The sequence below is a fragment of the Cryptomeria japonica genome, chromosome 10, assembly GCF_030272615.1.
Source record: "Cryptomeria japonica chromosome 10, Sugi_1.0, whole genome shotgun sequence".
NCBI classification, from domain to species: domain Eukaryota; kingdom Viridiplantae; phylum Streptophyta; class Pinopsida; order Cupressales; family Cupressaceae; genus Cryptomeria; species Cryptomeria japonica.
Genome location: NC_081414.1, coordinates 624,531,359 through 624,603,447, shown reverse-complemented (window position 1 = coordinate 624,603,447; position 72,089 = coordinate 624,531,359). Strand labels below are relative to the sequence as shown.

Here is a 72,089-nt window from a genome sequence, read left to right as displayed (position 1 = left end):
GTGATATTTGATTGCAATGTGTTTTGTTCTAGAATGCATGACCGGATTCTTTGCTATGTTGATTGCACTCGAATTGTCACACCGGAAGAGAATAGGATCAGTGATGTCCACTTGTATATCTTTGAGAGTCTGCTTCATCCAAAGCACATGAGAGAAACATGTAGTAGCAGCAATGTACTAAGCTTCAGCAATAGAGAGGGAGACTGAGTCCTGCTTCTTGCTATGCCAGGAGACCAACCGGTCACCCAGAAAGAGTGCACCACCACTTGTGCTCTTTCTATCATCAATGTATCCTTCCCAATCACCATAAGTGTATGCTTCCAAGATAAAATCTTCCTGTTTAGGATACCACAAACCATAGCTGAGTGTTCCCTGTAGGTACCTAAAAATTTTGCTAACAGCATTCATGTGTGACTACTTTGGTGTAGTTTGAAATCAGGCCACCATGCATATTGCCTGAACTATATCTGGTCTTAAAGCAGTTAGATACAATAGACTGCCTATCATGGATCTGTACAGAGTCTGATCCACCACCAGTGATTCATCATTCTTATTCAATTTGTTGTCGGTCACCATGGGAGTACTTACCAGTTTGCAATCTTCTAGTTGGAATTTCTTCAACATCTCCTTTACATACTTGACCTGTGAGATAAAGATTCCTTTATCTTTCTGTAATATCTACAAGCCAAGGAAGTAAGTCAATTCACTAAGCATTGACATCTCAAATTCTGACTACATCTGATCAGCAAACTCTTTGCAAAGAGTATCCTTTTTTCCTCCAAAGATGATGTCATCTACATACACAACCACAATAATCATGTCATTCCCATCTCTCCTTATGTACAAATTGTTGTCTGCACTTCCCTTTTTGAATCCTTTCTCCTTCAGATACTGATATAATCTTGAGTACCATGCTCTAGGAGCTTGCTTCAAACCATACAGAGTCTTCTTTAACCAACACACAAATGTCTCATCATCATGCAGCATAAATCCTTCTGGTTGCTCCATGTATACTTCTTCTTCCAAATTTCCATTTAGAAAAGCAGCTTTTACATCCATTAGGTATACTTTATAGCCCTTGTAGGAAGAGTAAGCAAGAAACATCCTAATTGCTTCTGATCTAGCCACCGATGCAAATGTTTCTTCAAAGTCAATTCGCTCTAGTTGAGAGTATCCTTTGGACACTAGTCTAGCTTTATGCCTTATAATCTTACCTTCTTCATTCATTTTGTTCTGGTAGACCCACTTTGTGCCAATGATGTTCTTGTCTTCCGATCTAGGGACTAATTCCAAAGTCTTGTTCTTCTCAATTTGGTGCAGTTCTTCTTCCATGGCATCCACCCATTCTTGTCTCATGCTAGCCTAATTGAAAGTTTTGGGTTCAACTTCATTCATGAGTCATAGTTTGACTTGTTCATCATTCCGGGCAAGTCTTCTTCTAGTCTACACACCATCACTCTTATTTCCCAAATTTTGTTCTTCTCGGTGATTCAGTTGTACATACCGGTTGGGAAGCTTCTAGGATGCTACCTCTGGTTTAGTTTCTGTCTGAGCTACATAATATTCATCAATGGAGTCATCATACCGGTTAAACTATGGTTGAAATCCTCTGTGCATATCTTCATCAACTCTTACATGCACACTATCAACAACTCTTCTTAGTCTTTTATTGTAGCATTTGTAGGCTTTGCTATTAGATGAGTAACCAAGGAAGATCCCTTCATCACTCCTAGAGTCAAAACTTCCCAAACCATCCATATCTTTCTTAATGAAGCACTTGCTTCCAAATACATTGAAATATTTGACTGATGGCTTTCGGTCATACCATAACTCATAAGGTGTCATCTTGATGTTTGTTCTTAATTAAACCCGGTTCAAAGTGTATGCAGCAGTATGCACATCTTCTTTCCAATAAGTATCTGGTAGACTGGCCTCATTCAACATGGTTTTGGCCATCTCCTTGACTGTCATGTTCTTCCTTTCTACCACACCATTTTGTTGTGGTGTTCTAGGAGCAAAGTATTGCCTTCTAATTCCATGTTTTTCACAATAATCTTCAAATTCATTTGATGTGAACTCTCCACCCCTGTCTGATCTTAGGCATTTTAATTTGTACCCACTTTCCTTTTCCACCATCTTCCAAAAGATATTGAATCTTTCAAATGCTTTTGATTTATCTTGCAGAAAGGTGACCCATGTCATCCTTGAGTAGTCATGAATGAAGAGCATAAAGTATCTTTCACTGGCAAGTGCTCTTGTTCTAGTTGGACCACACATATCTGTATGCACAATTTCAAGTGGCTTTGAGGTGTTGTGCTCCTTTGTCCTAAAACTCACTTTTGTTTGCTTACCTTTTACACATTCATCACAAAATGTGTTTACCAGTTTGATAATGAGTGGAATATTCCTCACACACCCCTTTTTTCTTACTGCAACTAAGTTATCAAAATTTATGTGGCCTAATCTTCTATACCACAACCAACTTTCATCTACTTTTCCTAACATACATTGGGACTCATAGTATTCTTTCAGATTATAAATATTTCCATCAGTTCTCTTTCCTTCTGGCACAACTTTATCGGTATTGTCTTTCTTTATCTGGCAACCGATTGAGTCAAAGGTAAATTTGTAACCTTTGTCACACATCTGACTCACGCTCAGCAAATTATGTTTGAGGCCTTCCACATAATATACATCATGTGCCTTCAGTTTTCCATCAATGCTTAGTGTTCCTTTTCCCTTTATTTTGATGAAGGAATTGTCTCCAAACTACCGATCCACCATTCCAATCTTCAAGTTTAATGAATTGTCTTTTGTCACCAGTCATATGGTTTGAGCAACCACTATCTATCACCCATAGATTCTTCTTTTCAACATGTAAGGCAGTCTATACTATGAGACTTGATTTTGCCTTTTCATTTTCTTTCTCAACCCAAACTGGTTTGATTTCCTTCTTCTTGTCAGCTACTATATTCAGCTCGGGTTCATTTACCGGTTCTTCATTTGCTTGATCTTTTTGTTTTTGCATAACTTTTCTATGTGTCCAAATTCTTGCTAGTTATAGCATTTTATATTTTAATTAAAGGGAATATCCCTAAAATTATTGTAGGATATCGGTTTGTTCTTCCTACAATCAAAACTCTTATGTCCATATCCATTGCACTTATAGCAGACAACATTCATATCCCAGAGTGCGTTAAATGAATTTCTACTTTCATAATTCATAGAAGGCTTATTGTTTAACATATAGTCGTCTATTTTGTGCCCAAATTTATTACACCGGTAACAATAACCATGAAAGTCTGATACATACCGGTTTGCCTGTCTTGGTCCTTAATGGAACTACCTCATTGGAGGTCTTCCCTTCATGTTGTTGAATCTGGTGAATCCTTCTTGGTCAATTCTGGCATTCCTCCTTGGGTCTGCATATTTATGCATGAAATGTGGCCTCTGGTTCATTTCTGCATACCAGTTTGGATATCGATTTCGAACAACATCTACATATGTCATTTTGTTGGTATCCTTGCCTACAGTGAATGTCTTCTTTCCTTCACCGTCAGTTGAAGAAGTGAACATTATCTCTTTGTCGGATTTACCTTTGTGGGTTGAACCTTTACCAACTTTAAAGCCTAAGCCATCGGTGTCTTTGGATTGCTTTTGTTTTCTCAACATCTTATCCAAAGCCTCAGTGCTACCTTCATACTTCTTATTTTTATTTATTCCTTGCTTTCTTCAAGCTCCTTTCTGAGCTTTATTATTTCTACTTCTAGCTCTTGATGCTCATTTTCTTTCTTTGTCAAATCAAGGGTTGTAGCTTCACCGATCCTCTTAGATTCTTCCAGTTGTAGCTTCAAGTTAGATATGATTTGACCGGACTCTTCTAAAGACTGCTTCAAGAGATCTTGTTCATCTACTACAACAAGCTTAACCCTCTTGAGTTCTCTTCTTGTTTTACTCAATTCTTCAAGTGCACTAATAAGTTCACTCTCCAAATGAACTTCAGCCTAAATATCCTCTTCTTCCTCATCTTCATCAGTAGGTTTGTCAAGTGCCATGAAAAGATTTACTTTTCTGTTGTTCTCATGGTCATCATCTTCTGATGGATCTTCATCATCTGTTGTGGCATCCTCAATGGTATATAGGCTATTTTGGTTTTGGTAGCCTCTTCTTCCCTACTGGTAGTCATTCCTTTCTCTGTCTTTGTCGATAGATCTTCTGAACTCTCTTGACTCATCTCCACCGGCTTCTTTGGGAGGACAATTTTCAGCAAAGTGTCCTACCTTCCCACAGTTGAAGCGTTTAAGTGGTAGCTTTCCTTTGTATCGGCTGGATCCTCTTTTGAGCTTCTTGAAAAAGTTTGCTACCTCAGCATCAGAGTCTTCACTGGATTCTTTATGAGTAACAACTTCTTTTCCCTTTTTGGTGATGTTGAATGTTGCTTCTTTCCTTGAGGAAGTCTCATTGGTTGTTATCTCATAGGTTGTCAAGGAGCCAAATAGTTCATCCATTGTAAGGCTTCAGATCCTTGGCTTCTTCTATGGCTGACACCTTAGTATCATATTTGGGAGTGAAAGATCTAAGTATCTTTTTGATAAGAATCTCATATGTGATGTCTTCTCCAAGTCCTCTAATAGTATTCATAGTTTCATCAAATCTATGAAGATAGTCTACAATCTTTTCATCATCTTTCATTATGATGCTTTCAAGTTGGCTCCTTAGTGTTTGCAGTTTGGCTTCCTTGACCTTGCATCTCCCTCAAACAACCTCTGCAATTTGTCCCATGTCTCCATTGCTGAAACACAGTGCATGACTTTGACAAATTCATTATCGGATTGTCCACTCAAGATGGCATGTTTTGCCTTTGCGTTATTCTCATACTCCCTTTTTGCATCCGGATCAATGGGAGGAGTATTAGGAATGGCATACCCATTCTTGACCGACATCCACACATCGAAACCAAGAGATGAAATATAGGTCTCCATTCTTCTGCTCCAAAAGGCATAGTTGGATCCATCAAACATGGGGGATTTTGAGGAAGCAAACTCACTTCTTGCCATTGTGCTCAAAGTCCAGAATCTACCCAAGGTTTAAAGATAACTGGGAACTTGGCTCTGATACCAATTGTTGAACACAGAATACCACTGAGAGGGGGGTGAATCAATGGTTCCTAAATCTTTCCTCTTACCGATCTAACTTCAGATAATCAACTATTTACTTAACCACTAAACAGTCATACTGGTAATGCAAGAGAGAAAACCAAAGTGATCATTCACACACAAGAAATTCACAACACCAGATTTACAAGGAAAATCCAATATGGGAAAAACCTCGGTGAGAAGAGTTGTTGGAGACTACTGCACCTATCCATCCTCACTTGTAAAACATAGACTTACAAAGATTTGGGCACCAACCCAAGGAGCACCAAGCTTCAACTTGGCGATGTATATTGATATACTATTTGAATACAATTAAGGCTTTTTGTTGCAAATCAATTCTGCAACTCTTGAATCAAATAACTCTCTGTTATCTTTCTCTCCCTTTCACACTCACCCTCTCAACACACTGTATCACACTAGGATGTTGTCTTCTCTGCCACACCTTACCAATTAGGTTCAACTGCCTGACTATGATACTGTCGGTAGAATCCTCTCACTGGTTTTCTCGCTCACTCACACTGTGACTTGCTCATAACACCTTCTCAAGTTTTCTCCTTGCTCTCTCTCCCTTCTCTTCTCTGCTCAGTCTACATAGCATCAACAACCTATTTTGTTCAGAGCTCTCATTACTTATACCTATTTTCCCGCCAGAATGCAATTCAAAAACCTGAGCAGTTAGGGTTTTCTCTTTTCAACACAATCTTCATGAGATCTAATCCCACCTCTCTTGGATCAATCACTTGTCCTTGAAGACTACACCTACACACGATTTTCATTATCCAATGCATGTTTTTTCTCGGAGTCGCAATCACGTATCAGATCTTCTATCATGAAGTCAGACGACACATAAAGTGTTCCAGAAGTTTCCTCTATGAGAACGTCCTAAATCAGATTTCCTTTGCCTTGATTCAGGCGCCAACTGCTCCCTAATCTTCCTCTATTATTTCTTCTTCCTTGAGCCGCAATCAGACAGATGCAATCCATTGATTTGTGGTTCCTTCATTAATGGTGATTATTTGTTTGATCAACCATATCTATGAAGCTTCACCATCCACAACACACCTGCCACTTCAACTCCACATGGCATCACACCGATCAAGACATGGCCTACCAACATGCAGTCGGTCTGGAAAACACATATCGATAAAACCCTTTGCTATTAGAGCGTTCTTCTTATGTTAACCGGTAGAGCATCAGGTACCGGTTGCACATCTTCACCTCCGATGGTGTGAGACAACTTTTAACATTCTGCCTCTTCATCATAAACAAGCAACCATCCTTCAGATCGGTTTGTACTTTTATCCTTTATGCTCAATCTTTGTCATGTCGGTTGACATCAATGACAACTTAGTGCCAAAATGCCAACAAAGTTAGAGGTCAGGAAATTGCATGCACAAACTTTGGACTGACAAATAAAGGAAACCAAATTGGTTAATCTTTGTCCTTCAATATCTCCACCGGAGATTGTAGATTTAATCAATAAGACAGGTTCAACAGAATTCAATCTTAAACATTGGATTAATAACTTAATGTTAAAAAAATTTGAAGAGATCTAGAAGGAGACTATAGATATATGGGTCATAATTCTTTTGAGTCTTGGTTATGAGTTGAATCCCAATTTTGTACAGTCACAAAATATTCAATTACCAAGGGAAAAGGAACCGGTAAAATCTGATGAGCAGAATGTAAATATTGATCCACCGGTTAGCACTCCACCAATTACTACTCAACTAGCTATTGAATCCAATTTTCAAACTGAGGATACTAAGAATCCTCCGGCAGAAAATGTACAGGATATAGAGGCAGATATTGTAAAGGATATAGGTATAGAGGATAAGATCTTAGATGATGCACCAAAAGTGAGTTAGGCACTAAGTGGCAAAGCCACCGGTGTACAGGAGGTAAAGGATACAGAGGGTAAGTCACCATCTGACACAGGCAAACAAACAATAACAAACTTTCCTTCTAGTTTGGCAATTGACACATCATCCTTAGCAAAAGGGAAAATGCCACAATTTTTTATCATTTTTGACAAGCCTTATCATAAGATGTCACGGGCAGAGAAAATTTTGGCCATTGCAACACTCCAGGTACAGGCAACATAGGAATTGGCTTAGGAGGAGTCTAAAGATAGAGAATTGATTCATAACACTTTTGAAGTTTTGAACTGGCTTGTACCGAAATTCCAAGCAAAAGAGAGTGCAAGCTCATCCGGTAAATTGCAAGAGATTATTAATTTTATTCCTGAGCATTATGATTCTTTAGTTAAGATTTCAATAACTAAGGCTAAGAATAAATTTGTTGAGGCCCAAAAATAGACATTTTTGTAGATGATTGCATCTTAGAAGGCTAAGCTTCAAACTTGTTTACAATCTATTGATGCAGCATTAGCATAAGGTGGAAAGGTTTATAAGACCTGTCTAGATTTTTCAAAGCTAACAGCTCCTATAGACAAGCAAATTTTGGATTGTAAAGATAACTTGATTCAGATTTCTAATTCTTATAATCCGGCAGCTAATTTGACAAGTTCTTTTGATGGTCCAATTTTGGCAGTTATGAATCAAATTTTGAGATTAGAGAAGGAAAGGGATAGCATAATAAAGAGATATACAGAGCTTTGGAATTTTATTGATCCCCGACTTGATAACCCACTATTCCATAATACAGAGTGTATATATAACATGCAAAAGGAGGATCCCACAGAATCTGAGGCAATTGAATATTATGCTAGTCTCTTGAATGGATTCACCTTCATTCTTGATTCTCTCAAGCAGGGTTGGGACACATACTTCTCAATTTTGAAGACTTTGTATGCTGACATTTTAAAGTTTGTATAGGAACTGGTATGTATATATTTGTACAATATTTTTGGTGGACACCCGTTTTGTAATTGATGTCAAAGGGGGAGGAGTACAGTGAAAAATGGATGTATATCCCAGGGGGGGTACACTAGATGTATATAACTGCATGGATGTATAGGTAAGGGGAAGAAGATTCAAAGATGATATCATTTTTTAAATGAGTGTTGCCATCAATGCCAAAGGGGGAGATTGTCGGTAATTGACACTCTTCCGATAAGGTGAATTGCATTTTGGGTTGTTATTGATGGCAACTCATCTTCAAGTTTTGATATTTCTCATCTGGTTACATTGTCTTATCATTTTGCATAGATTAGGCCAACCGCTATACACACTTTGCTTTATTCTTGTTAACTGGTTAGTCTTGGTACCGGTAACATGTATTTGGGACCAAGTTAAGGTATTTTGGGACCCGAGTAAAATCACTTGTGAAATTTATGGTAGCATGTGAAGGCTAACATTATTTATGATCATTGGGATAATGCATATCATGCTTCTTGATCTGGCAGTCGACAGGTTTATTTTCTTCATTGAGGCCGACATGGTGAAAAGATAAAGGGTATTTAAGGGAGAACACTTAGAAATGGATTGGTTGTTAATGGTTATGTGATTTTGGATGTGAATCGGTCCGAGATTGATGGTATGCGATTTGGTCAGCAAGTGGAGGATTTTGTGTGCAATTTCACGTACGCAATCCTAACCGGTAGTGCAGAACAAGGTATCAATAAACCGGCTCAGAGGAGATTGACAGAGATTTAACCGAAACTTATCCAGCATGGTTAGATGCACTTTATAAGTTCATTTTTGTAAGAAATCATTATGTAATGTTGTGTAAGTTAGTGAGACTTCTGTTGAGAAGTGAGCTCTATGCGGTGAGCCTGATTGCATGTATAATCCCCTCTATGTAATATTTGTATACCTTGATCAAGTATATAGATATCGTGGGTATCAGCCCCACCGTGATTTTTCCTTTTACAGGGTTTTCCACTTATAAATATTGGTGTTATGGTGTAGCTGACTTATGTGTTATTTGGTTTATGCGTTTTAATTTTATTTTTTGTTAACCGGTTCATAAGCAATAAGTTTAGAAATTCATTTATCGGTAGAACACTGATTCACCCCCTTCCCCCCCCCCCCCTCCTAACTGGTAGTGCAGAACAAGGTATCAATAAACTGGCTCAGAGGAGATTGACAGAGATTTAACTGGAACTTATCTAGCATGGTTAGATGCACTTTATAAGTTCATTTCTGTAAGAAATCATTATGTAATGTTGTGTAAGTCAATGAGACTTCTGTTGAGAAGTGAGCTCTAGGCGGTGAGCCTGATTGCATGTACAATCCCCTCTATGTAATATTTGTATACCTTGATCAAGTATATAGATATCGTGGGTATCATCCCCACCGTGATTTTTCCCTTTACAAGGTTTTCCACTTATAAATATTGGTGTTATGGTGTAGCTGATTTATGTGTTATTTGGTTTATGCGTTTTAATTTTTTTTTTTGTTAACCAGTTCATAAGCAATAAGTTTAGAAATTCATTTACTGGTAGAACACTGATTCACCACCCCCCCTCCCCCAACCCCCCCCCCCCCCCCCCCCCTCAGTGTTCTTGGATAACAACAAATACAACTCTAAAGAAGAGGTAACCTTCAAAGAGAAAGAAATACTTGAATATATATTGCCCTTGCCCCCCAAGCGAGCAAACAAGAAATAAATATGTTGCTGCCCCAAGATGTTTGTTATTGAAAAAGTATCACCTCTCATGACAAAGAGCCCCCAATGAAGTTAACTACTAGTATCATAGGGTGAGGAGAAACATGGAGGGGTGAATGGAGTGATAAGGCACTACCTGTTCACCGAGAAAAAGTGCAAGATTGGTTGTAAGAGTTATGCGAGCTCTATCATATTGGTCTTGACCAAATTCTTTAAATGCTTTACAATTTACAAGAGAATGAGAGTAACTACATAAAAAAGACAATGTTCATTACCTTCCTTACGCTTATAATTGTAATTAAGTCTAATGAAAGGAAAAACGACATTCTTATCATACTTCAATCTCCAAAAGATCCTAATAGCTAATTTATCTTGGTCATCAATAGGAGTAGGTCTTGTCTCTTGAGATGTAGGACAAGGTGTGGTAATAGAAGGAGATGGATTGTTTTCTATTATTTTAACTATGCTATTATAAATGAGTCATTGCATTCCATTTTAAAAATCTAGAAAATCATTGGCATCATGGTCATTAGTTTGATGATGTGAGAAAAAAGGAGTTGTTGAAGAAGAAGAACCTTTAGATGGACGGTGGAGTTTATGTCTTCCAAATTACTCCTTAAGTTTCTGTACCCTAAGGAGATCATCTATAGGTGAATGATGAGGATGTCCTAGACCTTCGATATTAGCTTGTGTAGGAGACTTTATAGGGATCTTGATTCTTTGTTTAAATTTTCCAAGTCCTTGTCCTCTATAACCTTATTTGATATTAAGTTATAGCCACTCCTATAAGGACGTTTTAATTGAAAAGAAGAAGGAATATTATAATCAATTTATTTAAAATTTGTAGTGTAAGAACATCAAGAAGGAACAAAGGGAGAAGTAGATGAAGAAGGGATATCCTTTGTAGAGAGATTCTCATTTCCACCATCATTCATATCATCTTTGATAAGTTGGGATGGAAGATCCTTATCATCTAAGGCTCCATATTTACTTAATATTATTTGGGTAGATAGATCATGAATGAAATGCATAACATCATCTTCTCTACAATTTTTTTTATGGTTAAGATAAGATCTAGGAAAATAAGGGGGATCTAGAGAGATTGAAGGGTATGTGCGACAAGTTGTGGTACCAAAAGGGGGTCTTAAGATGCCACTTTTTTTTTCTGAAATCAACAAAGTCTGAACTTCAATGACAAATTGAAGATAGTTACACTCCAAATTTGAAGATGCAAAAAGAACAAGAGTCGGAGTGCTTTGAGTCTACTTTCTAAACTACTAATTTATTTTGAAAATGGTAAAGAATAAGGGCTTCAAAAAGGGGGGCCACAAAAAGTGGTTCTGTTTTTATGCAAAAAACATAACATAGCATCTGTTGTGGCCCCCCTAAAATGTTAACCTTTTTTTTGAATTTTTAAAGTCACTTCAGTAAGAAATTAGCTAACACCTTATAGTTTATGCTAGATTTTTCAGCTAATTTTTTAATGAGTAAATGATTTTTTACTAATTTTTGAAGTGGACACATCCTGAAAAACAGAAATTTGAGCGTGCTCCCCCCTAAAATAATTGATAACTAATCAAAAATCAAAACTTTTTTTTTTAAATTGTGTATAATGGAGTCTAGTTTCTAAAAATATAAGTTTCTTCAAAATCCGATGAACGTGTAAAAAACTATACCCAAAATAATGCATGTTGGTTTTCGACCAAAAATGGACACACTAACAAAAGAAATTATAGATGAAAGCCTTAATGAAATCAAAATGCGAAAAAAATTACATGCTTGGATAGCTAAGAGAGAGATTGAGATTTCTATGGTGTTTTTTTTTTAGTTTCATTGAAATACGTGCAAACCTGATCGAAAGCACAGCCAAAAATATGTCAAATTTTTTAATCTTCTGATAAAAACACGTCTCAGGCCTGAAATGGTCGTCCAACCCTCTGGGTTGGATGCCCAAGTACAATCCAACCCAAAGGGTTGGTGGTTTCCAATCCAAACCATTTGGCGAGCATCAAATATGGCTCTCGCCAAATGCAAAATTTTGAATTTTCACATTTGGCGCGCGCCAAATTTAACGCTCGCCAAATGTGAAAAATTAATTTTTTGCATTTGGTGAGCACCAAATGTTCTACATTGTCCAATGTGAAGGTTTTATGAGTGTGTATATTTTCCAATATGGGCACAAGTTATATCCACCCTCAAAGGAGAATATATACATGAAATATAACATTTAAGTATAAGACATTTCAATACGTCTTTTTTCTTTCTTACACTTTAAGTTATATTTCATGTATATATTGGTAGGATGTTTGAGAGTGGTTTGAACTCTATAGGACTTATAATGTAGATTCTATTTTTAAGAGGATCATATAAAATTTCAGAATTAGTCAAATTTCAATAATCAGCATGCTCCTATTATCACCATGCTCCATGTATCTCCTTCACCTCTATCTTTCCACCCTAGGTCTCTCACATCTCTCTTCCTAGGCTCTAGATCTCTCTCCTCTCTAGTTCTTTCCTTTCCAACTCCTTACCCCTCTTTATCTCTTTGTGAACTTGTCTCTCTTATTTCATTCTCTCTATCCCTCACCTATCTACTCTTCCTCAGCCACTCCCTAACCACCTCTCCCTTTCTTCGTAGATCTCTCTTTCTCTTTATTATTCCCTCTCCCCTCTTTTTTCTCCCTCCCTTGTATAGGATTTAGATAATAGGTTGTAGGATATAAGGTTTATGGTATGGGTTCCAAGATTGATGGAACATTGTTTAGGGTAGATGGGGTTGAGGGTAGTGGTCATATTGATACTCAGGACACCACATGACCCCTTAAGACACCATATGACCCCTTACGATACCATATGACCCCTTAGGACACCGTATGATCCCTTACGATACCATATGACCCCTTAGGACACCATATGACCCCTACCAAAACCATATCATGTCCTAAGGATTCATATGGTGTCATTAATGGTCATATGGTGTCCTAAGGGGTTATATGGTGTTGTTAGGGGTCATATGGTGTCATATGGTATTATATGACCCCTTAGGACACCATATGACCCCTAACGACACCATATGGTATCCTAAGGGGTCATATGGTGTCTTAAGGGGAAATATGGTCTTTTATGACCCCTTAGGACACCATATGACCCCTAATGACACCATATGGTGTCCTAAGGGGTCATATGGTATTTTATGACCCCTTAGAATACCATATGACCCCTAACAATACCATATGGTGTCCAAAGGGGTCATATGGTTTCCTAAGGGGTCATATGATGTCCTAAGGGGTCATATGGTGTTCTATGACCCCTTAGGAAACCATACGACCCCACACAATACCATATTACCCCTAATGACACCATATGGTGTCCTAAGGGGTCATATGGTGTTCTATGACCCCTTAGGAAACCATATGACCCCTAATGACACCATATGGTATTCTAAGGAGCCATATGGTGTCGTTAGAGGTTATATGGTGTTCTATGAGGTCATATGATGTTCTATAACCCTTAACGACACCATATAACCCCTTAAAACTATACCCAGAGTAAGTGATGCACCGAACGTACCCTGATGTAGTTGCACTGTCTGCTATAATTTGTTAACCCCTAACGACACCATATAACCCCTTAGGACACCATATGACCCTTAACGACACCATATGACCCTAACGACACCAAATGGTTTTCTAAGGGGTCAGATGGTGTCCTAAGGGGTCATATGGTATTCTATGACCCCTTAGGATACCATATGACCCCTAACGTCACCATATGGTGTCCTAAGGGATCATATGATTTCCTAAGGGGTCATATGGTGTTCTAAGGGATCATATGGTGTTCTATGACCCCTTAGGACACCATATGACCCCATACAACACCGTATAATCCCTAACGACATCATATGGTGTCCTAAGGGGTCATATGGTGTTTTATGACCCTTAGGACACCATATGACCCCTAATGACAACATATGGTGTCCTAAGGGGTCATATGGTGTTCTATGACCCCTTGGGACACCATATGACCCCTGAAGACACCATATGACCCCTAAAAATGCCATATGGTGTCCTAAGGGGTCATATGATGTTCTATGTCCCCTTAGGAGACCATACGACACCATATGACCCCTCATGATGCCATATGGTGTCCTAAGAGGTAATATGGTGTCCTAAGGGGTCATAGAACACCATATAACTCTTTAGGATACCATATGACCCCTAACAACATCAAATGACCCCTTAGAACACATATCGTGTTGTTAGGGGTCATATGGTGTCCTAAGGGGTCATATGGTGTCCTAGGGGGTTATAGAACACCATATGACCCCTCAGGACACCATATGACCCATTAGGACACTATATGGTGTCGTTAGGGATAATATGGTGTCCTAAGGGGTCATATGGTGTTGTTAGGGGTCATATGGTGTCCTAAGGGGTCATATGGTATTCTATGACCCATTAGGATGTCATATGACCCCTTAGGACACGATATGACCCCTAATGATACCATATGGTGTTGTTAGGGGTCATATGGTGTTTTAATAGGTCATATGGTGTCATAAGGGGTTATATGGTGTTCTATGACCCCTTAGGACACCATATGACCCCTAAGACCACCATATGGTGTCCTGAGGGGCCATATGGTGTCGTTAGGGGTCATATGGTGTTGTTAGGGGTCATATTGTGTCCTAAGGGGTCATATGGTGTTCTATGACCCCTTAGGACACCATATGACCCCTACCGACACAATATGGTGTCATAATGGGTCATATGGTGTCCTTAGGGGTCATATGGTGTCCATAGGGGTCATATGGTGTTCTATGACCCCTTAAGGCACCATATGACCCCTTAGGACATGTCATATGGTGTCGTTAGGGGTCATATGGTGTCCTAAGGGGTCATATGGTATTCTATGATCCATTAGGATACCATATGACCCCTAACGATACCATATAGTGTCATTAGGGGTCATATGGTGGCCTAAGGGATCATACGGTGTCCCAAAGGGTTATATGGTGTTCTATGATATTATGTTTTATAACCCCTTAGGACACCATGTGAACCCCAACGACACCATATGGTGTCCTAAGGGGTCATCTGATGTCGTTAGGGGTCATATGGTGTCATAAGGAGTCATATGGTGTTCTATGACCCCTTAGGACATCATATGACCCCTTAGGAGACAATATGGTGTCGTGAGGGGTCAAATGGTGTCTTTAGGGGACATAGAATACCATATGACCCCTTAGAACACCATATGGTGTTTATAGGGGTCATATGGTGTCCTGAGGGCTCATATCATGTCCCAAGGGGTCATAGAACACCATATGACCCCTTAGGACACCATATGTTGTCATTAGGGGTCATATGGTGTCCTAAGGGGTCATAGAACACCATATGACCCCTTAGGACACCATATGACCCCTTAGGGAATCATATGACCCCTTAGGACACCATATGGTGACGTTAGGGGTCATATGGTGTCCTAAGGGGTCATAAAATATCATATGACCCCTTAGCACACCATATGACATGTCCTAAGGGGTCATAAGGTATCTCAACGGGTCATAGAACACCATATGACCCCTAAGGACACCATATGACCCCTAGGGACACCATATGACCCCTTAGGACACCATATGGTGTTGTTAGGGGTCATATGGTGTCCTAAGGGGTCATAGAACACCATATGACCCCTTAGAACACAATATGACCCCTAACAACACCATATGACCCCCCAGGACACCATATGGTGGTCTTAGGGGTCATATGGTGTCCTAAGGGGTCATAGAACACCATATGACCCCTTATGACACCATATGACCCCTAACAACACCATATGGTATTGTCAAGGGTCATATGGCATCCTAAGGGGTCATATAGCATCCTAATGGATCATAGAATACCATATCACCCCTTACAACACCATATGGTGTCCTAAGGGGTGATATGGTGTTCTGAGGGGTCATATGGTGTTCTATGACCCCCTTGGACACCATATGACCTCTTTTAACATCCTAGTACATGACATGAACACTTGTGACACCATATGATCCCTCAAGACACAATATGGTGTCGTTAAGGGTCATATGGTATCCTAAGGGGTCATATGGTGTCGTTAAGGAGCATATGGTGTCCTAAGGGGTCATATGGTATTGTCATATGGTATTCTATGACCCATTAGGCCACCATACGACCCCTTAGGACACCATATGACCCCTAAAGACACCATATGACCCCTTAGGACACCATATGACCCCTAATGACACCATATGGTGTCGTTAGGGGTCATATGGTGTCACAAGGGGTCATATGTGTCATAAGGGGTCATAGGACACCATATGACCCCTTAGGATACTATATGGTGTCGTTAGGGGTCATATGGTGTCATTAGGTGTCATATGGTGTCCTTAGGGGTCATAAAACACCAAATGACCCCTTAGGAGACCATATGGTGTCGTTAGGGCTCATATGGTGTTAAAAGAGATCATATGGTATCCTAACGACACCATATGTTGTCCTAAGAGGTGATATGGTGTCCTAAGATAGATAGTAATGGTTTCCTAAGGGTTCATATGGCCCACCATGCTCCTGCACATACCGAGATGGGTTATATAGAGATATAAGATACCTAGAGGGGGATAGAGGCGTGAGAGACCTTGATAGGGGGAGAGAGAATGAGGGAGAAACCTAGAGAGGGGTAGAGAGAGAGAGAGGGGGGTTGAGATAGATGGAGGGGGATAGAGAGAGGGATGGATATGTAGAGAGGTGGAGAGAGAATGAGGGAGAAACCTAGAGAGGGGTAGAGAGGGTGTGATGGAAATTTGGTGATGTAGACGGTAAAGAGAGAATAAGAATTAGTTGGGAAGGGAGAGAGAGAGATGGGGATAAGGAGGGAGAGGGAGATAGAGAGGGAGAGGGGAAGAAAAGAATGGAGATGTCTATAAATGGGAGGGAGGGATAAGAGGAGAGACGAAAGAATAAAGAGAGAGAAGAGTATGAGGGGATTGAGGGCGAGGTAGACATGGAGGGATTACAAGACCTAGGGAAGGAGAAGATAGAGAGGTGGGGGGAAAGAGAGAAGAGGAGGAGCGAGTTCAAAAATAAATAGGGGTAAAGGGGGAGGGAGATAGAGGGGAAGAGAGAGGGAGAGAACTAGAGAGGGGACAAATAGATAGTTGAGATAACTATATTGGGAAAGAGAGATGAGAGACCTAGATGACAAGAGAGAGGAATGAGATAGATAGAGGGGGGGAGAGAGAGAGAGGTGAGTAATGAGACATGATGCAGAGGTAGATAGGTGGAGAAGAAGGAAGTGATAAACCTAGAGAGGCGAGAGAGAGTTGATGACCTAGAATGTATAGAGAGAGAGAGAGAGAGAGAATAAAAAAGTGGGGGAGTGAGATATATGGGGGTATGTATGGATGGGGAGGTAGAGGGATAGGGGAAGAAATGAAGGGAGAGACCTAGAGAGGGGAGAGAGAGAGAAGAGAAGAGATAGAAGAAAAAAGAGAGGGGTAAGAGGGGATGGATGGAGAGGTAGACATGGAGGGAGTGAGAGACCTATGGAAGGAGGAGATAAAGAGGTTAGGGGAGGAAGAGAAAAGGAAGGAGTTCATAATGGGATAAGGTTAAGGAGGAGGGACAAAGAGGTAGAGAGGGACAAAGAGAACTATAGAGGGGCATATAGATAGGTGAGAGACCTAGATGGCCAAAGAGGAGTGAGATAGATAGAGGGGGATAAAGAGAGGTGGGTAACGAGACCTATATGAAGAAGTAGATAGATGGAGAGGAAGGGAGGGAGAAACCTAGAGAGGGGAGAGAGGATGGGATGGACAGGTAATGACCTAGACAATGAAGATAGAGAATAATATAGGAAGAGAGAAGACGAGAGAGTGGGAGAGGGAGATAGAGAGAGGGAGAGAGGAAGAAATGAAGGTAGAGAGTTGGAGAGGGGAGGGAGGGAGAATAGAAGAGATAGAAGAACACAGAGATGAGTAAGAGGAGATGGATAGAGAGGTAGACATGGAGGGAGTGAGAGACCTAGAGAATGGGGAGATAGATAGGTTTAGAGAGGGAGAGAGTTCATAAATAGATAGAGGTAAGGAGAAGGGAGAGAAAGGTGGAGAGGGAGGGAGAGAACTAGAGGGTGGACAATTAGATAAGTGAGAAACCTAGAGGGGGAGAGAAAGGTAGGTAATAATATAGGGAGGGAGAGGTAGTGAGGTGAATGGGGAGGGAGGGACAGCCCTAGATATGGGGAGAGAGGGGATAAAAGGGATAGGTAGTGACCAAGAGAAAGGAATGGGAGGGGAGAGAAACAATAAGAGAGTGAGAGAGAAGAGAGAGGGGGAGAGTCAAGGATAGAGAAGTGAGAGAGACAAGAGAGGGAGAGAGATAGGTCTAGAGTTTGGGGTAGATAAAGAGAGTGAGATACATAGCTAAAGAATGCTAATAGGAGCATGCTGATTACTGAAATTTGACTAAGTCTAAAATTTTATATGATCCTCTAAAAACTAGATTCTACATTATAAGTCCTATAAAGCTATACTTAAATGTTATATTTCATGTATAAATTCTCCTTCAGGGGTGGATATAACTTGTGTCCAAATTGGAAAATCTATACACTCACAAAATCTTCACATTGGACAATGCAGAACATTTGGTGCTCACCAAATGCAAAAAATTGACTTTTCACATTTGGCGAGTGCCAAATTTAGCACGCACCAAATGTGAAAATTCAAAATTTTGCATTTGGCGAGCGCCAAATATGGCACTTGCCAAATGGTTTTCTTGGGAGAATACCAACCCTTTGGGTTGGATTTTCCTTGGGCATCCAACCTGTAGGTTTGGACAACCTTTTCATGCCAATGACGCATTTTTATGAAAAGATAAAAAGTGGCACCTTTTTGGTACCACAACTTGGTGCACTTACCCTGAAACACCAATATTTTGATCTTGCCCCCCTTGCACTAGGGTGTGTGTATGAGAAGAAGATGGTGTCATGTTTCTCTTCAATGCTTGCTCTCCATTAGATATATCATTGATAGGAGTATTGACTCTTTCTTCATTCACATGAGATACCCTATGAGAGGTACAAGTGTTAAGTTTTTCATTAGCATCTCTAGGATTATAATCTACAAAAGCTTTCATATGATCCACATATGTAATGCATTTTCTTAAAAAATCACCATAAAATAGCATGCATCATGGATAAAAGCTTTTAGATTTAATTGATTAATAGGATACATTTTGAAAATTCTAAAATGCAATATGCTAAAGTGCTATGAATGAAAAGAAGCAATGTAAAGTGAAAGAAACAATTATCCAAGACATGTTTTTGATAAATATAAGTAAAAAGCAATGTAATCATATATGAAAGGGAAAACAAATTAAATCTATTAAGTGTCATTATGAATGCCTAAGATCAAATCTGAAAACAAAAGCTACAAATTATGCAACCCACAAATCAAATTAACCAAAATAAATTAGGGTTTTTATGAATTTAACCTCTAAATTTATGTATTTTTATTTAAAATATAATCAATGGGTGCATACTTGAAATTTAAAATGCCTACAAATCAGATCTGAGAACATAAATAAAAAATAATGTTGTAAGAAGTTGGGTTCACCAAAATGTAATGGTGGGAAAATTAGGGGTAGGGTTAAATTAAGATAGTAAAACCACTAAATTACTTAATTAACCATTACATTAGGGAGGAGAGGAATCTAATAGAACTAGCCTTAGAAGACTGAGACTCTGATCAAATTCTAGTCTCCTTTTGATAGGGGCTTTCTCCTTCCCTAGATTGAATTGATTTGATTGTTGATGATTAGGGAAAAAATAGGTGATAAATGAAGTAATTTGGCAGAAACAATAAGCTACAGATGTCGCACGGAGCCACTGACCTAGATCTAATTTTTCATGACCGGGTAATATCAATTCACCATGGTCCTTTGAATTTTTCATTGTCGAAAGTTGAACCTATTCATCTCTGTGAACTCTGTTGATCATCCTGAGTACAACTCTACACCTGTTTTCTACACACATAAAGAAACAGAAAGATGTTGGCGATAGGGGTTTGCCTAAGTCGAACCCTAGTTTAGAAATTAACCTTGAATGAAATAATGCAAATATTAAAATAAATGTTGGAAAGATATATCTGCAATTGTTGATGATGATGCTTTTCTCTTTGAATGTAATCACAAATGTTGAATGTAATGGCATGAAAAACACATAAACATGAAAAATCCTAATCACACACAAATGTTTGCACAAGATTGATGTAATTTTGCTCCACGATGCTTGAATGATGAATATGCAGCCTTGAAGATCTCTGAAAATACTTGATTATGAATGCTTCATAGATGCACAAGTCTTGGATTGCTTGTAGATGGAGACTTAGATCTAAAATGAATTGATATAATGTCTTTATATAAGGTTCCCTAGGTAATTTACCAATTAGGTCGACCTCCAACGGTCATGTGTAGCCACAGGGATCAATTCTCACCAGAAAGATACAACATTTGCCCTAATTCAAATGTGGACCCCATTGAGAGGGACCATGGCATTTTGGGGTGTCATGGTCTAGACCAAAGTGTTACACGCCCTGATCCCTCTGCAAAAAGGACCAAAATGAAGTGCTAGGGAGAGGGGTACCTCACCATGGGACCCACCAATGGGTGTTCATAACCTCAAAGCTAAAGAATGAGGTTAGATCGGACCTAGAGAGGGGATGAGGGTAGGACACGCTAAAGTGGGAGCACAAACATGAGGTGTAAATTGGACTGGTGACAATTTGCAATGCTACAATTTTATAGAAGCTAGCTCTTCTATTTTTGAGGATTTTAGAAAAGTAGAAAGAATAATGAAATGAAAATAAACAATTTTACTAATACTAAGATGATGCACCAATATTCAAAGTATATTTCCTTTTATATAAGCATAACATAATCCACGTCAACTATAAAATTCCTAGAAATCTTTAAAAGAGCACATCACATGACTAGAATAATACTATGAATCATATAATCTACCATTATAATACTATGAATCATATAATCTACCATTATAATATAAGAAAACAAATAATCCCAAAATTATAAGAATAAGACGCCATAGACGCTTCATGTTTCAAAGAACAAAATACATAAGACCATATTAGCACATGGTACAATATTCATATCCTATCGCAAGAAGCACCTACTAAGGTTTGTTGGAATCAAAAGTTTCTCTTGCTTCTAAAATTGCTAACCCTTATTCCATCAATTAAATCCATATTTATCAGATAAGAAAATGGCCATTTTGGCAGTGATCCTAGGCCAAATGAGAAGTCAACTAGAAAGTTCCTATTGCCTTCGCATGGGAGTGATGAACATGCAGCGTAAGTCACCCTCAAAAATCACTGTTATTTTCCTTTGATAGTGTCATGCATCAAGAAATAGTCCAAGAACGGCGTTGCTTCATTATGTTTTCAGAATCTCCTATGCTCCAAGGGAGCGCATTGTTAACACAAGGCTCATTGTTGAGTCTTTTGTTGTGGATCCATTTATTGGTTCACTTTATGCCTCCATCCAATGGTGCAGCTTCTTTATGTACTTGCACTTGTAAACCTCCAAAAACTTGCACCTGAACAATGCATGTCTCAATATAATGCTACGCTTCTAAGAGCAACTGTGGCTCTTTACTTTTCTTGGGCTCGTGCCTTGATGCCACGTGTCCTTATGAACCAATAGCTGCTACAAAAAGATTATGAACAATTCCTTTGATGAAAGATAAACGCCAAGGTGACACACATTTAGCCAAATAAGAATATGGAGGCTACTTTCAGAAACAAGGCTCTACCGCTTGAATTAGGAAATATAAATATTGTTTCTATTAATGCCTTAAGTGCATCGAATCAAAATGTAGAATTCCTCTCTACAGTATTGTTATTAATGAGTTTTGTAACTTCGTTCTTAAAGGCTCTACAATCGGTAGTTACATGACCATACATACGACGATGAGTAAAAAGAAGAAATATGTGTGATCACCTCGTCGAGTTTCATAATCTTTCAAAGGTGGAAGAATGGTTGGGCAGTATTCCAATATCATGTGAAGGAAATGTGAAGGAAAGTGTTTTTGTGTGTTTGGAGGTAGTGAAGGATGTGGTGGAGGAAAAGGAGTAGGGAATCTTCTGTTTTCTCTATAATAATGAGGTGTGAAATCTATAGGGGTCTTGAGTCTTTGCTCTACGCGTTCAAGACTTTGTCCATTATATTTTTGTTGAGAAAGCATCTCAAATCCAACATTGTAGTGTGTATGCAACTCTAATGGAGGACTTTCATCATAAACCACATTAAAATTGGTTGTGTAAACATATTTTGAAGTACTAAATAGAGGAATAAGGATTGATCCTTGTGGAGGATGCACATTTTTATTAGCCTTATTCATGTCCATTTGGGAGATAAGGGAGTCCTCTTTCATTAGGTTGTTCTTATGAGTGTCACAATTGTTTTCATCTTTCAATGTCCCATCTCTACTTAATGTAATGTTAGGTGACATGTCATTAAGGAAGTGAATAACATCATGTTGCCTTGAAATGTCTTGACAAGTAAAGTAGTCTCTAGGAGAGGAGTAAGCATCTATGTCCATTAATGTGTTAAGATTTGGATTATTAATGTCCAAGGCATGTTCCTCTTGCTCCAAAGTATTCTCTGTAGGAGGTAAGTTTTGGGAGAATAATTATCAGCATTCTTCAATGCTTCTATCTCCAAGAGAGAGATCATTGAGAGAATTGTTAACGATATCTTCTTGCACCAAGATATTCTCATGAATGAGAGAAGCTTTGGGAGAGAGACAAGCATGATCCATCAAGGCTTCTTCTCTAGAAGGGAGAGCACTGGAGTGGATAGAAGGTAAAGTGTTATTAGGGGAAGTGTTAACTATATCAGCCTCTTCTATCATAATTTGTGCATGACTAGGAGAGAGATAAAGTGGTAGAAGGTCAACTAAGCCACCATCATTGTATGATATATCATCATTGTAAAGCTATAAAAGTTATCAATTATGCACACAATAAAACAAACTTGCTTTATCCACTAAAGTGATATGAGATAACAACTATGTGATTAATTAAGCAATATGAAATAGCAATCTTGTGGATTAATTAATGAATGTAAACATAAGCAATAAATTTCTAAATTTGAAAATTCAAAAAAATAACTCAAATTTGAAACTCTTAAGTCAAAAATTATGCAAAATGTAAGATATGTCAAATTCACCAAAATGGTATGTATGTAACGAAATTCTAGCCTAGGAATACAAACTAAGATCTCAAATCTTCATTGCATATCATTGGAACACAAATTAGGTTCAGCTACATTTTTTTATAGGAGAGTTGAACACTTGAAATGTTGTTCCTTTGTTGCAATGGATTTGAGATTATGAAGTATGTGTGAATGAACTAGGTTGAATGATAGCAAAATGATTGACTTTTAGCAATAATAATAAGTTATAGAATAGAAAACCAACATAGTAAGTCAGATTTGGAAATAAGACACAGAGAGGAACCTGTAGTTGCAATCTAGGCCTAAAATTGTTGGACATAGTTGGAGGGTGACCCAATTTGAGGGTGTCTATATCAACAGAAAGTTTCAAATTTTTGATCAGGAGGTATTTAGGTTTGTCTCTCCAAAATTCAGCTAGAAATTGCTAGACATGATTGGAGGGTGTCCTAGTCCTAGTGTTTCGATCTATTCAAAATTTGAGATTGTTTATCAATGTTTTCTTCGCACTCTTGTATCCCTTTCTACTATTGGGTCTAAACCTGCAAACAAAAAATAGAGGAAAATGTTTGTGTTGTATAGGGGTTGCATAATTCAAACCTCATGTTGGTGTTCCCACCTCCAACAACTATGGTTGATGATAAAGAGGGCTTGTCCTCAAAACAATAGAGACTAAACAATAATGGAAATATAGAATTGAAATGATCTTTGCCTTAGGAATTGAAATGATGGTCATGCAATGCTCTTCAGACAAGTCCTCCAAGTGTCAATGTAATAACATGATTAAAAAAAAATCAACTTGAATGTAGATTGTTGTAGCTTGTTGTTCCTTGTACTCAAATTTGCTCTTGATGATGTAGAATGTGGATTGATTACTTCATAAAACTTACTCTTATGAATGATAGAAGATTGATTTATATTGGGTTCACAAAGTATTTCAGAATTTCAACCAACAACCAATGGTCAAATGAAAAGATTGGGACCAAATCACAAATCATAGAGGCGGACACTTACACACATTTGAATTTGGGTTCCTTTTAGAGGGCCTATGATTCCTAGTACCCTAGTCCACTAAAAAAAGGACCGAAAAAAAGGGTGGTAGTATTGGGATCCAGAACATAAGACCTAGTCTTGAAATTAGTATATGATGACAATTAAGTTGCAAATTTAACAATTAAATTATAGAGTAGGATAGGGCCCAAATAGGCTTAAAATGATCTAGAAAAAAACACACTAAAGGTTCCAAATATAGTGTGAAGCTATACAAGGGTACAATTTACTACACTACACCCATAACATTTGAGAGTAGGAAACTCAAGGAGACAGAGAAGAGCTCTATTTGTGACATGGAGATGTTAGCCATCATGCATGCATTAACCAAATTTAAACAATGATTTATGGAAAGTTTGTTGTAAAAGAAAAACATAACTTGAAATTCTTCCTCAATTAGGACTTGAATGATAGCAAAAATGAGTAAGTAAACTCCAAGCCTATAATTTTGACACAAGTATGTTAAGGGAAATAATAATGTGATGGGTCGATGTACTCTCTAGGAAGCCTTATTTTTGCTCTCTAACTGATATTTCTATTAATTGGAAAAAATTTATAATAGTTGAATATGCCAATAACTTATTTGCTATTGATATTTTGGATTAAAAGTTACAAGGCGGCAGGGACAAAATGGTTGATGAACTCATCATTTACAATGGTCAGATGTATCTTGTACCATAATCAAAGGTGGAGAGGATTTTAATGTCGTGTCATGGCACGCCACTTGCTAGTCATCCAAGGTACTACAAGACATATAAACAAGTAAAGGAGAGAATTTCATGGAAAGGGGCCCAAAGATAATGTTTTGATGCATGTTAAGGAGTGTTTGGTTTGCTAATAAAACAAAATAGAGTATGTATTTCCAACTGATTTGTTGCAACCCCTACCCATTCCAAGTCAAAATGGGAAAATATATCTATGAATTTCATCAAAGGACTACCAAAGGTGCAAGGTAAGGATTATATCTATATGGTTGTTGATAGGTTTACTAAATATGCTCATTTCCATGCTATATCTTTGAAGTGCAAAGCTCCACATGTGGTTGATCTATTCTTAGGTTTTTAGATTTCATAAGCTACCAATAAACAGTGTTATTGATAGGGACAATAGATTTATCAATTTGATTTTGCAAGAGCTCTTTTGATTAACGGGCATGAAAAATTGACCCTAATCACTGGCTATCATCCTCAAACCATTGGACACATAAAAATTGTGAACAAATTGATATAAGGTTATATGAACAATTATGTTACAAAATAGCAAACAGCTTGGATCAAATGGTTGCCCCTTTGAGAGTATTGGTACAATTCTAATCACCCCACATCTATAGGTATGATCTCTTTTAAGGCACTCTATGGTTATAATGCTATTTTATTCGTTGATTGATTCTTTTAGATGATAGAGTACCAAAGCTAAAGATTTGATTACCAAAGCTTAGACATTGTGAGCACGCTTAAAGAACCAGCAAAAACATGTACAATGATCACCTCCAAACCGAAAAGGTTTTTGAAGTGGGAGATGTGATATTTTTTTGAGGTTACAACCCCACATACAATCTACCCAAAGAAGTGTTTTTTAGAAGTTGAAACCACAATTTTATGGACCTTACAAGATCGTGAGGAGGATTAGTGAGGTAGTATATGAGCTGGAACTTCTAGAACAAAATCCATGATATTTTTTCATGTGTCATGCCTTATGAAAGCTTTTGGACAACAAATCACACCCTCAATATAGCTGCCATCACTTGTGAAGAGACACTGGTTTTTGAACCAAAAGTTATCACGGATGTGAGATAAAAGAAGTTGAGAAACATGGTTATTCTTGAGTATTTGGTGAAGGAAGAACCTTCAACTCAAAAATGCTACATGGGAAGGAGTGGAAATATTTGTGCATCCAAATTTGAATCTACTTATCCCATAGGACCAACCCTCTCAACTCTTAAATTATAGTTGTTTTTAGACATTAATATTTATTATTTCATTATATTAATAATAACAAAATATTTATTTTGGTAGCTGACCTTATATGCCATTTAATACCAACAACACAATCAAGACGCTAGGCCAGTTAATCACCACTCCTGGGAGACCGTCTACACCTGCAACAGCCATGGCACTACATATCCAACCCTGGCACACACCCCCATTAAGGCATTTGAGCCCAGTTGCAAACCCCGGGCATGCTATTTGGAGAGATCCAAAGGTATATCTATTCGGTAAATATTATTGTGGTGGGCTAGAGACTTGTCAGACAGCAACTCATCAGTTGCCGTCATAACAAACTGGGACAGTCCTTGTGCATGAACTCTTTGGCCATATTGGATGTGGCAAACCTAGAAGGCAAGCTCGTCATTTGTAAATCTGAAAATCAAAATATATATTTTGTATGTTCACTATTTGCTACAAGTAATAACAGGTTATCAGAACATGGTATTTGCCAAATTGTTTACAACACATTAAACATTTTATAAAATGATGATTGGATGTTTCAGATCTGCTGCTAATTCCTAACAGTACAAGGCAAATCGCTGACCTGATTTGTTAATTTAATCTCCTATGGTTGAACTCAGCAGTAATTATGATCCATGTATGAATTCTCTAATTGTTATGTCTGATCACTCATTTACTTTAAAACCCTAGATCCGATACTAGGGCAGTAGCAAGATATCAATATATATATTTGGGATAAGTTTCTACAGTGACAATTGTTAGCACTGTTCCTTTGAGGATTCTTATACTTTTACAAAAATTAATGGGCAATCCTCCTTTACTTTTCCAATTCTAAAACAAGTACTTTTCTTATAAATGAGATCCAATAATATTCCTGCCATATTAACTCCAAATAGAAATTAAAAAGTATTTTAAGTCTCCAGCGCCCTAATCCATACCACTAAACTGCACAACGTGAATGTAGTAATTGGTCCCAAAATCAAATCTACACAATACCATATAAATGATCTTTAGATTAAAAACATACAAATGGGCAGGGTCATTTTAAATATATATCCTACATAGGCACTAATTTTTTGCAAAACATTTTAAAAACTTCATATGATAGCAAGCAAACTCCACTTGAAGTGTCCGTTTAAGCATGATCCCCTTCAAAAAGGGGACATTTTGTGAGACATTCCTACAGATAAATTGTCAGTACATGCAAGAAAGAAACTATCTTTCTAGACATTGTCTTCTGCAACTTGTGACTAAAATTTTCCTTTAAAAAATTGACCAGGCAAAACAGCCAACTTTCAAAATTAACAAAATTTTGTGAAGAATGTGTTGATCTGTCATAATCTGAGGAAAAAACAAAATCAATTTCAATCACTCATCATCTTCATCACTATCCTCATCTTCTTCTTCATCATCATCACCTTCGTCATCATCACCTTCATCATCATCTGAGTCACTTCCATTTTCCTGTAAAAACCCAAATAATGATGTAATAAATAAGTTATCAAGCTGTACAAAAGAAATGATACTGTTTCCAAACTACAAATCAAAACTCCAGCTCCATGGTAAACCTCAGGAATCGTATCCCTTAAAACTGAAAAAGGAACACCAACATACTGTAAATAAATAATCACATCGGGTTCCACCCCTTCTTGGTAGAAGAACACAACTTGAAACTCTATCACTAGTTCCAACATTAAAGTTACCCCAAGGCATACGCTTAAATAAAATGGCATACGCTTAAATAAAATTGGCTTTACATTGATTTTTTATTTGAAAGTTAATTTCAACAGGCCTCTATAAGGTTACAGGGCAAACTACTCAGTTCTAATTAAAAACTCTGGGTACTGTGTCGTGAATTGATTTTACCAATTTGGGGTTATAACTTCTCTAAGCATTTCCTTATTAATATTTCGGTTTTATCTTGACTCACTATTTGTGTTCATTCAGCTCTCCTACTTTATTGAGCAACTTATTCACTGGCTTGGATGCTTTCTCTATTGACAGGCCAGTCTCTTATCTTAAGGCATGGGCATCCTCGAGAGGAATCTTTAACCATAGCTAATACAGAAGCTACTTGGGTTCCATTCACATTAAATGTCAAGGAAATATAATACAGGGTAAATAACAGAACATGACAATAGCTTGTCAATCTATTACACATGTTAACTACAGCCATGCATTTGGTGCACACTGTACACAGATTTTTAATCCAAATAGGACTTTTAATGCCTTCAATGTATTCCTTTCTCATTGTGAAAATCATCGAATAAAAATTGATCCATTGATACGTCTTGTGGATTAATACCATTCAGCCATTCGTAATGGCAGGGGTCCTAACACAAGTGCCTGTAAAATATGTTATTCTTCAGATAAAAACAAGGAAAAAAACAGAAATTTCATACAAAAATATACTTATATACAAAAAGAAGAGAACACAATCTTACATTGTTGAAATATCTTAAGGGGTTAACCCAAAGGTCATCCTTGATTATATCAGCTATCTGTAGGAATCAAAAAAAGCATTGGTTACAGCATGGAACTTACTCAATATAAAATATGTTAAAATTCATTTTTCTGCTTCTCTGGAATCAGGGTGGCATTCCTTTGGGAAAAAAAAGGAATGACAATGATTCCAAGAAAGAGTAAAATTGAATGTGACTCTATGAAAATTTGAAAACAATTCTAACATAGTTCATTACATATGCCAAATAAATTATGCAAATCATAAGACAATTTACATGATCAACATTGCTTCTCTGGTTAAAAACTAAAAGGAATCTTACCTAAACATCAAGTTATACTTTTCATAAAAGAAATTCAAATTATAAAACATACATTGGTCATGTCCAAAGAATGTCATTCTTACTGCATAAAATGAGAAAACACAAACACCACATTATTCACTTCCACTCTGTTGTTCCTACACTGAATAAAGCGCATCTTAAAAAACACAAATATTCACACTTCTCCATCATTTCATACAACTAGCCAAAAGAGGCCAGCCACTCTAAAAGCATTTCAGAATTTCTTTGTGGACATTCTTTTCCTGGTCCTGTTCGTATTCTTGCGACAAAATTTCATATAAGAATATGCTAAATATCATTGCCATGTTCCTTAGTAATCACATTTAATTATATCAGTGTATTTCTATGTAATTTTTCTTTTACTTTGTATTGGAAGTTAAAGCTTTGACATTATCATTACCATGATGTTTAATTTAACCAAAAGCTTCAGAAAAGGAATCACAGTTTTGGAAAATGGAATCAGGAGAAAACATGTTAATTCTATGATTTCATGGCAATGAGAACTTTGGAATCATAAAACAGATGCATCATACCAGCTCCTTACCTACTATTATAATCAATAGCAGCATCAACTACAATTATATTTGTTGTCTAATATAAATACAACCAAAGGCTGGAAATAAAATACCTCATCTTGCATCATTCCAACTACCAACTCTTCTTCAACATGTTCACTGAACCAGTTGAAAAAGCTGCAAGCACACTCGCCAATATATTAGAATCTCAGTGTTATGAGTATAAATACAGTCTTCAAACACAATCATTTAAGTCCCTTTAACTTGTGGAACTCTGGCATTATCACTTGACTGATTTTTAGCATATACTACAGAATCCTTTGGTTTGGTTGTGGAACTATACAATCAAATTCATGTAAAACATATTTTAATAGCATAAACATCTTGCATATGCACAGACAAACTAGGGTATATCGATGCCTATACATGTGCATGTATGTATGTAATAAAGAAAGTGAGTGAATTTTTCTTTCTTATGTTAACAAAAACTTCATTAAATTCACCTCGAACAGTTTGAGGACATGTACATTTTCCAAAAGAAAACAAATACCTGTCTGTTTTCCTTGGCCTCTTCTTTTCTTTTGTTTCAGTTTTTTTTGGTTTTGTCAGATCCTGCAAACATTCTAGGCTATTGAATATTTCTTACAATAATTTTAAAGGTGATATGTAAGAAGTTAGTTTGGGAAGAAACCAACATTGTGGCTGATGATCAAATAAAGGGTTACTAACCATTCCATCTTTCCAATGCGGAGCATTGCCAGATTCTGTTGTTGAAGCATCATCCCCATATTTGAAAACCTTACATAATTTATTGTCTTCAAAATATGGATTTGGACCAAACTCCTGCATGATATACCAGTATTAGATTATAAAAAGTATTATACACAAGCTGAAGAAACGTCAAATAGCTATTAAAAAACATTATTTTCCTCTATGGGGTTCAAAAAGGATAATAAAATTAACAACCAACATAGTTCTGAATTACTGGATAAAAAAATAAATCAACCAAAAGTAGTTTCAATACTTTGGCTTTCTCAAATTTGAAACTCACAAAAGTAATCTTGTAGCCCGATTTAATGTCACCCAAGTCTTCGACATTGAGAGACTGAAGATACTTGAATGCCTGCAGTATTTCAGAGATAGCCCGGTTACAGAAAATCAATGCCATAAATGAAACCTCAATTTCATAACTTGGTCAAAATGATAACCCATGAAACCTCCATTTCATAATTTGGCCAAAATGATAACCCTCAGCTTAATGGGAGCACATAGTGCCAACAAGAATGCTTTCTCAAGAATGCTTTCTAAAAGAGACTTCTTGTCCTTGGCAAAATAAGGATGCATGCCTCAATGATCAACTTGGCATAAGCAATATTTCAAATTCCATTTGACATACAAACTTCAAATTTCAAAGAACACACTAAAAAGTTGACTCTTGTTTTTCATTCATAGCTGCTATTCAAGTAACCTGACAATCATTAAAAAAACTAATTTGTTTCTACAAAATAAGTATTTATCCATAGGAGCATATCATATAGGAAAAAAGAACTATAAAGACATATAGAAACTGTATAAGAGTATAACTAAATTATTTCTAAAATACAAGAAGACGATTCAATTCTGAAAAAGACTCAGAATCTGAAGAGGAAAGAGGCAGGATAGGTAAGCGATGACCCAAGCCCCATTGATTATTAATTTATTTTCTTTAAAACAGAGGGGAATAAAGGACTATAAAGACAGGATACAGAAACTGTATATGAGTGTGACTAAATTATTTCTAATATACAAGATCTTTGAGTTCTGGAAAAGACTCGAGAATCTGAATAAGAAAAGAGGTGTGATAGCTTAGCGATAACCCAAGCCCCCTTGATTATTAGTTTATTTCCTTTAAAATGGGTGATGTTTTAATTAAAAAAATACACATTTTGTGTTTGTATTTCAAGATCCCTTTTGGAACACAGTATGAGCAAATAGGAAGTATAGTAAAAAAATATGCTTTGTACTCCATCTGCATAAACCAATCACAAGAAAGACGCATCCTAGAATTGGCTACACATTTCTAGATAAAACAACAAAAACTTCATTAAGAAAAATAACACCAGAAGAGTGTTGAGTTTTTTAGCTCAGTTCGGAACTTATGCACAGGCTCAGTGTGCAAGTAGTTCAATTATTTCTATTTTGTAATTAAAATGAAAATCTTTCATTTAGTTAAAAAGTCTCATAAATTGTATATAATCACTAATGATTTAGACTTATTTTCAAGTCATCTCCAGCATGATAAGACTTCTATTATGGAAGATTAGATATTTTAGCTGAATAGTATAAAGATGATGCAAGATAGAAGTTCAATAACTCAGAGCAATATATTACTTCCATCCAACGGAAGGACTAGTTGTAGAGCTTACTTGTAAGATTTAAAAGGAATGCAAAGCGGATTAAAAAGTGTAAAATATTTGTGTCTTGTGTTCATCATTTCCGCTGTCTTAATTTCAACATTGTGTGTGTTTTTCAATGCTATTTCAGCATTAAGCAATTATACATTGTGATTGAAATTTATTAACAGAGGGAAGCAGGTCACAGAAGTCAGCTTGCAAAGAGGTAAAGACATACTTTGAACTTAACTGTCCGTTAAATACAAGTAAACATTTTCAGGCACATATGTAGAAGAATACATACCTTTTGATCTTCCTCAGTCAGAAGGTCACGTAAATGTGGATGACTCAAGAACTGCAAAAAAGAAACAGTGTTAGCAAGCCAGTTCTCCACATCAATCCTTTGATACACAACAGTCAAACATGCATGCTTGATAACCAATATACAGATATTGAAACCATATTTTCACTTTTGAATCTCACAAAATTCATTGGGGATGTAAACTTGATAAACTGTCTATATCATCTTTCTTTGCATTTGCTTCTGGTGGAAATTGATTTCTATAAATTGCCTAATGGCAAACTTTTTCCTGTAAAATATCACTCGAATTCTATGGATAGTTTCCGCAATAAACCACTAATAAGTCTCATCATAATTTATTTTCTTTCATAAGAATGGTAGGTTAGCTGAGGTTTACCACAAAGTTCCCATCTGGAATCGCACAGAAAACATGCAGAGACCAATTCTAAAGATGAGCACAGAGAAATGGAGGACTCAGATTGTGTTATTGTTTGTAACTTCAGTAGATATCGTATCATATTTCTTCTCGTCTCTTCCATGAGCTCCATCGATATGAGGTTCACGTGTGTCTTTGCCTTGGTGTCTCTTGTCGGTGTGAGAGGAGTTTCAAAGCTGTCTTGTAATTGTCACTGTATTCTTGATATCCTTGCTTTCCGTCTCCGTCTTTTCATGTTATATTGTTTCGTGCTCCTGTTCTTGCGTGTTTTGTAACAGATTGTTCGAGGAGTGCGTAGTAATTTTTAAGCAAGGCAATCTTTTATATGCTTTCTGTAATCTCTTTGAGGACGTATTTTTGGAAGAATGTTATCGTCTTCAACTATCCTGTAGCATTCGATCTTTCAGTATAATTCTTCCATATTCAATTGTTGTGTGATCTCGTCTTGTTGTAAAAGATCATATTCTGAATGTAAGATAGCAGTCATCATTTTCAGAAAGCTTCTTGATTTATACTATTGATTGTTGAAGTGAGAACAATCATTGCTTTTTAGGCTTCAAAACATTGTATCAGATTCATATTGATAATAAAATTCAATTTTGGTGTGGCTGGGTTTTTCACCCTCAAGTGGAAGGTTTTCCCAGGATAATCGTAGAGTCTCTTGTTTTGTATTTTTTCAGATTCTGAATTTTTATCTTTCTGGTTCAAATTTAACATTGTATCAGAGCGGGTCTAAATAAAAGATCCAGAACCAGATTGCTTAGTTTTGAAATTTTCTTTGTTTGAAGCTCTAGTCTGTTTATTTCAAGTTTTTCTATCATGGTGAATGGACTCAAAGTTGAAGACAGATTGAATGGTGCAGCCAATTACACAGATTGAATGGTGCAGCCAATTACACTTCATGGAAATTCAGGATTCATATTGTGCTAGAAGAGAATGATCTTCTTAACTATGTGAAGTCTGTTGTAGATGAACCTTTAGATGACACCAAGAAAGCTCAATGGAGGAAGAATAATCTCATAGCTAAAAAGATTCTAATTGATTCTGTTAAGGATCATCTAGTACCTGTTATATACAAGTTGAATTCAGCCAAAGATATGTTACACCATTTTGTTGAGGATTACAAGGGACACAAAAGTTGTATGAATTCAATAGTACTAGCAGAGCTCTAGCATTGAGACATCAACTTCTTCATATTAAAATGAGTAGAGGTGAATCTGTTATTTCCTTCTTTATGAAGATTACAGAATTGAAGGATCAGCTCAATGCTATTGGTGATTCTATTGAGGATAAAAACCTAGTTATGCTGGCCATGAATGGCCTTCCTCACTCTTGGGAATCTTTCATTCAAGGTATTAGTGGAAGAAATGAGTTACCCAATTGATTGATTGAGAGCTGATTGCATTCAAGAGGAATGCAGATTGGAGGCAAGAAGAATTGGACGTAAATCTCATCATGAAGAAGATCATGTTCTTGCTGCCCATACATCTAAAAGAAAAGGAAGAAAAGGAAACTTCAAAAGGAACAGAGATAGAAATTCTGATTCAACTCCTGAATCTAAGAGAAGAAAGGACCTCTCTAGAGTACAATGCTTCAGATGTGACAAGTTTGGTCACTTTGCTAGAGAATGTCCTTCTGGACCCAAACAACAAGCTGCAACAACAAATGTTGAAAATATTTCTCCTCATAGAGAGTCTAGTGAAAATTCAGAGGGGTTCTTATTTATTTCTGCTCTCTCCAATAATATTCCTACTGACAGTGATACATGGCTTATTGATAGTGGAGCCTCCCACCATATTACTGGTTATCGTGAACATCTCTCCAACTTGAAGGAAAAAGATTCTCATCTCCAAGTTATCATTGGTGATGATGCATGTTATTCTGTGAAGGGTGTTGGTTCTACTTCCTTTCAGTTGGATTCTGGTATTTCTCTTCTTCTAAGCGATGTTCTCTTTGCTCCTGGTATTAAGAGGAATTTGATTTCTATTTCAGCGTTAGAAGACAAGGGTTATCATGTTGCTTTTGCTGATGGAAAAGTTCTTGCATGGAAGAAGAACACCAACATTCAATCAGCTCGTGAGATTGGTGTTCATCATGACAGTCTTTACAAGCTTTCAGCCCGTCCTATCCAAGCATTAGCTCATGATTCTACAAGTTCAAGTGAGCCGTGGCTTAAAAGATTTGGTCACCTAAATTTCAGACCTTTGTCTTCAATGGAGAAGGTAGTTGTTGGTCTTCCAAAGCTGAATCAAAACCATGAAGGTGTCTGCAAGGGATGTGTTGTAGGTAAGAATGTTAAGAGTACTTTTCATAGTAGTGAAAATGGAGCAAAGGATATTCTAGAGTTAATTCATTCTGATTTGTGTGGCCCTATGTCAGTTGCTTCCCTTAGTGGTTTTAGGTATTATGTTACCTTCATTGATGACTTTTCTCGTAAGTGTTGAATTTATTTTCTTAAGTCTAAAGAATCTGATGAAGTGTTGTCCAGATAAAAATCTAAAGCACTTGTTGAAATTTTATCCAACAACAAGATAAAGGTTCTAAGATCTGATAATGGGGGAGAATATGTTTCTAGTTTATTTCATAACTTTTGTGTCCCTTATAATCCTCAACAAAATGGTGTAGCTGAAAGAAAGAATAGGACAATTGTTGAGGCAGCGAAGGCTATGATCCATGATCAAAGTCTTCAAACATTTTTATGGCCAGAGGCTTGCAGAACAGCAGTATACATTCAGAATCGTAGTCCTCATCAAATCCTGGACAACATGACTCCAGAAGAAGCTTTTTCAGGTATCAAACCAGACATTAGTCACCTCAGAATTTTTGGATGTCCTGTCTATATTCATGTTCCAAAAGAGAAAAGAACTAAGTTAGAACCTTCAAAAAAGAAAGGCATCTTTGTTGGTTATAGTGAATCTTCAAAAGCATACAGAATCTACATTCCAAGTCAAAAGCAAATTGAAATCAGGAGGGATGTCTCTTTTGATGAAGATGTAGCTTGCAAGAAATCCAAAGAGTCTATCATGGAATCTGATAAAGAAGACTTTGAGCCTCCTCAAGACATAGATATGGCTTATCCGGATTCACCTTCAGAGATTCAGAGGGAGAATACAGATTTAGAAGTCTCTATTGATCATGTTGATCCAATTGATTCTATAGATACTTCTACAAGTCCCAGTAATATTTCAACTAATAAGAAAAGACCATTGTGGGCTCGGCACACTATGGAAGAGGCTGAAAAATATGCAGCCCCTCGTGGCACCTTGAGAGAGAGTAAAAGGCCTCATAAGTTTGCAGGATATGTAGCTTTGATGAGTCACTTTATAGCATCTGAGCCTTCTAATTTTGAAGAAGCTTCAAATCAGCAAGTGTGGAAGGATGCCATGATGGAGGAGTATCAATCCATCATCAAAAATGATGTGTAGGATATTGTTCCTAGGCCCAAAGGTAAATCTGTTGTTTCTTCTAAATGGCTGTTCAAAATTAAACATGCAGCTGATGGGAGTGTAGAAAAACATAAAGCTAGATTTGTAGCTAGAGGTTTTTCACAAAAGGAAGGCATAGACTATGAAGAGACTTTTGCACCTGTAGCACATTACACTTCTATCAAAACTATTATTGCTATTGCAGCTGTTAAAGGGTGGAAATTGCATCAGATGGAAGTAAAGACAGCATTCTTGAATGATGTAATTGAAGAAGAAGTTTTTATTGAGCAGCTAGATGGATTTGTGATCCATGAGAAAGAATCACATGTATGCAGATTGAAAAAGGCCTTGTATGGCCTTAAGAGCTCCACGTGCTTGGTATGAAAGAATTGATCAATATTTGTTGAGCTTGGGTTTTCTCAAAAATGATGCAGATCCAAATATCTACTTCAAGGTAATTGATGATAAAACCTTAATTTTAGTTCTATATGTTGATGATTTATTTCTTACTAGAGAGGATGATCTCATTGCTAGATGTAAGAAAGAGTTAGCTTCTGAATTCGAGATGAAAGATCTCAGTTTGATGCATTATTTTCTTGGTTTAGAAGTGTGGCAAAGACCAAATGAAGTCATATTGAGTCAAGGGAAATATGTCGTTGATCTTTTGAAAAGATTTGGTATGTTAGATTGCAAGTCTATGGCAACTCCCATGGAAGCAAATCTGAAAAAGTTACATGAGGTTGTAGCTAGTTCAGACTTAGTTGATCCTACTATGTGTAGACAATTGATTGGATCTTTGATGTATTTAGTCAATACAAGGTCTGACATATATTATGCTATTAACACTCTCAGTCAATTTATGTGTGAGCCTAGACAGATTAATTTTGTTGCAGCTAAACATATACTGAGATATGTGCGTGGAACGGTGGGATATGGCCTGAAATATACTTCTTGTGAAGTCCTGAAATTGCAGGGCTTTTCTGATTCAGATTGGGCAGGATGTGTTCCTGACAAGAAAAGCACTTCAGGATGTTGTTTCAGCCTAGGTTCAGCTATGATTTCCTGGTGCAGTAGAAAACAATCATGTGTTGCTCAGAGTACAGCTGAAGCAGAATATGTTGCAGCTTGTGTGGCTGCAAGAGAAGCAATGTGGCTTCGCAAATTGCTCGCAGGATTGTTTGGGCAGCCTTTGGAACCTACAGTGATTCTTTGTGATAACCAAAGTTGTGTAAAGCTTTCGGTTAATCCTGTTTTCCATGATAGATCCAAGCATGTGGAAATAAAATATCATTACTTGAGAGATATGGTTCAAAGAAAAACAATGGAGCTCAAGTACATTTGCACTGAAGAGCAAACAGCGGACATTCTCACCAAGCCACTTCCTAGAGTGAAGTTTTGTTATTTCCGAGACAAGCTTGGTATTGTGGAGAATGATGCTCTTGCTAAGAGAGAACCTCAGCTGTAATGAATCTTTTACATGTTGTTAATGAGTTCTTCTCTGTGAGGGAGAAGTTCGAGGTGTAATCCCTTGTAATGCACTTTTCTCTGTGACAGAGAAATTTGAGGTGAAAGCCCTTGATGCTCTTTTCACTAATGGGAATAGCCATAGTGAATGTCATGTTGAGAGACTCCATGACAACATCACATTGAGTGACTCCGTGATGAGAGCTTGTGTTATTTCACTCATGGAAGTAGCCATGGTGAACATCATGTTGAGTAAATCCATGATGCCTATCACGTTGAGAGAATCCGTGATTAATTTTTGTTGTTTTCATATTGTGTTTGTCATGTTGAGAGACTCCATGACTTGAAATCAGTTAATGATATCTCCTTTGTTAAGAGGGAGTGTTATTGTTTGTAACTTCAGTAGATATCGTATCATATTTCTTCTCGTCTCTTCCGTGAGCTCCGTCAGTATGAGGTTCACGTGTGTCTTTGCCTTGGTGTCTCTTGTCAGTGTGAGAGGAGTTTCAAAGCCGTCTTGTAACTGTCACCATATTCTTGATATCCTTGCTTTCCGTCTTCCGTCTTTTCATGATATATTGTTTCGTGCTCCTGTTCTTTCTCTTGTTGCGTGTTTTGTAACAGGTAGTTCGAGGAGTGCGTAGTAATTTTTAAGCAAGGCAAATCTTTTATATGCTTTCAGTAATCTCTTTGGACGTATTTTTGGAGGAATGTTATCGTCTTCAGCTATCCTGTAGCTTTTGATCTTTCAGTATAATTCTTCTATATTCAATTGTTGTGTGATCTCCTCTTGTTGTAAAAGATCATATTCTGAATGTAAGATAGCAGTCATCATTTTCAGAAAGCTTATACTATTGATAGTTGAAGTGAGAACAATCATTGCTTTTTAGGCTTCAAAACATTGTATCAGATTCATATTGATAATAAAATTCAATTTTGGTGTGGTTGGGTTTTTCACCCTCGGGTGGAGGGTTTTGCCAGGATAATTGTAGAGTCTCTTGTTTTGTATTTTTCAGATTCTGAATTTTTATCTTTCTGGTTCTAATTTAACAGATTGTAAAGGAAGCAGCAAACAAAAATGAGTACAGACAGACAAATTCATAACAGCAGGGAAAAGGAGCCAAAAACAAAAGAAAAGAAAAAAAAAGATTTTTCAGTTAAACAAAATAGCCAACATATATTTAGCACTTTTCCATCCAATTCAAAAACTTTACCCAACTATTGAGATTTATCAGAGGTTTTGAGGACATGATGTCATGTATAGTGTATTCATTAGCATATGTTTGCTGAATTTCCTAAATATAATTTTCACGAATTTGCATTTACATGCTTCTTCATTTTTTAAGAAGTAGACTTGAGTAATTCTAAATCACATATGATTGACATATTTTTAAGGTTACCGAAGTACCTTTTTGATATAAAATACTATGCACTCAGTAAGTTCAAGGCATGTATATTATATGGTATTCATTTTGAACTAGATAAATACAAATGATTCCAAGAAACATACTGCTGTAAGCCAAAACTCTGGAATCTTTTGTATCACTTCATTGCGCCTTTGATAAATAGGTCTTCTTTTTTCCATGTAAACCTGTTCGATCTCTAGCACCTTGTCATTTGCTGCTTCATTTGCCTACAAAGATGACCAAACATACCAACAGTTTAAAATAATGCATGTTGAAACCCAATTACTTGTTTAAGCTTGAATAAGAATGGTTGTTTTAAGAATGCACACAAACCTAGCAGATGTACTTGGGCCGTAGCTGAAATGCATAAAGAAGAAACAGTATTTCAAAAAATGAACAATAATAATAAACAGACCTGTATTCAGTGCATCAATCAGCAATTAAATCTAATCAGAAAAGGATGGAAATAAAAAGCCAATCATATAAACAAAAGAATAAAAAATAATATGTTTGTATAGCCATATTATACTTCATGTACAGCCATATTATACTTTGTGTACAGGTAGATGGATTGGTATGGTTTGGTTTACTCCCAAGGGCCAAGATTGATCATGAGGTGGCAATCCATCATACACAAAATTTTAACAAAATATAAAGTAAATAGAAACAAATCCCCTTGTGGACTTGGTGGCCTCATCCACCAAGATTGCATCCAACACGATCATGATCTTTTAAACAGCATTAGCCTATATCTTTACCTGTCCCCTCTAACGGGCAAGGACAATTTTTAGGTGTTGCAGATGAAGTGCTTAAAGCCTTTAGCGATTAGAAAATTAAGAAAATGTTAATCAAAGAAAACCTCAATTTCTCTTCTATAAGCAACTTAATCCATGAGCATACTACCTATTGTAAATGACATGCCTAATCTAATAAACTAAGAATATGACCAAGCCCAAAATGAAAATTCAAATCATTCAACCAAAAGAACAGACTCCAAACTTATAAGATGCAACAAAGTGATAACTTCTTATATAGTGTTGAAATGAGGTGACTACTCATATCAAGTGTCGGATACATAATTTTACTAATTCAACTTGTATTTGGTCTAAATATCTAATGCCTATGATGGCGTGACATACAACAAACCATGTTAGCACTTAGTCAGAATATTTCATTCCAGAAAGCACAAAAACTTGGTTTCTGATAGATCAAACTTCGAGTAACAGGCATTAATGATTTGTGCAGCATGAAAACTGGAAAAGCCCACACACATAAACAATAACAATGAACAAATAAATTGAAGTTCATTCAGATCAACCTTTTAAGTATAAAAATCATATAAGCATGCATTGAACAAATAGTGAAAGGAATACATTTAAAAACAATCATTGCCTGTTTAATATACATAAACAGGATATCAAAGATGCATATGGTATATCTGCTGACAACTTGTAGTCAAATGTAAGCCTTATGCTTTAACTGTCATACCTGTAACCCCCCCTTCTCCCAATTTATATTGCATATGCATATGCAATACAAAGCAGCTTTGCTTGCAAAAACTGTTCAAGCCAATATTATTATTATTTCCTCCAAGTCTTGTGCAGCTGTGAAAATGAAACCACCATATGGCTTACAAAAAACTCTATAAAAAGAAGTCCTGATCTCAAACAGAATTAAACATATCATATTTTTCTGTAAGGCAACCAGCAATGAGCAGTTGCTTTTTCTGGAGACATCTGAATAAATCATATCTAAAACCCATAAGCAACGTTCAAAGTATGTAGAGACAAATGAACTGTGGATAGGACAGGACTAACAGGCATGGCTTCCAAAAGCGCAGTTCAGCAAATTATTGCCTTATTACTGATTTGGGTGAGGCTCAAAAGAAGAAAATCATTCATTGAAAATCATACTAAGTCCATGTCAACCTGCTCTGCAGTAGATAAACTGGATAGACCATGGTCACCCATTTTAATTATAGTAGATTCTAGAAAAAAATCATATTAAGTTTGTCCATGTCAACCTGCTCTGCAGTAGATAAACTGGATAGACCATGGTCATCCATTTTAATTATAGTGGATTCTAGAAAATTGTACAGTGAACGTATCATTATAGGGAATATATGCATCTCTTTCATTGTTCAAATCTGGCGTTACAATCTATTATGTGCAAGGTTTAGCTACATAGAGCATATGTATTATCCAACTCAATACAGAATATATTATACTGTTATTAAATTTTGCAAAGCAGATCACCTTTCTGATTATAGTAACCAGAGTAGCCATGAATTAAAAAAGGATACACAACATATGGAATTAAACATGTCCCACAAAGAATAAAAATGGTAAAATTTAACTTTAAGACACAATTTTACTTGTTTGAAAGTGACCTGCTCTGGTGAATGCCAACTATGGTTACAAACTTACATCTGAATAGGTGCCCACCCATGGTATCGTTATGACAACATTAATATATGGTGACAAGGAACATCAAACAATGAACAAGGAAACCCTCAATTCCTCTTTCCTATGGCACAGAAACATGAGGGGGTGAGGGTGGGGAGGCAGAAAGGGTGTAAAGGGAAAAGGCCATAACCTCACCTTAATGAATCAGAATTACTTCATATCTGGATGTCTTTCATAACATCTAGCTCGAGGAAGTGTGGGATCGATCTGAGCCTTTGCCCAGTGAAAGAATCAAGTGATACAATCCGCAACTTGAATCTTTACAGCTCTCTCCCCATCAACCTCCTTCCAATTTATCCCGTTCAAACTCCTGATTCCTGGGATTCAAATAAGAATATTTTGCACTTACAATGGAAACTAACACATGTTGAAACATAGGAATTTCCTTGATATCACTTTTCATAACCTCAATTTTCCAGACATGAGAATGTGGCACAAAAATCTGCCTACCACGACCATGCATGTGTGTAAAGTGAATATCATATCAAAATATTGGTATCAATAACATATTTCTCCTACAAACACACAACACCTCAATTTTTTACATGTGTTAGCAGTGCAAAAGGCTGTCATGCCCTGCCTGAGTTCTGGGCCGCAGCCTCAATAACAAAAGCATAATCTATAAATTTTCTGAGAAATAGCCAACCCAAATTAAAAGCTACTAAATTTGGCTATGACTATTTTAGGAAGGGCCAACTAAAACTAAATAAAGGGGCCAACTAATATAAAGACAGCATTCAAATAACAATAATAATTCCTTAAGGGGCCGACCTGAGATTTAAGTCAAGCGCTCAGTTTGAAGAGACACAACTCTTGCCCAAGGGAAAGGGATGTTGGGAAGAGACACAACCCTGTCCAAATGAAAGGGCATGGTGGAGAATCAGATCAGATTGTGTAACAAAAACAGAAATAGCAGATCAAAGGGGATTAGAAGTTCAATATATATAATCTGCATTCATTGAATCAGAGCAGAAGTTCTTATATATAAAATCCGTGTTCATCAAGGAATTGGATCAGATCGTTTATACATAACCTGCAAGAGCAGATTTGGATCTAATAACCTGCAAATGGCAGGTTTGTGATCTAGCAAGTAATTGGCATGCAATATGAGGGTCTTGCTTAACATATAATCTCATATATATTATTAAGATACTTAGGAATGGGAATTGATAATCCATCTAGATTCTTATAATTACTTACTTAAGCAATTTAATCTCCTACAAACACTCGTGTAGGGGTCGGCAAGGTAATACGATTGGGAAAGCAGATACGGGTTCCCCCTCTAAGTAGGCCACCCCAAGTTCGATGGACTAGAGGTCTTGCCACTTGTGGGACAAGGGGTCAAGTTGTCTTGGTTAGATGTTCCGGGCCCTTGGGCTTAGTTGTGGCTAATGGTTCCGAGCACCCTTTGTGTTATCCTCTCCAATCACCATGATGATTGGTAGTGGAAAGTGAAAGAAGCAATCATGTATGGGCTAGTAAGGAGACAAAGTTGAGAAAGCAGATACAGGTTCCCCCTTAAGTAGATCACCCCAAGTTGGATGGACTAGAGGTACTGCCACTTGTAGGCCAAGGGGTCGAGCTGTCTTGGTTGGATGCTCCATTCCCTTGGGCTTAGTTGTGGCTAAATGGTTCCATGCGCTCAATCGTGCTTTCCTCTCAATTCCCTGCTATGGTTGATTATTGGAAATACAACTCTAGATCAGATCCCAATGAGATGTTTAAATTCATTATAAGAACAAGCAAACACTCAGAAAAAGCTCAGGAAAACCCAGCAAATTAAAAAAATGTTTAAATTCATTATAAGAACAAAACTTCATGCAGAATTCAGCAACAAAACATATGAAATGAGTCTGGATCTGGGTACAATCTGCTCCAGGGTCGGATCATGATCCAGTTAAGGCAGGGTGCATACAGGAGTGGTGATTCAGCCTATGGATTCATCCTGGTTCCTGAACAAACCAGGGTAGCCCACACTGAACCCTGCGAAATTTCACAAAACCTTCAACACACCCAACATTTTTTTAAATAGCCTTTTGCTTTATTAAATTGTTTTTGGATGCATAAACATATCCATAAACCTAAATGAAAGACTGCTCAGCACAATTTCTTGCTGGCTGCTTCATTTTTGCTACCATTGTCCTCCCAATCAAATGGAATATTTAATTTTTCAGCACCAATGGACATAGACTCCTTGTAAGTTATACTCCATTGAGGTGTCTTGAGAGATGTCCGCGGACTTCCTGCACATAATTACGATGACAAAATATAGCATGGCAATAGTGTTGGTAGCACATAAGATCATGGCAAAATATAAACTTTCTTTGGTTATTTATTTATTTATGTAGTGTAATTACCATGGCAGATGTGTGGAGATTATGATGGTAAAATATAAACTTTATTTAGTTATTTATTTATTAATATAAATTTTATTTATAATTTTAAAATATATTATTTATTAATTTTATTAATGTTGTATAAGGTTCGTAAACATTAATTTACATCAATATTACAAAAAATGTATTTTTTGTTATCAAGCTATAAATACATATATATTTATAATTTTTACATATTTTTGTAAGGACAAGCCCAAGCCCTCTTTTTTTTTGACCAAATCAACAAACCGCGCTTCAGAAAATGAACCTGAACCAGTACCAAGATCAGAAACTTAGGGCACAAATAGACCAAGGATGCAGGCACAGCCGCGGGAAATTTTCCAAAAAAAAGGTCAGAGAAAGATCAGAAACCCTACCCTTTTAGCCACAAAAAATTCAGCCAGAAACTCAGCAAATACTCAAGGTTAGTTGCCACAATAACCTCACTGCAAATTGCAGGCAAATTTGCCAGAGCTTGCCCACAAGTTATTCAGCATACACAGAAACTTGCAAGTACTCACAATTTCGGTGAGTTTCAGGCAAGTTTGAATCTATGATATAGAAATCAAACAAAGTGTGAGGAGCTTATTTTTTATTGATTTGCATGCAAAATCCCTCTTATTGTATTTACTAGATAATTCCTGCAAGCTCCCTCCAATAACATATTTATTACATTTTCCCTAAGATATGATGTTTATATTTCAATACATTTTAATGCAGACCAGAGAAAGGAAAGGAGGGTACCAAAATCACAAAAGGTGGGGGATGAACATTGTCCCATTGATTTTTCTGCAAGCTCCCTCTAATGACATAATTATTACATTTTTCCTAAAATATGATGTTTATATTGTAAAACATTTTAATATGGACCAGAAAAAGGAAAGAAGGGTACTGAAATCACAAGAGGCGGGAAATGGACATTGTCACTTCTTTGTGTATGTAAAGACACAGACACATTGCAGTTCCAATTATAAAATCAATTAGATGTTAATTAAACAACTGACACTTGAAGTTGTTGAGTGTAAGGGGCAGTACTATTCAGCCCGTAATGATTAGATAAATGAATAAGCTGAGCTGTAAAGAAAATGGGAGTGTTTGGCTCAAATTGAAAATCTCCCTACCAAAATAAATTGGCCTGTAACACAGTAACTCTAACAAACCTGGGTCAAGGATGCGGTGTAACGATTAAGGGCGCAGTGGAGTGACATATTTTAGGTTTTAACAAATAAAAAGAATGGGGATTAGAGCTTCAATAGAGTGAAACCCTTTTTTGGGAAAAAAACAGAATTTGGGATAGTACCTGCTTAGAGCGAGACGCATATTTGGAAATATTAAGAACTTGGAATTATGGGTGCAGTGAAGTGTAACCCATGCTTGCTTACAAATATTTAAAATGTGGTCCACGCTTGCAGCATACCACATTCAAAGCGGCCCAAAACCTCACTCAAAAATTATCAAGCAAAATATCACAGAACCATTGCTGTTTCAATTATATTAATATTACACATATTGCATTTGAGGGCAAATACTGCTTTACAGAAATAACTAACATGGGTACTCCAATTTTAGATTTTTAATGTGATGCTTTGTTAAACTGATCAATGATTTTAATTAGAAAGACTTAAATTTGGAAGCAAAAACTGATGGTAAACAACAAGTTACCTGATCCAAATCATCCTGCGCCTCCTGCAAACGCTCCATAGACATTACAAGATTATAGTCCACATTTTGAAGCTCATCTGCATCATCAGTCTTTGCTCTTTTCCTCTCCATTCGAACTCCGCCGTTGATACTAAAACAGCACCCAAACAATCAAAAGTAGGGGTGATTACTAACAAGAAACAGATTTCTGATAAATTATTCTCTGTTCCAAATACAAATTGTTGTGGACTATTAATAAGCTCAACAGGTAAGGAGGCTGAGTGAGGGAGAGACTGAAAAATATCGGTGAAATACCAATCGCACTGCCTGCCTTTCAACTTCGATATTTAATTAAGTTGAAATGTGTTTTTAGTACGCAGGGGTTTTGGGGAATCGTTCAAAACATATTCTTTTTTCATTCCTAATATGGGTGGGCAAAGGTTTAGGGTTTAGGGTTTTTGGAAGGGGTTGGAGAATATTCTGTGTTTTCAAAGAACAGAAAAAAAGTGTTAATGACTATATATAGTGTTTCTCAAGTGTTGAGGGTGGAGGTATTCCATTTAGTAGCAGGGATATTTATATATATATATTTTTGAAGTTTTGAGTATGGACGTATTGTTTTTATAGTAGGGAATATTTTTTATAAATTTTTTATAAATAAGTAAATTGAGTTTTATTTTTGGAGAAGGAAAAAAAAATTACTTAAAGTTATATAGGGGTGGGATGTTTTATCCATCTAACATTGGCATTTATACTTATAAGTTCCTCTCAAGGAGGATACTAAATTGCATTCATTTAATATATATTTGTAATTTTTTATTGAATAAATTTAATTTAAAGTAAATATATATATAAAAAAAAAAAAATTGTTAATTTAAAAAAATATTATTTTTTTTTACTTTTGCACACACATAATGAAAAATAACTACTTTATTTTATGCACATCGAATAAAAAAGAACATTTATGATTATTGCATAATTTTTTTAATTTTTAAAATAATAATTAATATGTTCAAACTCTAACATCATATAATTATATAATACACTTGATGCTTTGCAAAAAGGATTTTAGAAAGATTTGTGGTAAGACAACACACACAAGAAACACGGGTTAATTTTAACAACCAAAGATTATTCTAAACAGGCATATCAAGAGAGACATTATAAGCAAAATAGAGCATTTAACAATGAAAACAAATGCAACAAGGCATCTCCAAATGCCTTCCACCATGCTTGTAGCTCCTCCTCCCTTGTTCCTCTCCTCTCCAAGTTTCCAAATGAGTGTAGCTCTTAGCAGCTTTTTGCACTATGGATGTCTTATGGAGATTTAAGATTGAAATGATTTAAACCATGCTATGCAAGTGTAAAACAAGCTAAATATGAGATATTATGAAATGAACTAAGATTAATTTTACTCCAAAATGACAATATGAGTGATTATGCTAAAATGTTCTCTAAAATTGACTATAGGTTAAATGCATACAAGTTTTCAGGATCTGGATTATGAAGAAATGAGCTCTATTTATAGGTAAAATGGAGCAATGGATGGTTGAGATTGAGTAATCTCAACAAGGGTCGGGATTGATGGGTTCATGATCTTTGTGAGGGCTTTCAATCCAATCCCAAGATGACAAATGTCAACAATAGATGGGTTGAGAGGAGAGGGAATAAACATTAAATGTTTGGCATGACCTGAGTGTTAACTTGGGAGGTAGGGTTAATGTTGAGTTGAGTGAATAAAGTCATTATTCAAAGAATAATGTTTTTATCCAATAGATAAACTCTTGTGCAAGAGTTAGTGAGGCTAACCATGGTCAAAGCAATAAATGCTTGAAGAGACCCATGGGTTGAATGAGGGTTGAGTTAGAGGTAAAGTCTCTAACTATAGAAGCAAGTGGATTTAACCATAAATGGTTATGTAAGAGCCATTAGTGGTTTGAAAGATTTTAGAGGTTAGCTTGTTGGACACATAAAGCATTAAATGTTTTTCAAAGACTTTGGACTCTTTGAGAAGTGACTTCAAGTTGCTTAGGAATGTGACAATATTTAGGGGATGGATTAGGCTAATTAGGAATGGTTAGAAAGTGATTAGAAGGGTCTAGAAGGGGATTTGGGATTGCAAGTGGATTTGATGGGTGAGGGAAAATAAGATTTTAATTAAAATAAAATTAATATTCATTTCATTGATTGTGAATTTGGTGTAATGAATTAATTAAAATAAATTGAATAATTTATTTAATTATTAAGAGAATGATTTGAGGATGATATTAATTAAATATTAATTTAATTAACTAATTGGCTAGTGGGTTTATTAATCAAATAAATAGCAAATATGCATTTAATTAAAATGGACAAATTTATGTGACTACAACACTCAACTCTATAACTTTAATTCTAAACTTAACAACCCTTGATCTAAGTTTAACCCTAGCCTTAATTTTAATCTTATGTCTAGCTTACTTCAAATTCTCTTGTAACTATAACCCTAATTCTAACTTTAACATTAATTTGCACTGTAGCCCTAATACTTAACCTAATTATAACATTAAATACAATCCTAAGCCTATTTTTTTCGTAACTCTATCCTTAATTCTTAATCTAGAACTCTAGCTTTAATTTTAGAAATAGTTTGATCCTCTATTCTAACCTTTGGCTAACCCTTATTTTAAAACTAACTTTTGTTATAAGTCTAATTTTAATCCTAATTATAATTATTAATAATAAATGTAATCATAACATAACCTATAATTGTAATTATTATAAATATTTTTAAACTAGTATACCTATTTTTAGAGAAATATAGGTAAAGTACACCGAAAGATATCATATTTGTTTATTATTCCACTTAAAAAATAATTATATTATTATATTATAATTAATATTAATTTATTATTATTATATTATGATATTGTAATCAACATTATATTATTATTAAGATATTACTATATTTTAATATTTCTATTAAACTCTTCACCAAGCAAAAAAATCTATTAAGACTAATTATTGTTATTATATTATCATATCTTTATATTATTATTATAATATTATGTTGACGAAGTTAACCATTAGTATGATGGAGATAAATAGAATTGATTAATAGTTATAAATAGAATTGATTAATAGTTAAGCTCGGAGTGAGTGGTAGGGAGAAAATAAAAAAAATTAAAATTAAAATCTTAGTTTTTATTCATTTATTTTAATTTAGATTATTTAAAGTTATTTTTATTATTTTTATTTAAGTAATAGTAAAACTAATTGTAATTATGACGGATGACAATTTTAATCACACGGGTTTTTTAACCTAGCATATCTATCAATCCAATTTAATTTTAAGTGATTTTTATATATCATTACTACTTAAAATGTATTAATGTATTAGTACATGTTTGTAATTATTATTAAGTGATTTTTTGTTTATATATATATATATATATATATATATATATAAGATGCATGATTTTTAAGTTTGTAAACGATAGAAATTAATTTTCTCCAATCTAATTGGCTTGAAAAATTTGTATCTTATTATCTGATTTCACAAATCCACTATTGAATGAATTTTTTTAGGCAATTTAAATTTTCTTATGAAATTTATTTTACACATCCACCAAACAAATATTTAACAATTAATTTTGACGTTGTATCTAAATCTTTTAAAGCTTTATATAAATAAATAAACATATATATACAAAATAAAATAAAATAAAACTAATAATATAATTTTAGTTATCCGCATATGCAATAAATTAATAAATAACAACAACATAATAATAAACATATAAAAATTTATACAATAATATTATAATATATTAATAATATAATAATTAAAATACATTATTATAAGAATCCTAATGTTTGTCTATATGAACATCTAAATAAATTTTAACATATTTAATTCAAGGCTAACCTAACACCAACTTTAAACATAACTCTATTTTAACCATAATCCAAACTTAATTTTTGAATTGTATTTATTATATCATGTATTTATTAATAGATAATTAACATATATTAATAATATAATAATTAAAATATAATAATATAAGAATCCTAATTGCTTATTTATAAAAGATAAATTTCATAATAAAATAAAATTATTTTTAAATAATAAAAATAATATATTATCTAGAGTAACAATATATTATTTATTATAGTACAACTTGAGTTGGCCTATACTACGTGGCACTTGTTTTTCATAAGATGGTGCAAGTGTATAATATATTTTTATATAATATGTTAAATTGTGATAAGATTGAATACTTTTAAAGTTTATACAAAATAAAAAATAAAAAATTATTACAATTAAAAGAAGATTTCTAAATTGATATTAAAAAATTAGTCTAGATAACATTGTTACAAATATTCTATAAATTTGAAAATATATATTTATAAAATTATGTGCCGCATGTTTAATAATTTATTTTTAGTTTGAAATTTCTCATCCCTTTGTAATATTAATTCTTATTATTATAGTTGTTTTGAAATTAAATTTAATAATTATTATTATTAATTAATTTTATATATTTAAAAAATGATATATATATATATATATATATATATATATAATCGGTAAAAGGTTGGAGCCAGAATATTTTATTAGATGATATACAAAGTTACATTCTCTGCTCAGTGTGGGCGCCGGTAGGAAAGAGAGGAGAGGAGAAAACCTTCGACCTTGCCCGGGACATTAAGTCTAGTTAGATAATGACTACAACTCAACAGTATTTATGATTACATCATGACCATTTGAATATATCTTTCTGAACTAATCATACACCTGCAGACCCAAATGATTTTCTCTCCCTTATCATATTTTGTGGCAATGGTCTTCCCTTGTGGGCCTACTCCTATCAACATTTTGCCATCACTTTCGTTGATACCTTTCCTCAATTATCTTGACACCCAGACTTTTTGCTATCTCTGTTACCTGCAAGATACTCTCAACATTGCCCTATAGCAAACCACTTCATGAATTGTTAGCCAAAATATGTAAACATACAACTTTTAGATAACATGGCTTGCCTAACATTTTCCACAATTGCTACTACAACCATGGTATCTTTTATATTGAGACAGCACAAAAATCCTTTTAATGTTGACTGCAAGATGAAAGATTACCCAGGTTACATTAGCACTGTGGGAAGTAACCCTACCAAGATCATTAACACAACCTATTAGCTCCTGGCTATCATCTTTTATATAATTCAATCAAACAGAGCATGGACCTAAGAGGAGAGGAAAATCTATCCTCCTAAAAGAGCTTAAATTCATATCACTCCCCACAACAAGTTTCAATCCTATTTTATTTTCATTAACAATTTTTTTTTCCTTCCCACCAGCCTATTTAATTCCTCAGGAAAGATTTTAAAACTACTCCCCCTTATACCAAAACCAAGCATAATCGAAAGCAGGAAAGATAATCATATAAATTGATATTCAAAATTAGCCAGAAATGTTGGCAATTGACACTCATTGGATTCATTTTGTTGTCATTGATGGCAACAAGATTTGATGGAAGTCACAAACTGGCACTAGGAGGCATATATCGGCAGATACTAGCATTGGAAGCATTTAGGCCTACACCGGCACCGACACCGACATCAATACTTCAAGGAAGCCGACAACAAGGAAGATTTATTTAGTAAATCATTTTGTAATTATTGTCGAGGCCAACATTGAATATCTTTTTAAATACATTGTAAGTCGACATAAGGCATATCATGTGTAATAGGTATATAAGTCAATATGCTAGGTCAATTTAATATATGAGGAGATGATGGTATTATGATGGAATAGAGATAGACATATAGCAGAACTATGAGATGCGAAATATATGTATGGAGATCATTTTGTATGCGAACATTATATCATGCAATGATCTATAGATAGCTTGGAAAGCATTCTTGGAGGAGAAGTAATACCGGTAATAGTTCAAATTTGTGAACCGGTACAGAGCAGAACCAGAACCGGAACTCTATCTGGCATAGAAGATGCATTCTTGAGCTCATTTTCAGCAATCACTTTGGCAGAAAGCTTGTAGTTAGTGAGGCTCTTTAGTGATGAGCAGTATGCTCTAGGCAGTGTGCCTTCCTGCAAGTGCAGGCCCCTGTTTTATGTAATATCTTTTCATATGGCCAGTGAACTGATATTGTGGGTCACAAATCCCACCGTGGTTTTTCCTTATTGAGGTTTTCCACATATAAATTTTGTGTGTTATGGTGTTCATTTATGTGGATGGTTTGTTTGCTTCTTGTTATATGCTTATTTGTTTACCGGTACATACATGCATGGTTTAGAAAGTTAACAATTGTTGATTTTGGCAAAACGCTGATGCCCCCCCCCCTCTCTCAGTGTTCTCAGATCCCAACAATTGATATCATAGCTTAGTACCTCGAAAGAAGTTTAACAGCTTGAGGAAGATCCTGAAACCAAAATCTTTGAACATGGCTATGGAGAAGCAACTTGAGATGGCTCTTGAGGATTATGATGTTGAAAGGATGAAGAACTTGAAATTGCAAGAAGAATTGAATTCTGCAAATGATTTCATTCTTATCCTACAAGGAAGGTTATCATCTGCTCAAGCCAAGAGAAGAACTCTTGCAACAACCGGATGATGAGGAGAAGAATGCTCTTAAGGAACAATGTCAAAAACTAAGTCAAGCAAACATGCTCATGAAGAATGAAATGCAAGATCTGACCATGAGGTTATCAAAAGATATTGAGGACAAAAAGAAGAAGGAAGATAATCTTGTTTTATCTCTGAAGAACAAGTTTGATGAATGTGGAAGATTGACTCATGAGAATAATCTGTTGAGGACTAATTTGGCACACTCCCAGAATAATGAACAAGAACCTAAAAGATAAGTAACTACTCTGAGAGATGACCAGACTACTGCCAGTGAGTATAAAGAAAAGTTTAGGATCAATGTTGCATGGTTGGATGACTTACTGAAAAGACAAAGACAGATTGATGATTCTAGAGGACTTGGATTTGTACAAGGTGAAAGCTCTGGTACTGCTAATGAAGATCAGACAACCGGTATGCAGAACTCATCAGAACAGAGGAAGTCGGTAAGGCAATCTAATGCTTATAAATTCAATGGTAGATGTTTTGTTTGCAATAAATTTGGGCATATGGTTAAACAATGTAGAAATAAGGCAAATCAAAACTACAATTCTATTCCCGGTCAATGCACAAACTGCAATAAATATGGTCATAAATCAGAAGATTGTAGAATGAATGTTAAATGTCATGCATATGGAAAGTTTGGACATTTTTCTAATCATTGTAGGTTAAGACATAATAATACTGGATATGTCAAAGCAATTCAGAAGAACATTGCTACATGTTATGCATGCAACAAAATAGGTCATATTGCTAAGTATTGCAGAAGCAAGACTCAACCGGTTAATGATGAGAAAGGAAAGCAGAAGGTAGATGAAATACAACAAGATCACACCAAGAGATGGGTTAGAAAATCTGAAGAACAAAGTGGAGATGGATCTATACCAGCAAATCCACCGGTAGAATAGGGTATTCCTTCACCGGTAGGAAATTTCACCAGTAACTGAGGCATAAGCCTTAGGGGTTGGCAAAGTCACTGCTAAATTTTGCATATTACCCTAGAAGAGATCTAAGGAGATCTGGAGAAATGTGTTCATCATCGATAAAGGTTACCCCGACACATAACTGTGAAACCGACATCCGTAGGGTTACTGGTGAAGCATTAATTATAGAAAGTTAGGGTTTTTATTTGTTGATAAAAGAGGGTACGTGAATTCATTTTCACTCACCGAGCATTCAAGCATTTAGAGCGAAGTTAAGGTGAATTAAGAGCAAGCAAAGCATTGAGAAAGGATTTCGAGCAATTATCTGAAGCACTCAATCGTCCATCGACATTCACTGTCAGGTATTTTTCGACATGGCATTTGGATCATCATCACCTACTTTTATTACAAATCCCACCATTGTCGAAGTCAAGGATAGGTTAAGGTCAGTCTTTAAGGAGATTCCCGAAATTGCCAAGAAGGAAGACTCTGCAAGAGCATTTTCTAGGGTTCTTGATAGAGTAATGTATGTTGAAGATGTGACGACATACATTCACTGCACTCTTGAGGATTTGGCCACCGAAGACATTAAAAGCATGTATCAATCAGTGATACTAAGAGACACCAGAAAGATCAAACCAGAATTCAAGGTAATTGAGGATCTAGGGTTAACCGATATTCTGTACATACCGAAATTCAAGGATGAGGTGATCAGATACATTTCATTTGGTTAGACAGACCCTACATGATCACAAAGGAGGCAATTCAAGTTGTCATCAGCTTACCCAGGGTCCTACAAGAACCTAGTAAGAAAATTTCCAACACAGAGGTCGAAAAACTCACTGGTGCTACATCCGATAGCAGATCAATGAGGATAAGAACAATAATTGACACGGACATAAATTTTGCAAGCATGATCATAGGATATAAGGTAACTCAATCCAACCAATTGAATTCTATTGCAAGTTCATGCATTCATGCCACATATCAGATGCTAAGAAATAATGCGAAGTATGACTTATGTGAATGGATGAGGAGTGAATTGATGCTAAACCTTACTAAGATCAAAGGAACCAAGAAAGGCACCTTTAGATATGGAAACTTAATTGTTTGTTTAATGCTTTACTTTCTGAATGAGCTACCCAGTTTAGGAAAGAAGCAATGGGCTCATGACATACCGTAGGTATGCAGATCAAGATGGCTATCACCGGTCTTGGTACCGGCAGAGATGAGAAACTTTGGGGGTATTTTAAGACTTTTCAAGAAAACATGAGGAAAAGGGAGAGAATTTCAAAGAATATTGTGGAGAAGTATTCCATAGACATATGTTTCATGGTGAAAACTGATGAAACTATCATGGAAGCAGTTGAACCCAGGCAAATCTGGATTACCGAGCTTGGATATGAGGTAGATGATAGCATTTTTGAGCTTTATGCAAAGATGTTGTTAGATGCCCCATTAGATGATAAGACATAACACTTTGGTACAGTAGGAGAGAAGGCTCTTGAAGTAAAAACAAGTTTTAATAGGAAGAGAAGAGAGAAGAAAATAGAGAAGATCTTTGCATATGTACAAGATGTGTTGCATAAGGTAGACACTCAGCTGGGCTCTAAATCTAAATAGGCAGTCAAACCGGCAGAGGTTGCTACTAAAGAAGTGAAGAAGCCACAACTTCACATTTACCCTATCACTTCTAATTCTGATCCTGAGGATAGTGAACCTCTGACTTTCAGAAGGGTGCAAAGGAAGAATGTGGTAAAACCACCGGTAGAGCAACAGAAGGCAAAACCTAGGAGGAGACTTGTTAGAAAGGCAGCTCAACCTACTGCACCTCCGCCACTGGTAAGGAAGCCTACGCAAAAGAGGAAACCAGTCACACCGACAACCACAAGCAAAAAGCAAAAGGGTGATGATATTGAAACTGGTAAGACAACAATGACCTGTGCTGAAATTATTGATGAAGTTACAAAAGATGGAATATTAAAGAATATATCAAAGTATTATGAAGATTTTGAAGAAAATGAGAAAAATGAGTTAGAAGAGGCTATTTTACTGTATATAGACATCTATAAGAAAGACTTAGTTGAAATTTTGAAGGAGATACCTTTATCCCTGTATAATAAACTTGAGGCTAGAAGACTTGATGATATCAAGAGGGATAGGGAAATCAAGGAAGTTGCACTTTTGGAACAATGTGGTACTATAAAAAATGAAGAGATGAAAAGATGTATAGATAATGCTAATAGGACAATTTTCAGTAGTAAAAACCGGCAGATAAGCCTTATGATGGGAAGAGTAAATGAGGTAATAAATGAGACAAGTAAGGGATGGACAAAATTCTTTATGAAAAACCCAGACTTTCTCACATCACAAGAAGAATTTGCAAAGGCAACATCCCCCACCATTCCTGACAAATCAAAAGGAAAGGGTATTTTGGGTAGTTCAACTCCAGTTTTGACACAACCACAACCGACAGTTAAAAAGAGTGTACAGTTTGTATCGACACAGACCAATTTTAAGCAAGAGAATGTACAGGGTATTGGAAACATTATGGATGACACTCCACCGGCAATAACAAATACTGTACCAAGTGGCGAAGCCACCGATGCAATAGAGGTTGAGATGGACAAGGTAAAATCAATTGAGTCCATACCAGCAGGTAAAACTGATTCCCCGACAAGAGTTTTGGCAATTGACACTTCTCAGGTTGAGAAGAAATTAGTCTCTGAGTTAAGTCCAACAGAATTAAAGATGGTGGCCACTCAGAAATTGCTAAAGGAAGGAACTGTAGACAAAGGGTTAATTGATCAATCGGTCTTTGTACTACACAAAATAATGTCAGACTGCTAGATTGGGGATGGAGCAAGCCCTTCCGATAAGCTCAAGACTTTAATAGAGCACATATCAAATAACTGTCAATCTTTGAGACAAATTGCAGACCGACAGGCTTTGGATAGTTTCTTAGCAGCTAAAAGAGTAGCTTTTGAAAAACTCATAGGAACTAGGAAGAAGAAAATAGAAGACAAGCTTATTCCCATTGAAATTTTCTTAAAACAATGTACTAATATTTACAGAGTATGTTGTGATTTGGGAAATCTTACAACCAATGTAGATAGCAGATTGAAAGAGTTATATGACAAAATGGCTAATATTGCTAACTCTTTTGATGGACTGGCTGCACTAACTACATCTATTGATGGACAAATTTTGTCCTTGGAGAACCAAGTTTTTCTTTTGAGAAGGAGAAAGATAAAATAATAAGGGAGAAAGAAATTTAAGAGGATTGGTAAGCCCTAGACTTGATTCATTGGGTGTTCACAAGAAAGAATGCATGGATATGCTAGAAAAACCCACACCGGTAGATACCTAGGAGAAGGAATCATTTGCCCACCTACTTAGTGGACTTGCATCGGTATCTGATACTTTCAAATCAGGTTGGGACACATATCTTCAGTTGCTACAAAAGGCATAACCAGAAATCCTGAAGATGACTAAGATCGAGTGAAACTAATAGTATTCTTTTATTCTTTCACTGGTATTTGACATTAATGTCAAAGGGGGAGTTTGTACATATGTGAAAAATATCAAGAAAATATTATCAGATGGAGTATATGGAGTGTGTTGCTTAGGGGGAGCACACCCGCAGGAAATCCATTTATCACATGAGTGTTGCCATTAATGCCAAAGGGGGAGATTGTTGGCAATTGACACTCATTGGATTCACTTTGTTGTCATTGATGGAAACAAGATTTGATGGAAGTCACAAACCAACACTAGGAGGCAAGTCGACACCGGCACCACCACCGACATCAAGGAAGATTTATTTAGTAAATCATTTTGTAATTATTGTCGAGGCTGATATTGAATATCTTTTTAAATACATTGTAAGCCGACATAAGGCATATCATGTGTAATAGGTATATAAGTCAATCTGCTAGATCAATTTAATATATGAGGAGATAATGGTATTATGATGGAATAGAGATAGACATATAGCATAACTATGAGATGCGAAATATATGTATGGAGATCATTTTGTATGTGAAAATTATATCATGCAATGATCTATAGATAGCTTGGAAAGCATTCTTGGAGGAGAAGTAATACCGGTAATAGTTCAAATTTGTGAACCGATACAGAGCAGAACCAAAACCAAAACTCTATCTGGCATAGCAGATGCATTCTTGATTTCATTTTCAGTAATCACTTTGGTAGAAAGCTTGTAGTCAGTGAGGCTCTTTAGTGATGAGCAATATGCTCTAGGTAGTGTGCCTTCCTGCAAGTGCAGGCCCCTGTTTTATGTAATATCTTTTCATATGGCTAGTGAACTGATATTGTGGGTCACAAATCCCATCGTGGTTTTTCCTCATTGAGGTTTTCCACGTTTAAATTTTGTGTGTTATGGTGTTCATTTATGTGGATGGTTTATTTGCTTCTTGTTATATGCTTATTTGTTTACCGATACGTACATGCATGGTTTAGAAAGTTAACAATTGTTGATTCCAGCAGAACACTGATTCACCCCCCTCTTGATGTTCTCAGATTCCAACAAGAAATTCATTGTGAGATATGTCTGATAGTTTTTTTTTATTAAAATGAGTCTCAATCCCCGACCTTTCAAACCAATCTTAGAGAATTAATAAAAGTAGTGGGCAACCCCGTCTAACTCTGCCTATATATGTGTGTGTGTGTATGTGTGTGTGTGTGTGTGTGTGTGTGTGTGTGTGTGTGTGTGTGTGTGTGTGTGTGTGTGTGTGTGTGTGTGTGTGTGTGTGTGTGTTATGCATATATAAAAGGAAGGAGCTATGGCTCACCGCAAAAAGTCATAATTTGAAAATAACTGTAGGGAGCTATGTTTTCACAAAATTATCCTCTTAACCCACAAGCGAGACATATTAAATCATGCAAAATTTTTGAAGATGCAACCAATTCAGAGCATACAGTGAAATAAAGAAAACCACCGAGATAGAGACAAAAATAACATATCTAAGCTAGATAAAGTATTAACCTAAACACCCAAATGTCTGTATAAATTATGTCGAAACTAAAAGTTTAAACAGTTTTAAGTATCACGGTAAACCATTCAAAACCACGAGTAATGATAAAGTAAACCAAAAAGAAGCACAAAACTATCATGCCATTAGGGATCACTTCTTAGGACTTGGGAGAGGCCCGACCCCTTCTCAACCGGTCCTTACTTTCTGCCATCCCTGAGCTAGCAAGGAGATCATTTGGGCTAGAGGCAGGGCCGGAAGGGATCTCCATATCATCAGGAACAAATTCAATATTTTTTGGCTCGATATAGTTGGCCAGCCACCTATTACACGACAGTTTTCTGACATGCAAAAGCCACATAAGAAAGGAAAAATTCCTCTGCCTTATCGGATTGTAGGCCGCAAAGGCAACCTCATCTTCAATTTCCAAGATTGGAAATCTAGGCATCGAGTTATTTTTCCATGTGAGCTTGTCATGGTTGTGGGGCTTGGGAATAGTTAACTCCTCGTCCACGTTGAAGACCACCCTCTCCAATTCACCCAACAGTTCCTTCTTAAAGACGCTTCTGCATAATTTCACCACCACCTCCTTGTCCCTCTCATAGTGCAAGGCCACCGCTAAGAACATTTCCACTATATCAGAATTGGCCCTAGTGCGGTCCTCATTATTAATATACTCCTCCCCTAGTATTTTCTTGACCGCTCGAATAACTGGGACATTTGGGAAGACCAGAATGCCTTTCAGTCTGTCTTCTTTGATGTCCCCTGTAAATGTCATTTTACACTTAAGCCCTACAAGCCTTAGCATAGTATCCATAATGAGCTTAAATTTCTCAGATAACCAACTGCTTTACAAGATGAACCATTACTTATATTAATTGTGTTTTGAAAGGCGTCGTAAAATACAAATCAGCTATCTCGGTAAAGGACCAATTTGATCACTTAAGAGTGTTAGAGGACCAGGAATGAAGAGTCGCGATGCAGAGAAAGTGGAGACAAACGATCTCCAAGATTGAGGTAATTAATACCGCTATCGTTAGTTGAGCGAGCTACTTAGTTATAGCTAGCCTGACAATATAAATATGCCTATAAGCATTTAACTCTTCCTACAAGTTTTCATACATATATATATATATAACCATATATATAATTATATGTATATATATACACCCATCAATTATGCATATATATATATATACATATCCATATATGTGTGTGTGTGTGCATATACAAATAATTCACCGTATTTATCCCCGAATACGACAAATATCCACAATCAGAAAATAAAGAAGAGGACCATGCTCTAATATCCAGCTTATCCCTGTTCATACAGAAAATTGAGACTAAGCAGAGATCTTCGAGATGGATTTGGTATGGTCATCTAGAAAACAAAGAATTTTCCTCTACTATCTGAAGCCTAGCCCTTACCATCTGACAATAACATACCAACCTTCATTCTGAAGGGGGTAGCATGGTTTGTAGGAAGAATCCTTGGAGAGATACCAAGTCCTAACTCTTGGAGATCATAAATCCTAAGAAATCTAAACCTTACATCAGGCTCTTAGGATAAAATAAAGGGCCCTATCTTAACTTAGAAATCGCCCATCAGCCCCTGCATTGGCTAATTCATCTACCCTAGAGTTACCTTCTCTATAGATATGATTGAAGGTTATTTTCTTCAATATCTTAAGAAGGCTTAGAGCCCTTGATAAAGCCGCATTTAGCTTTCAAACTGGAAGAAAACCTTTTCTAAGGCCATTGATAATAATAACCGAGTCCCCTTCTATTGCAAGCTTACTAATACCCATGTTTTGACATAAGAGGAGGCCTTCAACTAAAGCTAATTTTTTTGCTTTATTATTGGATGCAATACCTATAGGCTTGGCCAACTTGGCTAATTCCCTACCAGCATCATCATGTAGACAACGTCCTATCCTTGCAGGACCCGGATTCCCACAAGAAGCTCCATCGAAATTAAGCTTAGCCCACCCTTTTTTTTGGACCTGCCATTTGCAAGCTTCTCTTGACTCCTTTTTATTGGAGTTGCTCACTCTTACAAAGGGAGGAATCTTCAAACCTGATCATCTGCCTCTCATTTTCTCATCCCAGTATGTCATCTCAGAAAGTTTACTAGGAAATTTAGATTTCCTGCTATTAAGAGTTTCTACTACTAAGGCCTCAATTTTATTCACTAGTTGGAGCCATTCCATTTTCTTTTCCTTAAAGAGTCTCCCATTGTGTTCCTTCCAAAGTTCCCAAATTACCAAAGAAGGGGCCAATTTCCATAGACCTCCAAAGAGGGAACGTTGATGAAGAATGGGCCATGCTTGAAACATACCTAGAATGGAATTAGGGAAAGCTGAGCTCCATCCTAATTTGTTACATAACCACAACCAACATTTGGAGGCATAATTGCAATTTAGGAGGATATGATCCTTATCTTCTTCTGCCTTTTCACATAAAGGGCATCTATTGGGACCCTCAAAGCCCATTTTCCTGAATCTATCCGTGGTAAGAATCTTATTTTGGAGAGCAAACCACAAGAACATCCCTACCTTTGGCAAACACATCTTGTCCCAACACAAGACTGAGGGGACATAAGTGTGTAAGGAGAGTTGTTGACTAAGAAGGAGACTATAACCATCTTTAGAGGTGTATTCTCTTGATTTCGATCCATCCCAAACAAGAGTATCTAACCCCAAGTTGAAGGAGACCATTCTATTCTTAAGGATGTCTTGAAGCTCCCGTTTCTCCATTTCTGGGATATTCACATGATCTAGAGATTTCCACTCCCAACCCTTAGCTAGGTCCTTGTCAATTGGCGCTATGTAGTCCCTGACATGCCTACCCCATGTGGATTCTAGCACTGCTCTAGAAGTCTCTAGATTAGCACTCTTATGTAGTGCCTTGAATCCTCCCCAAGAATCTGTCCAAAAAAGGGCTTCCTCACCATTACCCAAGTTCCAAGATAATTTATCTAATATTATTTTCCTGCAATCCAGCATAAAGTTCCAAATGCGAGATCCTTTTGGAGGAGAAATTTCCCTAAAGAGGCTAGTATGGTCCCTACCACTAATATATTTGTGGAATAAGATCTTAGCCCACTTGAGGTGGAGGGATCTAAACATTCTCAAGACTAATTTTGCCCCTAACGTTCTACTCTGGTCCTTAATATTCTTAATCCCTATACCACCTTCTGACTTTGGCCTGCAAATGTTATCCCAAGCCATGAGGGAGATATTTCTCTTATCCCCAGTACCCTGCCAGAAAAAAGACCTTAGATGTTTACTCAATTCTTCCTTTTTGACTGTGGAAGGTTAATACATGATAACTGATAGATTGGCATTGATGCCAAAACCAATTTAACCATAGTCGCTCTGCCTGCAGGGGATAACCACTTACCTTTCCAAGTTGCTACCTTCTTCTTAATCTTATCTATCACTGAATTCCACAATTTTGAAGATCCATTGCCCTTATCTAAGGGCAAACCTAGATATTTGTAGGGGAACCTACCCATATTAAAATTCAAAACTTTGCAGATGTCTTTTTGTAAGCATTCCTTAGTGTTAAAAAAGAAGACTTCAGATTTAGTCGGGTTAATTTCTTATCTTGAAACCTTAGAGTAAGAATCTAGGATCTGCTTATAAGCTATCGCTTCTCCTATATCACTGAGCCCATATAGCATAGTATCATCCATAAATTGTTGGTGCATAGTAGGATCTAAGTTGCTAGTAATTCTAATTCCTGATATCTGACTACTTTCCCTGGCTCTAGAAATAGCTCTACCCAGTGATTCTGCCATGATGATGAAAAGGGAAGGGGATAAAGGATATCCCTATCTTAGACCCCAGGAAGAACTATTAAAGCCTTCTGGAGTACCATTAACTAACACTAAGAATTTAGGTGTCAAAATGCATTCAAATATCAAGTTAATCCATGAAGAGGGGAACCCAAAGGCTTCTAGGCATTTGTACAAGAATCTCCAGTCCACCTTGTCGTAGGCTTTTCTAATGTCTAGTTTTAAGAGCATGCTAGGGGTTCCATTCTTCTGGACAAAATGTATGGCTTCCTGTGCTATAATAACTCCATCATAAATAGACCTTCCGGGAACAAAACCCATTTATTCCTCACTAATCAGAAGAGGAAGGAGTTTCTGAAGCCTATTAGCTAAGGTCTTAGTAAAAAGTTTATAGATGGTGTTACACAGTGCAATTAATCTAAACTCATCAAAATATTCAGGCTTTTCCTTCTTCGGGATGAGGGTCAAGAAAGTATTATTGATTTTTTTGAGAATATTACCTGAATTCCTCATGCCCTCAAGAGCACCCATCACCTCCTCCCCTATGAAGGGCCAACACTTCTGAAAAAAATAGTTGGAAAGCCATCAAGAGCAGGGGATTTATCTAGATTCATCTGCATTAGAGCTGCTTCTACTTCTGATAAAGAGAATTTTGCAGTCAAACCATAAGTTTTTTCCTTAGTAATTTGGGTATAAATTTTAGAAACTTGTCTTGGTCTGAGCAATGAGGACTCAAATCTATGTTGAGAATTTTGGAAAAAAAATCTACTGCCTCCCTGGAGATGAGCTTAGGATCTACCACCTCAGAACCATTACTGATCTTAATCTTAGAGATTTTGTTAATGACTCTCCTAAGTTTGACACTATTGTGAAAGAATTTAGTGTTCTTATCCCCCTCATCCAACCATGTTTCCCTGGATTTTTGTTTCCAAAAGACCTCCTCTTTTGCAAGAATATTTTCTTTTTCAAGAAGAAGTTTCTTTTCTTTGAGAAACAAAGGTTCATCCATCCCTTTCAACATGGCATCTTTGTTTACTTCCACTAACTCTGCTTCCACCTATGCCTTCTTGTCAAATATATTCCCAAAGTGTTCCCTATTCCATAGTATGAGCTTCTGCTTAATTATCTTAAGCTTATTGACTACCTTAAAGATCTTGGACCCAGAGACCTCTACCTCCTTCCACCATTCCTCTAAAAGCCTAATATTATTATCATCTTTCAACCACATCTATTCAAATTTGAAAGGACATCTGCTCGGTCCTGAATCCACAAGAATGTTAAACTGAATCAGAAAATGATCTGAACCCGAGAAGGGTAAGATTGAAGCTTCTAAGGTATAAAGAAAGTTGATGAGACTACCGGAAAAAAAGAACCTATCTAATGTTTTTGCGATATTTCTAAAACCTAACCTTATGTTATTCCAGATAAAGGCATCCTTAACCATGTTAATCTCTACCAAGCCATTGCGATGGATCCAATCTACAAAGTCTAAAGAAACTCTAGAGGTTTTTCCTTTGCCTCCTCATTTCTCAGATTGATTAAGAATAGCATTGAAGTCACCTCCTATGATGCAAGTCTATTCCTGGGTACTACTTATGAATTCCTCAATTTCCTTCCAAACCCTTCTTTTGTCCTCATTTTGTGTTGGCCCATAAACATTAATAATGAGAAAATCTAGTTTATGTTTAAAACTGGTGACGCTGCCACTGATCCAATTGCCATGAGTTTCTAATAGTGAGAAACCAATATTGCGAGGATCCCAAATCATGGCCAGACCTCCTGAGGCTCCGATGGCTGGTACTCCTGCAATATGTCTAAAGCCTAATAGTTTACCAAAAAAGGCTAATTCATCTTTCTCTAGTTTGGTTTCTTGTAACATAACTAAATCAGAACTATAGGTAGACATACAATGTTTAACAATCCACTAGTTGTTAGGAGCATTTAAACCCCTAACATTCCATGATAATACTTTCATGATGTTGTGGGAAGGACCTTCCCCTTCCTTGCATGAAACATATCCATAAGTTTAACCTAACCTTCAACTATTCCATCATTAGCTCTCAACTTTGATAGGGATTTCCTGCCTCTCTTACAACGTTTTGCACAATCTGGTGTAACCTTCTCCCCAACCCATTGTCCAATTCCTAATGTTTCAAAAGTTTCACATTTTCTTTGTCATTTAACTCCATTATAAGGGCCTTCGTATCCGTGAACTTTCGAGGATTGATAGAATTCGTAATCCCTTTCATCAAAAGCCTCTTTTGTAATTCTAACTCTTCTCTTTCTACTATTTCGTCCAATAAATTCTTCAGGATGTCCTCAGTAACTGAGTCGCATAAATAGTTGATAATGCAATTCACCTCCTTTTCTTTATGAACCAAATCCTCCACTTGTTCAACCTTTTCCAATTTGTCGGGAGCCTCCAATGATTGGGGGGAACCAACATCTTGTTCAGGGATAGGATTTAAATTCCCCGCCTCACCAACAACCCAACAATCACCGTCGAGATTGATTTCATCCTTATTATCAATAGATAAATTTTAAATCCTACCTCTTCATGGGCACAACTGCTCTCCTCCTCCTTTGTATCAGTATCCCTACCCTCACCATCTGTCAAAATAGCCTTGTGCAATAGCAAGGGAGAGGAATTCACTCCCTCAACCATGCTCCAATCACCCACAATTTCCCTTCCTCTACCTCATTAGACTGCCCTATTGGGGGAAAGCTATCCTTGATCACAAACCCTCCCTTTTCCCTATTGCAAAAAATATCCAGCTTAGGGTCTTCCCTAGGGTTCTTTTGAAAGGGTAAAACCACTAAGATCGGTTTGTCTGCTAAATCTAGATCTAAAATCCCTCTATAGATTTCAGGGTAAATTAAGAAAGTCGACTCCCTAGTTCTAATTTCCATAGGGCTGAGTGAATCAACATTAATATTCATATTAACTATCAATACACAGTTTGAATACATCCATCCTTTGTCACTAATCTCTACAAATTTTCCTAAATGATTACCTATTTTCCTAATAATTTATTTATCCATTAATTCTACTAGTAAGTTAGGGCTCAAAACCGGTCTATCTACTTTAAATGATTCCAATTTACTTGGATTGAAAGCAGGTTGCCAATCTAAAAATTTAAAACCAAAGCCTTTAAAAATAAGAGATTTACCTATTAAGAATTCATTCTTATGCTTGGCATTTCCACAATCAATATAAAGAAAACCCTCAAACAAGATAGCAATACTCGCTATCCGGTTGAAGGAAGATTTGAACCAATCCGCAATTACCTCTATTGGGACTCCAAGTCCACACCATCTAGCAAAAACCCCAAATGATTTGCATGTTTGTTGAATCCTTTCAACCAGACTATCATTGATTTCCAGTACATCTTTCTTTTCTGATTTAGGGTTTGTTTCCAAATCCAACTTCACCTCCATGGGTTTGGAAGGAAGCGGAGATTTGGGTTTCTTACATCCCTCCTCAAATATTTGAGGTCTACCATTATTATCACCCGATCTCTAGCTATCCAAGATCTCTATATATATATTTTTTGGCTTGTTCCAGGGAACCAGTTTTGAAAAACCTCCCTCAAGATTCTGCAAATGGGTGAATCTATTGGAGATGGTAGGCCTGAAAGAGCCTTCCAGACAGAGGGTATTATGTTTACCATTGAAACATCTCCCAGCCCTAGAATAAATCGGTAAGCCCTTCCTTACTGCCTTCTGAAATCTCCTAGATTTCACCATCTGCCATTCTGATTTTGGCTGAGGAAGGGGAGCCCAGTTCCCCGAATTGCAAACAAAAATTGTGTGTTTTGTTTGCCCAAAGAACCATTTCTGCTGCTCGATGTCTGGATATTTTCGCAGGTATATGCGCAGAGCCATTTTTCCTTTTTAATTATATTTATTATTATATGATAAAAAATGATTTATATATTATTATAAAGATAATTTACAACTCATAATTGCTTAAAATTTTATGCACAATGCTCTCTTTTGAATTTTAGGCTCTGTCATGAAAGGAAAGAAATTAAAAATCTAACTATATAAAACCTTAAAAATATAAGATTATTGTTTACCTATCTCTGGAATATATGCACAAAAAACCTTTAGTTAAGTGATGTGATATATCAATAGAAGAAAAAAAGTCTTTTAATTTGAACTATTGTGGTGATTTTTATGTATTGCAATGGCATGTTGCCATTTTTTATGTCATAGATGGTGGTAAAAAATTCAAAAGTAATAACCGATTGCTGGTGAATAGATCAACATATAGCTAAAAATTGCTAGTAAAATATTCTTTTTTAATCAATAAACTTAGAAAATATATATCTAGCTTTAGAATAAGAAAATCAATTTTAAAAACATAAAAATACTTGTATGCAATTAGTTCAAATAATTTTCTTAATAACCAATTAAATGCAAAATACATAACTCATTGTAATAATATTACCTAAGGATAAGTTTTATATTATATATTTATATAATATAAAAATAAAAATAAATTAGATATAGATTCTATATAATTTGTTAAATATTTGTTTGTTTGATGTGTAAAATAAATTTGGAAAGAAAATTTAAACATACAAAAGATTATGTTAATGTATCTAAAAGTTTGCCAAAAAAATTCATTTAGATAGCAGATTAGTGAAATTCGGTAATAAGATGCAAAATTTTTAGCCAATTAGATTGGAAAAAAATAATTTCTATAATTTAGAAACTTAAAAATCATGTATCTTAATTTTTTAAAATTGAAAAAAAATATCAAAAGAAAAAATACATATAGTTCTAATTGATGGAAAGGCAATTGAATAATAACGAGTTAACAAACTTGAATGCAACCAATTGCAATAGTACTAGCCTAACGACAAGTACTAATAACTACTTTATTTTACACACATCGAATAAAAAAAACTACTTTATTTTACACACATAGAATAAAAAATAAGTACTTTATTTTACACACAATGAAAAATAACTAAATGTATTATTTTTCCACAACCCATGATAGCTCTTGTTGTTGTTTCTATTTTCATTGTGTGTGGGTTTTTGCATCAATGTTTTAGATCACACTCTGTGATTGATCATCATATGAAAGAATGCAATAACTACTTTATTTTTATTAGTGAATTATTGAATTACTATTATCAAATTTTTATTACAAGGTTTCATGTCACTTCTAGATAATTATCAACTATCTCTATAGATTATAAAGTGGCATATGTTTAAAAAATTCATAATAGGCTTATATTATTTATTAGTCTATTATATTTATTTCTCTTGTCCACATGATACTTGACATTACCTAAATAATAAATATTTTCTCTATTTTTATGAATAATGAAGGAGAAATCAACCAAATGTCCCCCCAAAGAGAATTCTTGTTATGGACCATCCATCCTTGAATGAATTCAAATAATGTCCTATTTCTAGCAATGCTCCAACCACATTTTGAAACTAGTCAATCCCAACAACTAGAGGTAAAGGAACACCAGAGAAAGAGATAATCATGTGTTTCCTCAGTAGTAAGACACAAAGTGCAAACCAAGGGCCCAATTACTCTGTATTTCTTGAGTCTATCACCAATCAATGCCCTTCCATGCAATGCAATATATAGAAAAGCTCCTAGTTAGGGTAGAATAGAGGAACTCCAATAAAATTTAGCAAGCCAATCTACTCTTACTGCCAAGTTCCTCTACACCACATATCCTAACTTAGTTGAATACTTACCAAATTTAGTGACACTCCATATAACTTCATCCTCATCCGATGTTAGGAAAAATTTCCTCTTACCCAATATATTTGACAATATCAGTCTCAACCATTCTGAAATATTCAAACTATCCATTGGTTTCTAACTCATATTGTTTGAGTTTTTGATATAATCATAAACAAATTCCCTATTGATTCTTTCTGCTTCTACGATCCACTCCTTGTTATCAAAGTAGTTCAAAATGGATTCTTCTCCATTCCACGAGTCCACCCAAAACTTAGCCTTCTTCCCATTCCCAACTTTCCAAGATAAGTGATTAATTATAAGGTGGCGAGATTCCCAAAGAAATCTCCAAACTACTGAACCCCCAGAAGAATTTGCCAATGTCAAAATTCTTTCAGGTTCCTTTCTATCCAAATATTTGTATCTCATGATTCGACACCAAGGTTTGTTTGGTTCCTTGTATAATTTCCACATTAGTTTTACCCTAAGAGCCAGATTTTGAAACTCCATATGTCTAAGCCCAACACCATCTTCTTAGTGAGACAAGAAACCTCCCAATTGATAAACAAAATGCATCTAGCCTCCTTCATACCTTCCCAAAGGAATTTTTTCGTAAAGCTTTCAAGGGCTACCAAAACTCTATTGGGCATTTTGAAGCAAGACATAACATATATGCGCAGTGCAACAAGGACGAACTTAATCATTGTAATTCTTCTAGCTTGCGAGAGCCACTTATTGGTCCAAGCCCCTGATTTGCTATTGCATTTAGAAATGATCTCCTCCCAAAAAACAGATTTAGATTGACTAGCACATAGAGGAACACCAAAATATTTTCCTGGAAGGGAAGCAATTGTGAATCCTAAATTCCAACATTTTTCTTTTGTTGACCTTTTTTAGTAAAGAAGAAATAAACTGTTGATTTTTCCTTATTAACTTCCTGTCCTGAAGCACTTGCATGTATTTTTAAGGTTTTGTTAATTACTTATACATCTCTGACCTCCACACTACCAAACAACATTGTATCATCCATAAATTGCGAATGCGTAATTGGATCCAATCTTTCATCCACATCAATTCCTTTCCAAACTTTTGAAGATCTCAATCTTTGGATAAGGCACCCCAAGACCTTAGTCATAATAACAAACAAAAATGGAGATATCAAGTCTCCCTATCTAAGCCCATTGGTAGCTTTAAAAAATCCAAATAGAGAACTATTTACAAGAACTGAAAAACTAACTGATGATATACATACTTGAATCATCTTAATCCATTTTTTGTCAAAACCAAATATTTCTAGAACAAAGATCAAAAAATTTCATCATACCTTATCATAGGCCTTACTAATGTCCAATTTTATGGTCATACCTTTTATCTTCTTCACGTTGATTGAGTGTAGAGTTTTTGCAACAAGGATAATATTGTCTGTAATTTCCCTTCCAGGGATAAAACCATTCCGCTCACAAGAGATTAGCTTTCCCAATATCTTCTTCAGATGATTTGATATGGCTTTAGAGACAATTTTGTAGATGGTATTACATAATGAGATTGGCTTGAAATATTTCATTTCCTTACATTCATTATTCTTAGGGATCAAAACCAATACAATGTTGTTTATTTCTTTAAAAAACCTTTTATGTCTTCTAACATCTTCAACCACCTTGTGGATATCTTGGCCCATGAAGTTCTAGCACTCCTAAAAAAACTTGGTTGGAAGTCCATCAGGCCTAGGCATTTTCTCTAGATGTAAATGGAAAACAGTCGATTTGACCTCTACCTCCATGAAGGATTACAATAGAAGGTGATTATCTTGTTCAGTTAAAAGTTTAGGAATATCATTACATTCCCCATTTACCTGCTCTCCATTCCCCAAAATATCTTGGAAGTATTTGACTACAACCTCCCTGATCTACTCTATATCATTGCACTCCTTGCCATCCTTGTCCATAATTTGGTTGACTCTGTTAATAGCCCGCTTGGCTTTCACCGAGACATGAAATGTTTTTGTATTAGCATCACCATCTTTAATCCGTCTTTCCCTTGCTTTGTCCTTCCAAATAAATTCTTATCTTGTCACAAGTTTAGATAATTTTTCTTTAACTGCTTCTCCTTTATATAATCTTTATTGAACATCCCATTTTGTATAACTTTTTCATTTAATTCCTCCAATTCTGATTCAGCCAAATTCTTCTATATATGAAAATATTTTTAAAAACCTCCTTGTTCCATGCTCTAAAATTTTATTTTATATGTTGCAGCCTTTGGATAAAACAATAATTGATCATGCCTTGAATATTAATGTCCTCTTTCCACCATTCTTCCAAGAGGTTCTTAAGATTTCTATCCCTCTACCACATAGATTCAAATTTAAAAATTCCCCTAATGAGTTTAGGAGAAAATCCAAAATCCAATTGGATCGGGAAGTGATAAAAAATAGAAATAGGGATGATAGAGGATGAAAAGGAGACCTCCTCCTCCATCCACCCTGACCAATACATAGAGCATCAACAAATTTGCCTTCTCATTTGAAGCAATATTTCAAAAATATCGTTCCTTCCTCTACACTTATTTTAGTTTCCTGAAACATAATAATATCAACTTTAACCTTTTCTAATTGATGCTTGATCAAGCATTGTTTGTTAGGAGTCGATAGGCTCCTGACATTCCATGATAGTATCCTCATTTCTCGCCAAGGGAGAGCTTACCTCCCTTGGATCTTTTTCAGGAAATTTGCCACACTCAACCAACCTCTCTTAACCACTTCATCTTCTCTCTTTTGTTTATTGGTTTTTTCCCCCCTCCCTTTTCTTGTTGATCCTAAAAGCTTCATCATTGTTTGGCTAATTGTTCTTGGGTCCAATGTGCAATGTATCCAACGCATCTTTTTCTAATCCCTCCTCAGCCAATTCCCTTTCGTTCTCAAATTGGGAGTTGTCCTCCCTTATTTCTTCTTCTATCGTTTCCCTTGGGTAAGTATTCCTTCTCCTTAATTATATCCTTACCTATTTCTGTGTTCAAAGACTCGCCAACTTCCTTAATGTGCTTTGTATTATCTGTCTCAATATCAATCTAAGTATTGGAAACAAGAAATGGCTTATCATTCTTATCTATCTTTACATTATTTTGTATTTCTTTGGGAATCCATTTTTCTATTTTTTTTGGTGGCAATTTGCATTCCATTTCATTATGATTCCTCTGCCTACACCTTATGCAGAAAAAAATCTTCATCTATTTCAACATTTTGTATCCAAGGGATACTGTTAACCCTTAGTTTTATTTTTGTAGGAATAGTTCTTATAGCCACTAATTTCATTCGAGCATATAAGTATGAGTCTCCTTCCGCAATTCCTCCATCAATCTCCACAAGGGTCCCCATTGATTTGTCATTTTTTTCTAGACATTCTTCTGCCCAGTATTCAATCGAAAGATTGTACAAACCTATCCAAATTGGGGTTTCATAAGGATGCAATTTCGTCGGATTAAAATTAGAGTGTCATTTTTGCAAATATAGGGGGGAATCATTAAGCTACCAAATTCCACCTTGCAAGATTCTTTCTCTTTCTTCTTCTAATTTAAAAAATACTACAAAAAATTCTTTAGGCATAAATTTCACTAAATGTTCTGTCTTCGAAGTGTTTTTGATCCATTCTCTGATTTTTCCTCTTTCAACTCAAGGGCAAATGAATCGACAATAAATTTTTAAATCATTCAAAAAACATAGACCACACTTTAATTCCTCTGTGACATCAATGGTTTGAATTTTTGCATCTCTAATTGGATTGTTCGTCCTTTTTGGTTTAAGGGTTTCTGCAATCTGATCTCCCTCACAATCGCTCTACTCTTCCATTATTTCTATCCTTCCTTTGTTGTAATTATATTAGTAGAATGCTAAAAGGTAATTACTTGCCACTAAACAAAGTAAATTTGCAATCATTGGCCAATTACAAGATCTCATTTTCTATCCCAACTAATTCTAAGTTAGTTTTGACTATAATTTCAAACATTTAAATTTTAATTCTTAAAATTTAAATGTTTTAATAAATTCATAATCTTATATCAACTTTTAATTGGAATGATCATTGTTTTTAAAATACTCTGAAACCAATAGTGAAGTGGAATTCTAATAGTCAGTACACTCAAAAATAAATATCCCAAAAACATTGGCTTAAAAAAACTAGTTTCTTCCACAAAAACAAAGACTTACAACAAAATTGCAACTAAAGCACAAATTTAAAATATTATTTTGTAACCTGTCATAAATGCTTCTCCCACTAAAACTTCATTTTAATCTAAAACATCGTGCTATTGGCTGAAACTTGAGAAACTTGAGCTTGATTTTCAGTTTTAACCAATTACTTTCCCTTAAAAATTATTACCTAGAATAATGTTTCTTTATTTCTCACTCTTCCCCCCTCTATCTCTTTCTTCAAATATCCCCTCTCCATCTCTATCTATATCTCATTATCTAGATATCTCTCTTATTCACTCCTCTCCTCTTCTAACACTATTGACAAGAACTTGACGCATTGCATCCCTTGTTGAACATGAATTTAATAAATTTAATTCAGAAAATAGACAACAAAGCATCACAATAACAATTTTAAGACTGAGAAATTTTTTAACTCAAAAAAAAATCTCTTTAAATTTTTTTAAGGCATTAAATAAAACTAATTGTCCAATATAAAAAAAAGGATGCCCTCAAAATCCACCAATCCCAAAGGTTAGAAATATCATCCAAAACCTTATAAACAATATTGTGATATTCATATTTTTTAGTATATTTATTATTACTGCTAAAAGATGATTTTCATATTAATCTTTAATTTTTGATTGTCAGGT

At 35.8% G+C, this 72,089-nt stretch overlaps 1 protein-coding gene across 2 annotated transcripts; it reads right to left on the bottom strand.

Moving 5' to 3' along the window:
* Positions 1-26,990: 26,990 nt before the first annotated feature.
* Positions 26,991-45,718, bottom strand: LOC131029979 (NAP1-related protein 2). Of its 2 annotated transcripts, none has more exons than XM_057960664.2 (10): positions 45,491-45,718; positions 45,218-45,347; positions 38,820-38,942; positions 31,988-32,038; positions 30,363-30,434; positions 30,041-30,154; positions 29,862-29,923; positions 29,425-29,488; positions 28,437-28,493; positions 26,991-27,456 (listed from the first exon to the last, which is right to left on the bottom strand). In XM_057960664.2, the coding sequence occupies exons 2-10, from the start codon at positions 45,326-45,328 to the stop codon at positions 27,361-27,363; spliced, it is 750 nt and encodes a 249-aa protein (XP_057816647.1). In that variant the 5' UTR covers positions 45,329-45,347; positions 45,491-45,718; the 3' UTR covers positions 26,991-27,360. The 2 variants fall into 2 exon arrangements, with proteins under 2 accessions (XP_057816647.1, XP_057816646.1); XM_057960663.2 differs by having other exon boundaries at positions 45,512-45,718.
* Positions 45,719-72,089: the final 26,371 nt, after the last annotated feature.

Bases quoted from the DNA above. Each gene is read 5' to 3' on its own strand.
- LOC131029979 (XM_057960664.2), bottom strand. From the start codon at position 45,328: ATGGAGAGGAAAAGAGCAAAGACTGATGATGCAGATGAGCTTCAAAAT. The intron at 32,039-38,819 runs GTATGTTTCTTG...TCTTTTTTGCAG, and splicing joins CAGAGTTTTGGCTTACAGCA to TTCTTGAGTCATCCACATTT. The intron at 30,435-31,987 runs GTATGTATTCTT...GAAATACTGCAG, and splicing joins TGACTGAGGAAGATCAAAAG to GCATTCAAGTATCTTCAGTC.